This window comes from Triticum urartu, chromosome 2, assembly GCF_003073215.2.
Source record: "Triticum urartu cultivar G1812 chromosome 2, Tu2.1, whole genome shotgun sequence".
NCBI lineage: Eukaryota > Viridiplantae > Streptophyta > Magnoliopsida > Poales > Poaceae > Triticum > Triticum urartu.
The window spans coordinates 281,570,932-281,643,020 of NC_053023.1; positions in this window are offsets into that span (position 1 = coordinate 281,570,932).

Here is a 72,089-nt window from a genome sequence, read left to right on the forward strand (position 1 = left end):
AAGTAAAGCATGGCATGGAGCTACTCAAAGAGCTTAACAAAAGTCCCGTAGTGACCTTGAGCCAAAAGGGATCAGAAAATACAATTGTAAGCATGCGAACATAGCAAAAACATAACCAGATCACAGACTTAGTCAAAACTGGCACATGCTGAAACATAACTCAAGTAGGCATGTTTACGAGCTCGATGCACTCACTACGGTCCAAGTAATGGCAAGACAAGCATACATTCATTAAGAACACACAAAATTCAAGCTAGACATGGCAAGAACAATAGCATAGCATGCACGGATCAACTACAACATCATCGGCAAAATTGCAAACAAGTTGACAATCTGCCCAGATTCACAAAGTAGCAAAAGTAGAGCTCGATTGACTCAAGCTAGGTTGCTCCATAATTGCAAACAAAAACATGGATGGATAAAGCACTACAATATTAACAAAACATCCTTACTGATCATCCTCAAAAGAGGCACGAATCACTAGGAAACAACATGAACATATGGCATCATGAGATAAACAGATCAAGGACTTGGTGGAAATGCTAAGTCCCTGAAAACAGAATTAGCAAGTGCACCACTTGGCACGCTTGTGATAGTCACCACACACATCACAAAAATACATGGGTTGCACCTCTGGAAAGATGACAAAACCCTTAACAAAACATATGTAGAACATCAGGGCATATCATGCACACAATAATCATGGCAAAAATGACAAAACCTAAATGGAGTAGCAGATCTGAAAATTATCTCAAGTAGCCTCCTTCTAACAGCATTTCGGGCATCAAGATGAACTCAAATGAAAATGATGCAATGGAATGAAATGATGTACTCTCTGAGATGAACATTGATATGCTATATGCATGAATCGGAGCTACGGATGCGGAGTTATAGCATGATGAAGATAGGCACATGGATTAGGGTTTTCTGAGAAAAGTCAACCCGAAAAAAAACAGATCTCAGATCTGGCCGGGCGCGGATTTCGTGGATGGCCGGGGCACTGTTCACCGGTGGCGGGGATGACGCCGGAGGAGGAGGAGACGGCCGGGCGGCGGTGGTGATGGCGGTGGCGGCCGGGCGGCGGAGCGCGGCGGCCCGGTGCGGCGGCGGGGCACGCCGGCGGGGAGGTGGCGGAGCGGCGGAGGAGTGACGGCGGGGGCACAATGGAGGCGCGGCGGAGCTCGCGGCGGGGGGCGCGGTGGAGGCGCGACCCGGGAGGCGGGCCGGCCGCGGGCTCCCGCGGGCCGCGGCGGCGGCGGGCGCCGGGGTGCCACGTCGCCCTGCGCGGTTGGTCGGTGGCGGCGAGCGGACACGTCCGTCGGCAGCAATTTTGTCCGGCTGCGCGCGGTGGATTTTTTTTAGGGTTAGAAGAGGAGGGGATCCGGGATTTTCGGGGAGAGGCCTTTATATAGGCATAGAGGGAGCTACGAGAGTCCAAATGTGGTGCGGTTTGCGGCCACGCGATCGTGATCGAACGATCTAGATGATGGAGAAGGCTTAGGTGGGTTTTGGGCCAAATTGGAGGGGCGTTGGGCTGCAACACACACGAGGCCTTTTCGGTCCCTCAGTTAACCGTTAGAGTATCAAACGAAGTCCAAATGATACGAAACTTGACAGGCGGTCTACCGGTAGTAAACCAAGGCCGCTTGGCAAGTCTCGGTCCGATCTGGAAATGTTTAATCCCCACAAACGAGAGAAAGCTAGAAATGACCACCGGAGGAGAACGAAGCGCCGGAATGCAAAACGGACAACGGGGAAAATGCTCGAATGCATGAGATGAACACGTATGCAAATGCAATGCACATGATGACATGATATGACATGCATGAAAACAACCACAACACACGGAGACAAAGACCCGAACCCGAGAAAACAAAATAACTTAACGCCGGAAATGGCAAGAGTTGGAGTACAAATTGTGAAAGTTACATCCGGGGTGTTACAGGACGGCTCTTTTAGGGGCAAGTTTATGACAATTATACGGATAGAAGGTCCCGGCACAAGGTTGCTTACTTGAGTATCCGGGCGATTGCAGCTTAGGCCTGCGTCCTCGGTTAAATCCGGACACATATCTTGTGATCCGAAGAACAGTCTATACATCTCCACAGGCGTTGCGCCCATAAAGTTCTGGAGAGCTCGTGGTCCCTCTGGATTAAACTCCCACAGGCGAAGGGGGCGACGTTTGCCGGGCAATATTCAGCGAATCAGCATGACCTTGGTCACCTTGACCAAACAGAGGTCTCCTTCCAAGAGATCCTTAATTCGGCCCTGTAATAGGGGCACGTTTTGGGCAAACCCCAATCTAATCCTTTGTTGACCCACGACGCTAGCCGTGATGGGGGACCCGAGCGAAAGGCAGGAGGCGCCGCCCACTTGGCGCTCCTGGGAGCGATGATATAGAACCATTCTCGTTGCCACAAGCCGAGCTCCTCTTGAAAGGAGCCCTCGGGCCATGGAGCATCAGCATTCTTACTTATGACAGCGCCTCCGCACTCTACGTACCGTCCCTCGATCATCTTTGGCTCCACTCCAAAGGTCTTGAGCCACAATCCGAAGTGAGGAGTAACACGGAGGAACGCTTCGCACAGAACGATGATTGAGGAAATGTGGAGGATGGACTCCGAAGCTAAGTCATGAAATTCCAGCCCGTAATAAAACAGCAGCCCCCTCACGAAGGGATCCATCGAGAAGCCTAACCCCCGAAGGAAGTGAGACATGAACACTACGCTCTCACCGGGCTGGGCACTGGGAATAGCCTGCCTTTGAGCAGGCAACCTATGCGGGATTTCGGCGGTCAAGAACTTAGCCTCTCTCAACTTTAGCTCGTCCTCCTCCGTGATGGAGGAAGGAATCCATCGGCCTTGAAGGTCGGAACCGGACATTGTCGAAGGTCCGAAGCGCCTGGAATCTGGAGCCTAGGGTGTTGGAACTCGAGGCGACGGGCGAACTCGTTTGAGATTGGAAAAAGAGTAAGGCCTTGGTCTCTTTATAAGAGGTTGAATACCAAGAGCCCTCCCCGTAACCGTTTGGGACTCGCCTGTAATCGAGAAAACATGCTAACGGGCACGATTGGGTTACCCACGTCCGTATTGATGAGAATCCCGTAAAAGGGGGCACACGATCTCTGCTTTGACAAGACGTGCCAAGGAAACTGCCTCGCAAAACATGCTGAGGTGGAAAAGTAAAAACGATTCGAGTAAAGGACTTGGCCGTAGTGTGATGACGCACTGCGGAATACGTCGGCAGATTTGATTTGTGTCAATGTTATTCTCTCTATGGCAATATGTGGAAACTTATTTTGCAGAGCCGGACACTACTCTTGGTGTTTACAATCTTCTATGAAGGACTTGGAGGAGGAACCCGCCTTGCAATGCCAAAGACAATTTGCGCACCGGACTCGTCGTCATTGAAGCCTAGTTCAGGGGCTACTGAGGGAGTCCTGGATTAGGGGGTGTTTGGGTAGCCGGACTATACCTTCAGCCGGACTCCTGGACTGTGAAGATACAAGATTGAAGACTTCGTCCCGTGTCCGGATGAGACTTTCCTTGGCGTGGAAGGCAAGCTTGGCGATGCGGATATTCAAGATCTCCTACCATTGTAACCGACTCTGTGTAACCCTAACCCTATCCGGTGTCTATATAAACCGGAGGGTTGTAGTCCATAGGCAATCAACTCCATACACAACAATCATACCATAGGCTAGCTTCTAGGGTTTAGCCTCCTTGATCTCGTGGTAGATCTACTCTTGTACTACCCATATCATCAATATTAATCAAGCAGGAGTAGGGTATTACCTCCATCGAGAGGGCCCGAACCTGGGTAAGAAACATCGTGTCCCTTGTCTCCTGTTACCATCCGGCCTAGACGCACAGTTCGGGACCCCCTACCCGAGATCCGCCGGTTTTGACACCGACAATCATCTTATAAAGCTACCGTCGAACTAAGCAAAATAAGATGCATAAAAGATAAACATCATATGCAATCATAATATGTGACATGATATGGCCATGATCATCTTGCGTCTTTGATCTCCATCTCCAAAGTATTGTCATGATCTCCATCGTCACCGGCATGACACCATGATCTCCATCATCTTGATCTATATCAATGTGTCGTCACATGGTCGTCTCGACAACTATTGCTCTTGCAACTATTGCTATCGCATAGCGATAAAGTAAAGCAATTATTTGGCGCTTGCATCATATGCAATAAAGAGACAACCATAAGGCTTCTGCCAGTTGTCGATAACTTCAACAAAACATGATCATCTTATACAACAACTTATATCTCATCACGTCTTGACCATATAAAATCACAACATGCCCTGCAAAAACAAGTTAGACATCCTCTACTTTGTTGTTGCAAGTTTTACGTGGCTGCTACAGGCTGAGAAAGAACCATTCTTACCTACGCATCAAAACCACAACGATAGTTTGTCAAGTTGGTGCTGTTTTAACCTTCGCAAGGACCGGGCGTAGCCACACTCGGTTCAACTAAAGTTGGAGAAACTGACACCCTCTAGTCACCTGTGTGCATAGCACGGCGGTAAAACCAGTCTCGCGTAATCGTACACATAGTGTCGGTCCGGGCCGCTTCATCCAACAATACCGCCGACCCAAAGTGTGACATGCTGGTAAGCAGTATGACTTATATCGCCCACAACGCACTTGTGTTCTACTCGTGCATATTACATCAACGCATAAAACCTGGCTCGGATGCCACTGTTGGGGAATGTAGTAATTTGAAAAAAATTCCTATGCACACGCAAGATCATGGTGATGCATAGCAACGAGAGGGGAGAGTGTTGTCTACGTACCCTCGTAGACCGGAAGCAGAAGCGTTATAACAACGCGGTTGATGTAGTCGTACGTCTTCACGGCCCGACCGATCAAGCACCGAAACTACGGCACCTCCGAATTCTAGCACACGTTCAGCTCGATGACGATCCCCGGACTCCGATTCAGCAGAATGTCGGGGAAGAGTTCCGTCAGCACGACGACGTGGTGACGATCTTGATGTTCTACCGTCGCAGGGCTTCGCCTAAGCACCACTACAATATTATCGAGGATTATGGTGGAGGGGAGCACCGCACACGGCTAAGAGATCAATGATCAATTGTTGTGTCTATGGGGTGCCCCCCTGCCCCCGTATATAAAGGAGCAAGGGAGGGAGGCGGCCGACCTAGGAGGAGGGCGCGCCAAGGGGGGAGTCCTACTCCCACCGGGAGTAGGACTCGTCCTTCCCTTGTTGGAGTAGGAGAGAAGGAAAGAGGGGGAGAGGAACAAGGAAAGTGGGCTGCACCCCTTGTCCAATTCGGACCAGAGGGGGGGCGCGCGCCTCCTTCCTTTTGGCCTCTCTCCTCTATTTCCGTATGGCCCAATAGGGCCCATATACTCCCCGGCGAATTCCCATAACTCTTCGGTACTCCGAAAAATACCTGAATCACTCGGAACCTTTCCGATGTCCGAATATAATCATCCAATATATCGATCTTTACATCTCGACCATTTCGAGACTCCTCATCATGTCCCTGATCTCATCCGGGACTCCGAACTACATCGGTACATCAAAACTCATAAACTCATAATATAACTGTCATCGAAACCTTAAGTGTGCGGACCCTACGGGTTCGAGAACAATGTAGACATGACCGAGACACGTCTCCAGTCAATAACCAATAGCGGAACCTGGATGCTCATATTAGCTCCCACATATTCTATGAAGATCTTTATCGGTCAGACCGCATAACAACATACGTTGTTCCCGTTGTCATCAGTATGTTACTTGCCCGAGATTTGATCGTCGGTATCTCAATACCTAGTTCAATCACGTTACCGGTAAGTCTCTTTACTCGTTCCGTAATACATCATCCCGCAACTAACTCATTAGTTGCAATGCTTGCAAGGCTTAAGTGATGTGCATTACCGAGAGGGCCCAGAGATACCTCTCCGACAGTCGGAGTGACAAATCCTAATCTCGAAATACGCTAACCCAACAAGTACCTTCGGAGACACCTATAGAGCACCTTTATAGTCACCCAGTTACATTGTGACGTTTAGTAGCACACAAAGTGTTCCTCCGGTAAACGGGAGTTGCATAATCTCATAGTCATAGGAACATGTATAAGTTATGAAGAAAGCAATAGCAACAAACTAAATGATCAAGTGCTATGCTAATGGAATGGGTCAAGTCAATGACATCATTCTCCTAATGATGTGATCCCGTTAATCAAATGACAACTCATGTCTATGGTTAGGAAACATAACCATCTTTGATCAACGAGCTAGTCAAGTAGAGGCATACTAGTGACACTCTGTTTGTCTATGTATTCAGACATGTATTATGTTTCCGGTTAATACAATTCTAGCACGAATAATAAAAATTTATCATGATATAAGGAAATGAATAATAACTTTATCATTGCCTCTAGGGCATATTTCCTTCAGTACCACTGCGGTACCGGGCCACTACCGCCTCGACTCGAGGGGGGCGCATCTCGTGTCGGGTTGAGCGGCACTTGCAGCGGTAGTATGTGTGGTAGTACCGCTCGAGAGCGGTAGTACCGCCCTACCACTGCGGCAGTACCGGGCTGGGCACGGTCCCTCCTCCATCTTCAAGCCCACCCAAGCTGGGCGGTAGTACCGCAAGGGGGAGCAGTAGTACCGCTGGGTCCAGTGGTAGTACCACTGCCCCCTGCGGTAGTACCGCCCTCTGCGGGGCTGTTTTGGGGGTAACGGTTGGATGGGGTCCTTTAGTATAAAAGGGGGTCCCCTTCTTCCTCGTTGACTTACCTCTTCCCCCATAAGCTCGATTAATGCTCCAAGCTCCATTTTCGCCCGATCTCTCTCCCTAGCCAATCAAACTTGTTGATTTGCTCGAGAGTGGTTGAGAAGGCCCCGATCTACACTTCCATCAAGAGAAATTTGATTCCCCCACCTATCCCTAGTGGATCTTGTTACTCTTGGGTGTTTGAGCACCCTAGACGGTTGAGGTCACCACGGAGCCATAGTCCATTGTGGTGAAGTTTCATGGTGGTGTTGGGAGCCTCCGATTATGTTGTGGAGATTGCCCCAACCTTGTGTGTAAAGGTCCAGTCGCCGCCTCCTAGGGCACCAATAGTGGAATCACGACATCTCGCATTGTGTGAGGCCGTGAGGAGAATATAGTGGCCCTAGTGGCTTCTTGGGGAGAATTGTGCCTCCACAACGCTCCAACGGAGACGTACTTCCCCTCAAAAGGAAGGAACTTCGGTAACACATCCTTGTCTTCACCGGCTCCACCCTTGGTTATTTCGTACCTTTACTTGTGCAAGCTTATTAGTGTTACTTCCCGTGCTTCCCCATGTGCTTGTTGTTGTTGCATCATATAGGTTGCTCACCTAGTTGCACTTCTAGACAACCTACCTTTATGCAAAGTTTAATTTGGTAAAGAAAAGCTAAAAATTGTTAGTTGCCTATTCACCCCCCCCGTCTAGTCAACCATATCGATCCTTTCACCCACCACCGCCGGCGACCACCACCCCCACCCTGAACCCTAAGATAGATAGTGGGGTACCTCTCTAGCGAGCATCCCTCCCTGCTGTGGCTGGTTCTTCCTTAGCTCCAGCGAGCCCCCCCTGAAAATCGACTGACCCAAAAGTCGATTTAGTCGACTGAAGTGTAGCTAAATCAGAGCAGCATCGCAAGCAAGAGTAAGAGTGAGAGCAGCAGCAAGAGCAAGAGCAAGAGAAAGAGTAGACAAGGCAGGGGACCGAGAGCAAGAGCAGAGCAGCAGCGTGAGCGAGAGCTAAAGCAGCAGCAACTCCTAATGATGTGGACATCGCCGCCGAGGGAGAGACACCGTGGAGGAAGTGGCCGGCGACGCCGCCATGGATGGAGCCACGCCGTGTCGGCTCGGGACCGAGCGCCGGCAGCACCGTGAGATCAAATCATGAAGAAAATGCGGCGATTAGTGTACAACCTCTTTGGTGGCGCCGATTAGGCTGCAGCTTCATCCTGGGAAAATGGTGATGATGATGCTCTTCCGGTGGTGCAAGTGAAGACGGCAGTGTGGGAATGGAGGTGGCGCGAAAGACGACAGTGTGTTTGAAATCTGACCGTTGGAACACGTGTCAGTTCCTTAGTGACCCAGCGTCATTTCGGACAAATCAGGTCGGGTTGCCTAGTGGCTATAAATAGCCCACCCCCTACACCATAAATTGGTTGGCTACTCAGAGTTTGCATACGGCTTTTGTCGTTTGAGAGCAACCCAACTCGAAGCCTTTGAGAGAGATTTCCTTGCGAGGACAAAGCCCTAAACACCTAGAGCCAAAGAGTGTTAGGCATCACTGAAGTCTTCCTGTCTATGTGATCTGAAGACTTATTACACTTGACGACTGTGAATCCTCCAGCTGGTTAGGCGTCGCGTTCTGAGCATCCAAGAGTCATTGTGGATCGCCGGTGAATGAAGTCTGTGAAGGTTTGGAAGTCTACCTTGAAGACTTACCAGAGTGATTGGGTGTGGACTGGGTGTCCTTAGCTCAAGGGGAATAAGGTGCAGACGAGGTCTTCTGAGTTGAATCTCAGCCTCCCTAACCAGACGTACAGTTGTCACAGCAACTGGAACTGGTCCAACAAACCATTGTCTTCAACGAGCCACTTGTTCTATCCTTCCCACATCTTTATTTGTAGATTGGTCCTTGTGAAGTCATTGCCTGTTTGCATTATCTATTTGTCTTCACTGTGTGACTGCTTGTTCTGATTGGCTTCATACTATATTCCATCCTGATCTATACTGCCTAGCTGCTATTAGTCCTTGTGCTTTCATTTCATTGAATACTTGACTATGGCTTGCTTAGTGTAGTCTACCTTCCGCTGCATGGTAATAGGTTTATTTCTATCGTTGGTCTTCGAAACTTCCATGTTTTGAAGACTTTCATAAAATCGCCTATTCACCCCCCTCTAGTCGATCACTAGCACTTTCAATTGGTATTAGAGCAAGGTACTCCCTTGTTCTGTGTGATTCGGTTTAACCACCTCGAGTTTTAGCTATGTCGACTGCAGGGATAATCAAAGTCTCCGTTGCGTGCCCAGTCTTCGATCGAACTGAATATCCCTACTGGAAGTATAAGATGCGCATGCATCTGGAAGCCATTGATGTCGACCTCTGGTATGTCCTCAAGAATGGCGTCCCCAAGGCTGGTGAAGGTGTCACCGCTGCTGATGTTAAGAAGTTCGTTCAACTGGATTCCACTGCCAAGAACATCATCTGTGGTCATCTGACCAAAGGATAGTATGGCCGGGTTAGTGCTCTGGAAACATCCAAGCTAGTCTGGGGTTGGCTCTCCAAGGTCAACGAAAGCGTCTCAACCCAGAGAGATCAAAGAATTAGTGTCCTTCACAACCTCTTCAACCGCTTCAAGAGAAATGACAATGAGAATGTTCAGCTCACGTTTGATTGACTCACTGACATCACAAATGAGTTTCAAGCCCTCGGCGCTACTGAGATCACCAACTATGAAGTCGTCAAGACACTCCTGAGATCACTTGACAGCTTGATTGACACCCTAGCCCTGATGATTCAAGAACGCCCTGACTTCAAGACACTCGATCCGTCTGACATACTTGAAAGGCTCAACACACATGAGTTTCAGCTTTCTGAGAAAAGAGACATCTACGGTCCCAACTATGGGCGAACTCGTGATTTGAAGGCAAAAGCTATTTCCTCATCTGAAGAAGAATCTGATTGCAGTTCTGATGATCCCGAAGACATTGGAAAGGAGCTTGCTATGCTTGTGAAGAAGTTCCAGAAATTCACCAAGAAGAAAGGCTTCAGAAAGTCCTCACGATCCAGCTCAAGGAATGATGAAGCTTCTGCTCATGACTACAAGAAGAGAACATGTCACAAGTGCAAGAAACCTGGTCACTACATCTCTGAGTGTCCGCAGTGGGACAATGAGAACAAGAAGAAGAAGAAGAAGACAAAGGAATATGATTCTGACGACAAGAAGAAGAAGAAATACTCAAAGTCTTCTTCCAAGTCCTCATCAAAGTCTTCATCACACAAGAAGAGCTCATCTGGCAAGGCTCATGCATTTGTTGGCAAGGAAATGGATTCAGAGGAGGAGTCTGCTTCTGAGGAGGCGGAGGTGGAGTCTGAGGAGGAGTCTGATTTTGGCGTTGCAAGCCTGGCTACAGCCTACGTTGCCAAGTCCATCTTCAACATTGAAGACAACGACTTCATCACCGACGCCGATGCTAATGACCAGGACAACTTCGCTCCCTCCTACTGCTTCATGGCACGCGGTGCCAAGGTAAACTCACGCACTACTCACTATCAAACATCCAGTGAAGATGACTCTGATTGTGGTTCCAAACCCAGCTACAAAACACTTGCTAAAATTGCAACTGAACAACAGAAATCCATGGAACATATTCAAAAACTGTTAGACAAAAGCGATGACCTGTTAGACGCTGAAATGACTCGATCTGAGTCCTTAATTGAAGACATAAAAAACCTTCATGTTAAGTATGAGGAACTTGAAAGTCGTCATGAAATGCTCTCAACAACTCATGAAAAGCTTTCCTATGATTATTTTCAAAGGAAGCAAGACCTTGAGAAATTGAGAGAGGCTCATGAAGATCTTCAAAAGGAAAACGAGTTGCTTCGCGCCAAACAGATCAGTTCCACTCAGGAAGGATTTGAACCACCATGTCTTAAATGCATTGAGCGTGACAACGCTACTTCTGTTGCTGGATGTTCTACTGCTGGTACTGTTGCAATATCTTCAACTGTTGATGTGGTAACTAACCCCTCTGCTGCGGATGCCACTGCTATTGCTGATGAAAATGCTAGGTTGAAGACATTGCTTGAAACAGGGATGTATAAAAGTCTCAAAGGGCATCATACACTATGTGATGTCCTCAAAAGGCAGATCCTGAACCGAAACCCTAGGAAAGAGGGTGTTGGGTTCGAACGGAAAATGAATGCTGATGGCTCTTACAGGAAACCTGAGCAGTACCCCAAAACCACATGGGTAGCTGCAAAGGAACCTTTAGTGGATCCATCCACCCTATCTGGCTTCACTTTTGCTAATCCCATTGTTATTGATGAATCCTTTGATGCAAACTATAAACTGTTTAAGAATCAGAATGGTGAAGTGTTTGCCAGGTATATTGGTACTAACTGCAGGTATGGGCCACCTATGAAGAAAGTCTGGGTGCCGAAAAAGTGTCTGGAAAATCTTCCTGTGTATGTCGTCATGACACCACAAGTGAAGACGAAAAACCCCAGACCACAGGCTTCATATGGTCCAAAGGCTTCATACAGATAGAGGACTCACCTGAGTCGCACTAACGCAAATGTTTTGCAGGGAAACCATACTCAGGCCCATGAATATGAGCGTGTTTCATCAAACTGCCACGTTCATAAGACCAAGAACTACTCTGCTTATTCTCATGAGTACTATTGTCCACCTGCAGGACTATTTGCTAGGGCTCCAAAGCCGAAGTTCTCAGATGCTGCACTTAGACTCATTGCTTCAAAGCCACCCTTGAAGATGTGGGTGGCTAAGAAAGCTTAACTTTTTTCTGCAGGGAAAGGTCTCCAGCCGAAAATCAAATGCATCTGAAGCTATTACTGGGGACCTTAAACATCTTGTAGGGCGCAAGATCAAATGCCCAAATGGTCTTATTATGTATTTTGTTCCTAAGTCGCTTGCTCCTTGCCCTATCAGTCCTAACCTTGATCTAAGCTTTCATAATCCACTTGCTCGTCAAATGTTTATGCTTCGCAATTCTCTTCGTGAAGCCTATCCCCCTAACTGCACTGTAGGGTATGACACCAGCTGCTTCAGAATGGATTATTGATAGTGGATGTACTAATCACATGACTGGCAAGCGAAGTCTTCTCATGGACTCAACCTTACGTCCATCTGACAAGAGTCACATCACATTTGCTGATACTTGTAAAAGCAAGGTATTGGGTCTAGGTAGAGTTGCAATCTCAAGGGATCAGCACATGGATAAAGTGATGCTTGTTGAATCCCTTGGTTTCAACTTAATGTCTGTCTCAATGCTTTGCGATGTAAACATGATTGTGATGTTTGCAAAATATCGTTGCCTTGTTCTAATGGAATCTGACAAGTCTCTAGTCTTTGAAGGGTACCAGAAAGATGATTTGTACATGGTAGATTTCTTAGTAGGACTACAACTTGTCGTATGTCTTCTTGCAAAAGCTTCAGAATGCTGGCTCTAGCATCGGAGGCTAGGGCATGCTGCCATGAGGAACTTGCACACTCTTGCAAAGAAGAAGCATATCATAGGCATCGAGGGCGTCAAGTTCAAGAAGGATCACTTATGCGGTGCATGCGAAGCTGGAAAGATGACAAGGGCCAAGCATCCCTCGAAGGCAATAATGACAATGACTCAACCCTTCAAACTGCTACACATGGACCTCTTCGGTCCCACTCACTACTCAACTCGTACTACTACTGCTTGTCTCTATGGCTTCATCATTGTTGATGATTATTCAAGATATACATGGGTGCATATAATCCTCTACAAGACTGAAGTGCAGGATGTCTTCAGACGCTTCGCCAATCGAGCCATGAACAACTATGGCGTCAAGATCAAGCACATGAGAAGTGACAATGGCACTGAATTCAAGAACACCGGCCTCGACACTTATCTTGGTACTTTGGGCATCACTCATGAGTTCTCAGCTCCGTACACGCCGCAGCAGAATGGCATCGTGGAACGCAAGAACAGAACACTCATTGAGATGGCCCGGACGATGCTCGATGAATACAAGACTCCAAGAAAGTTTTGGCCTGAAGCCATTGATACTGCATGCCATATCATCAGCTGTGTTTATCTTCACAAGCTTCTGAACAAAATATCCCATGAGCTTCTCACAGGTAAGAAGCCAAATGTCAGTTACTTCAGAGTATTTGGTGCCAGGTGCTGGATCAAGGATCCACATCACACTTCAAAATTTGCACCGAAAGCACATGAAGGTTTCATGCTTGCATACGGAAAGGATTCACACTCCTATAGAGTCTTCAACCTCTTTCACTATAAAGTGGTTGAAACTGTGGATGTGCGGTTCGATGAGACTAACGGCTCGCAAAGAGAGCACCTACCAAATGTGCTAGATGAAGTTCCATCCAGTGAATCCATCAAGCTTATGGGAACTGGAGAAATCATACCGTCTGAAGCACAGCCCGAAGAGGAACACATCATCTCTGCACCTGATCAACCAGAAGACAATGCTTAGCCTGAAGACAATCCTTCTAACAATGATAATGATCAGCAAGAGCAAAATCTTCGTCCTGTTCATCCTCGTGTTGCAAATGAAGTACAGATTGAGAAAATAATTGATAGCATCAATGCACCTGGTCCACTCACTCGTTCAAGGGCAAAACAACTAGCAAATTTCTATGGGCACTTCGCATTCGTCTCAATTTCTGAACTCAAGAAAGTTGATGAAGCCTTCATGGAACCTGAATGGATTCAAGCTATGCAAGAAGAGCTTCAACAATTTGAGCTGAATAATGTATGGGAACTGGTCAAGCGTCCTAATCCTCGTAAGCACAATATCATAGGCACTAAATGGATATATCGCAAGAAGCAAGATGAGCATGGTCAAGTTTTCAGAAACAAAACTCGTCTCGTTGCTCAAGGATACACTCAAGTTGAAGGAATTGACTTCGATGAAACATTTGCTCCTGTGGCTAGGCTTGAAGCTATACGCATACTGCTGACCTATGCAAATCATCATAACATTCTTCTATATCAAATGGATGTGAAGAGCGCTTTTCTCAATGGCAAGATTGAAGAAGAAGTGTATGTTGCACAACCGCCTGGCTTTGAAGATCCAAAACATCCTGACATGGTGTATAAGCTCAACAAGGCACTGTATGGCCTCAAACAAGCCCCTCGTGCTTGGTATGACACACTCAAAGACTTCCTGAAGAGCAAAGGCTTCAAACCTGGTTCCCTAGATCTCACACTCTTCACGAAGACATATGATGGTGAACTGTTTGTGTGCCAAATATATGTGGATGACATTATCTTCGGCTGCACTAATCAGAAATACAGTGATGAGTTTGGATACATGATGCAAGAGCAATATCAGATGTCCATGATGGGAGAGTTGAAGTTCTTCCTTGGTCTTCAAATATGACAGCAATGCAACGGCATCTTCATATCTCAAGAGAAATACCTCAAAGATTGCCTGGAGAAGTTTGGAATGCAAGACTGCAAAGGTTACATGACGCCAATGCCAGCTAAACACCATCTGGGTCCCGACGACAATGGTAAAGAGTTCGATCAAAAGGTATACCGCTCCATGATTGGTTCTTTGCTTTATTTATGTCCATCTAGGCCAGATATCATGCTTAGTGTTTGCATGTGTGCTCGATTCCTAGAGGCACCAAAGGAATCGCATCACTTAGCTGTGAAGCGAATTCTTCGATATTTGGCTCACACCCCAACACTAGGATTATGGTATCCAAAGGGCTCAGAGTTTGATCTAGTTGGATTCTCGGATGCTGATTATGCTGGGGACAAGGTGGATCGCAAGTCTACATCAGGCACATGTCACTTTCTGGGACGATCACTTGTTTGTTGGTCTTCAAAGAAGCAGAACTGTGTATCTCTCTCCACTGCTGAATCTGAATACATTGCTGCTGGATCTTGCTGCGCTCAGCTTCTATGGATGAAGCAAACACTCAAAGACTATGGCATTCATCTGAAGCAGGTGCCACTCTACTGCGACAACGAAAGCGCCATCAAGATTTCTAACAACCCAGTTCAGCACTCGAAGACAAAGCACATTGAAATTCGTCATCACTTTCTCAGAGATCATGTCATGAAGGAAGATATTGATATCATACACGTCAACACTGAAGACCAACTGGCAGATATCTTCACAAAGCCCTTTGATGAGAAAAGGTTTTGCAAGTTACGGTGTGAGCTAAATATCTTGGAATCCTCAAATGTCCTGTGCTCAGGCACACATCCTAACACTTATGCATGTTGAAGACTTAGATGTGCAACACACGAAGTAAAGTATATCTTCAATCAATGAAGACTTACATTCTGAGGGTGAATACATTAACGTGGAATTTGACTTCGGAGTGCCACGATAATTGTGCGCCGTGTCTGGGTCTAATACTTCCTATATGGTGGGTAACGCCACCACCAAATTCTTCCCTTAGAAGTGTTTTTCTCATGACGTTACATTTGCAAAATCTTCGCCTTTTGTTTGTCTTCAATGTTAATATGGCCTCATGTTGATCTTCAATGTACTGATTTGGTTTCTGTCCTCTACGACATTCACTTATAGCTATCTCTTCACGTTGAATCTTTTTAACTAAGTGAATGTGATCGGACCCTAACCTTTCTATGCTCCCGTCTCAAGTCTATCTATCCAAATCATATGCATTCTATTAAAACTGTCGAATATCTTCGCTGAGTCCTTGTCAGTAGGAGACACAGAGACAAACATTAATCTATTTTCAATGATCAATCCTTTTTACCTGAAACCCGAAGAAGTGGGAACGACCACCCGACAATCCAGGCACGCGTGGGAACGTGGAACAACCTCCAATGTGTCGCATGATCGCCACGTGTCCTTCAGATGTGAACCGCCAGGGGCACCTGCGTAATAACGTTGTGTCGTCCCTATCTCTATAAATACACGCCTCACCCTAGTCATTATCTCTTCTTCCACTCTCACACAAACCCTAGCGCCACCGCTAGCCCTCGACGACGCCGGCGACGAAGCACTTAGCTGCCGCGACCTCACCGACGCCGTCCTCACGCCGGCCGCAGACACCGTCTTCTCCGCCGTCGCCGTAGGTGTCCTCCATCGCCAAGTTAGGGCACGGAAGATCGAACTGCTCGGCCTCCTCTCCCACTCCGTCTAGCAGTTCCTAGTATGTTCACTTATGCTTCACAAAGTAGTTAGATTCCTCACTTGTACTTATTCGTGGATTCGTACAAATCTGGAACCAACTCTCTACATATGAGTGAATGTCTTCGCACTATGAGGTCAATGTCTTCTAAACGGATTTATCTTCAAAATCTTCTGAGAATGCATACGACCTCTTCCCCTTCCCTTGCACCTTTAATGCTGTCACGGGTACATGTCCGTGGGAGAATCCCTTGGTTCTCATAGTCTGCATTCATTTGCATAGTTCTTACAACACCATATAAATTCTCCTGAAGCCAGCTCTTGTCTTACTAGTAGACGGAAGACTTTGACAGTGTTGAAGCCTTTTAGTCTAAACTTCATGGCAGCAGAAAAATCAGGCAGGAAGGGCGGCAGACAGCATCGTGGAAACACTACTAAGGACCTGCCACCGGATCTATATGAGCTATACAAGTCAGATCCAAAAGAGACCTATGGAGAACGCAAGAACCGAATCCAATGGATTCAAAGACATTGGGAAGAGGAATGGTTGAAGTAAAATTCGTCACCGACGAATATGCTGAGAAGAGTGCCATCAAAGGCCCCTGGGGAGATATTATATACAAAGGTCTTCAGCCCATGTCGAAGTCCGAAGCTATTTCTCAAGGCTTCTACCCCTGCATGATTCGTGGAACTCAGCCTGCTAATGTTGACCCATCCTCTCTGTTATGGTGTCGAGAAGATAATCTCTTCATGCTCAACTATCCATTTGCAAAGAACTCGGCCAAGGAAAACAAGAAGTCTTTGGGATTAGACTTCAACCCAGGCCCCTCTGCACCACGTGCCGACGGCACACGAGAAGCTGAGCCCAATCTTGTTGGGCCCTTCTACAACTTAGAAGGTCTCATCACTCACGTAATGGTTCAAGGGGCAGACGTGGATCAACCTGCCGACGACGCTGATTCTGACGAAGCGCCTGCACCACCAAAGCCAGTGAAGCAAATAAAACCCAAGGCTTCAAAGCCCTCTTCAGTACCAAAGGCTTGAAAGCCCTCATCTGCACAAAAGGTCTCACGGGCGAAGCCTCTGGCCACTGCACCTCCTGAAGCTAGTGTGCAGTCTGAAGATCTCTCATGCATCTCCAAGTCTGCCAAGTCAAAAAAGCCCATGCAACCCACTGGTCAAGCACTGACCCCTGCTGCTGTTCTGAGAAACGAGAATGACGCCATTGATCTGTCCAGTGACGACGATCTTGGCGATGACACTCTTGAGCAGTTGATCAAGAGCAAGCAAGAGGCGGAAATCTTTAATGATCTTCCTCTCTTTGATGTGGAAATCTTAAACAAGTTTATTGATGAGTGGTTTGACATCCCAGATGTCAGCTTTGATGATCTTCAGCTTCCCATTGGCCTCAGCATCTCCTTCCATGGAGCCATTGCTCCTGAGCTGGCTCTAGGTCAGAAAATTGTTGAGATGAAGCATAAGATCAATTATGAAAAGGCTCAGTGCAACAAGCACATGACCAAGCTCAATGTTGAAGACATTCAAAACTTCAAGGTCATGATGCATGAGCTCAAGGAGGCATTCCACAAGAAACGAGAAGAAGCAAAAGGTTCTCGTGAGTGCATGAAGAATCTTGCTGCTAAATGTGTTCAAGGCTACAATGAAGATGAAAAGCGCAAGGCCTTGGGGCAACCAGGGATCGACCCCAGAATGGCAGCCAAGAAGAAGAAGAAGCCAGCTGTGGCAGAACTAGAAGCATCAAGGCAGGAAGAACCTCGCATTGTCTTCCCAGCCAGTATGATAGGCTCGAAGCCTAAAGTCCCCATAGTGGCTTCAAAATTCAAGAAAACTAGAGCAGCTGAAGCCGAAGCCAGAAAGCGCAAGACCAAAGCCACCACTGATGATGCTCCCCCAACCAAGAAAAGGAAAACAAAGAAGAGAGACCAGGCTTCTCACATAGAGCCCCTTCTTGTCGAGCCAATTTCTGTTGCTCGTCCTGCGTCTGAATATCGAGAGCGCCAGTAGATAGTTCATGAGCCAGCTTCCACAGAGGCTCCTGAAGCTGAAGACAATCCAGCTGTTGACCCCACCGCAGCTGAAGACATTGGTCATCATGAAAATGTTGAAGATGATGAAGTCCTTCCTCAGATCGAGCACAATTTGGTATCATCTCCTATGCTCACGCACAGCGAGCTCATCAGCATTGGTCGTCCTCTGACGCCAACTGCTCAGGATGCATCGTGGGCTGATCACCCACAACAACAAGACACCCCAAGTTCTCCCCAACCACAAGTCACCACACCAGTGCAAGATGACAATGACTTTGAGGCCCACCCAACTCCATCTTCACAGGCGTCGCCAGTGTTACGCAGGCTTCGCAAAGGACCAAGGCCCCAAGTCACTCTTTCGAGCGTTCCAGAAGGAGAAGTGCCCCACCAATCTGTTGCACGTCAAGTGTTTCCAGAAGCCACTCCAACTGTGAACGCCTCTGAGTCTGAAGCCAAAATGGCTGAAGATATTCCGGTTGCATCAGCCGGTGAAGAAGAAGCACCACGTGATGAAGAAAGAGTTGCTACACCACCAACCATTCCTGAAGCTATTCTCGAGGAGAACGTGTCCGACCCTCCAGCTCCTGAAGTGGAGATTACCAATGCTGAGGCGGCCACCAACATCAACACTGAAGCCAATGACGTAGTCATGGCTGAAGCTGATGTGGCGCTTGAAGCTAACGTGACCACCAACAACAACACTGCTGACGACACTGATGTCGTCATGCCCGAAGCCAATAATGAAGCACCTGAAGCCAATGTGGCCCCTGAAGCCAATCATGCACCAAACGTTTTCCTTCCTCCTGAAGCTATTGTGCCACTTGCAGCCCATGTCAACGAAAATGCCAATGCTCCTGTACCCCCTCCAAGACCTCATACTATTGAGCTGGCATTTGATCATGGTCAGACCGTTATGGTCCGATGGCCCATTCTGGTTCCTCCACCTGCTGCGAGTCCACAATTTGACTATCATGTCGAACACAGGCCTCAAGTCCAGAAGCCCAAGCCAAGACTTCCAAGATTCCCAGGCACTGCAACCTCACCTGGGGTCTTCAATGTGAATGGCTTCATGGCACATAACACCTTCTTCAACAGCGCCAAGAACCCCTACTCCAAACATCGCATTTCATCGGATCGGTTCTGGAGCTATCAGCAGCGTAGCTACTATTCATGCATCTTATACAATCAAGGGCGCATATTTCACATATGCGTCTCGACACTGAAGCTATAGCTGGCCTGCCCTATCTAGAAGAAGCGTTGGATTGATTCAGAGACGTTGGACTCCTGAAATTTGTCACAGACAAGGAACACTGGAATGAAGAGCTTCTATTATAGTTTTATGAAACTCTTCACATTCGAGGATACAACAGGGATCCAAAGACTTGGGTCCTTGAGTGGATGACAGGAAATGTCCATCATGAAGCCAAATCTCTTGATATCATTGAAATCACAGCCCTGCCCACTCCTGGTGATTACTATGAACTAGGTTGTCAACAACACCAGAATGCTTTGGAGAGCATTTTTGAGAAGCCAGAACCAACATGAGCCAAATGCTGAGCATGATGAAGCCTTTGCCTCACGACGCTGACTACCCATCTGAATTCTTTGTTGAAGACCTAGAATATCTGCCTCGCACCATTTACCATATCATAAGAAAAACTCTATGGCCTGTCAAAGGACATTCATCTACAGCGAAGCTTGAAGGAGCAATGAAGACTTTGGTTTTCCATATCTTCAATGGCATCAGCTTCAATGCTCAAGACTTCTTCATCAGGGAATTGGCTGCATCTGGCTCCGACATTTTTGGTTTGAAGTTCTATGCTCCATGGGTAATGCATCGTATCAAGCTGCACTCTGCCTTCAACTATCAGCCGTCTGCGCGCAATCATCTTGTATTCTTGCCAGAGGTAGATCTGTCTGTTGAAGCTATTTACCTGGAGCCTGCTAAGGATCCGCTTTATCTTCAGAATGCTGATCGTCAAAGGTTCACCCAGCCCACTTAAGGAGTTCAGGCAGTCTCTCGTGTTTATCCCTTGGCTGTTAACGCACGTGCCCCTCGCGCTCAAACTGACGCCACTGGAAGCACCATTGCCCAAAGGCCTCAGAAGCGATCTCGTGTTCTCAATGACCGAGAGCATCTTGTCGCGCTACATCAGAAACAGGATAAGCATCATAACTGGCTTAAGCGTCAGAAGCAAAGCCTCTTGGTGGACGTCAATCACATTCGCAATCTTGCCACCAAGAATGCCTTTGTTACACATGAAACCTGTCGGAGGTCTTGGAAGAGTTTGACATTGCTTAGTGCTAAAGCTGATCTACAAGACGATGGCTTCACAGAAAGATTCAAGTTTGACTCAACTCCTCCAAGGAATGCTCACTTGCATCGGACTCCCTCACTTGAAGACTCTGACTATTCGTCCTCAGCTACGACGGTGAATGCCAGAGTCATCGATGACCAAGATGATGCCACTTCACCTCCTCCAACTTCAGCGCGTGTCGACACTGCACCGAGTTTTCTACACCACCGAACCTCAACGACGACCCTGATGCTTTGACTGCACCTCATAGGGACGAGTAGGCGCTCTATGTCTTCAAACCTTTTTAGTCCTTACTGACAAAAAGGGGAGAAGCATATGAGTTGATAGTCTTCAAGCGGGTCCATATGGGTGGTTGCTTTACTTTTTGCTACTTTTGCCAAGTGCTTACAACTCTCTCTTTTTGATACATTTGGTTCTTTGAGTTGTAACACTTAAACTCGATGGTTGTCTGCTACTTATTTGCTATTCTGTGATGCGATGATAAATTCCGCATGTGCGATGATAAGTTCCGCACGTAGATCATTTTGCAGACGTCCATTTTTCATTATGCATGTCATTATCTTCGTAATATCAAATCATGCATGATGAATTGTCATCATAAGTTGAAGAGGATCTCCACAAGTACAACCTGCCATGTGCATTTGCATTCCAAAAGCAAATTACTTATATGCACATCTTCAGGGGGAGCGTTTGCCACTTATGAAGACAATACCCTATCCTTTACAATTTCACATATTTTATTCCCCGTTGAAAACTTCAACCACTTTGTAATCAATCACCAAAAAGGGGGAGATTGTAAGTGCATCTAGTGCCACCCCTAGTTGGTTTTGGAGTATTGACGACAAACCTAGTTGAAGGACTAATGTGTTTGTGAGAATTGCAGGATAACACAGGTAGAAGTCCCTCATTGATTCGATTTACCTACCGGAGATGATCCCTAAAAATGTATGAAGACATTGAAGACAAAGGTGGTATGTGAACGTATTCACATTGAAGACTATGACAAGAGAAGACATGTTGTGAAGACTATGGAGCGCGAAGAGTTAGTTGTTTCGTTGTTTCGTTTTCTTCTATGTTGAGTCATAGGAACCACCGTACTGTTAAGTGGGGTCCAAGTGAACCATTCAGAATGACTGACGTGATGCTTAACCAAAATCCTATGTCTTCGAGTGAAGACAATGAGAGCAAATCTTATCCAGAGCTGGATAAGTCAGCTTTGCTTGTAGCCCAAGTAAAGTTGTCGTGTGTGTTTGAAATATGACCGTTGGAACACGTGTCAGTTCCTTAGTGACCCAGGGTCATTTTGGACAAATTGGGTCGGGTTGCCTAGTGGCTATAAATAGCCCACCCCCTACACCATAAATTGGTTGGCTGCTAAGAGTTAGTATACGGCTTTTGTCGTTTGAGAGCAACCCACCTCGAAGCCTTTGAGAGAGAATTCCTTGCGAGGACAAAGACCTAAACACCCAGAGCCAAAGAGTGTTAGGCATCACTGAAGTCTTCCTGTCTGTGTGATCTCAAGACTTTTTACACTTGAGGACTGTGAATCCTCCAGCCGGTTAGGCGTCGCGTTCTGAGCATCCAAGAGTCATTGTCGATCGTCGGTGAACAAAGTCTGTGAAGGTTTGGAAGTCTACCTTGAAGACTTACCAGAGTGATTGGGCGAGGATTGGGTGTCCTTAGCTCAAGGGGAATAAGGTGAAGACGATGTCTTCTGAGTTGAATCTCAGCCTTCCTAACCAGACGTATAGTTGTCACAACAACTGGAACTGGTCCAACAAATCATTGTCTTCGACGAGCCACTGGTTCTATCCTTCCCATCTCTTTATTTGCAGATTGGTCCTTGTGAAGTCATTGCATGTTTGCATTACCTATTTGTCTTCACTGTGTGACTGCTTGTTCTGATTGGCTTCATACTATTTTCCATCCTCATCTATACTGCCTAGCTGCTATTAGTCCTTGTGCTTTCATTTCATTGAATACTTGACTATGGCTTGCTTAGTGTAGTCTAGCTTCCCCTCCATGGTAATAGGTTTATTTCTATCGTTTGTCTTCGAAACTTCCATGTTTTTTGAAGACTTTCATAAAATCGCCTATTCACCCCCCCACTAGTCGATCACTAGCACTTTCACTAGTAACATAGACTAGTAACTAGTCTATGTTGCTCTCCACAATGACCAGCCAAAGTTGAGGCACGGATACCAACGAGGGCCTGGTTGTGTCTATACTTGGACAACTCACCCGACTGCATGCACACCAGGCAGACGAAGCTCGTGTCATGTTGGTGCTGTGTGCGGCCCCAACATAATGGTTCAAGGGGCAGACGTGGATCAACCTGCCGACGACACTGATTCTGACGAAGCGCCTGCACCACCGAAGCCTATGAAGCAAATAAAACCCAAGGCTTCAAAGCCCTCTTCAGTACCAAAGGCTTCAAAGCCCTCATCTGCACCAAAGGTCTCACGGGGGAAGCCTCTGGACACTGCACCTCCTGAAGCGAGTGTGCAGTATGAAGATCTCTCACGCATCTCCAAGTCTGCCAAGTCAAAAAAGCCCACGCAACCCACTGGTCAAGCACTGACCCCTACTGCTGTTCTAAGAAACGAGAATGACGCCATTGATCTGTCCAGCGACGATGATCTTGGCGATGACGCTCTTGAGAAGTTGATCAAGAGCAAGCAAGAGGCGGAAATCTTCAATGATCTTCCTCTCTTTGATGTGGAAATCTTAAACAAGTTTATGGATGAGTGGTTTGACAACCCAGATGTCAACTTCGATGGTCTTCAGCTTCTCATTGGCCTCAGCGTCTCCTTCCAGGGAGCCACTGCTCCTGAGCTGGCTCTAGCTCAGAAAATTGTTGAGCTGAAGCATAAGATCAATTCTGAAAAGGCTCAGTTCAAGAAGCACATGGCCAAGCTCAATGTTGAAGACATTCAAAACTTCAAGGTCATGATGCATGAGCTCAAGGAGGCATTCCACAAGAAACAAGAAGAAGCAAAAGGTTCTCGTGAGCGCATGAAGAATCTTGCTGCCAAATGTGTTCAAGGCTACAATGAAGCTGAAAAGCGCAAGGCCTTGGGGCGACCAGGCATCGACCCCCAGAATGGCTACCAAGAAGAAGAAGAAGCCAGCTGTGGCAGAACCAGAAGCATCGAGGCAGGAAGAACCTCGCATTGTCTTCCCAGCCAGTATGACAGGCTCAAAGCCTAAAGTCCCCACAGTGGCTTCAGAATTCAAGGAAACTAGAGCAGCTGAAGCAGAAGCTAGAAAGCGCAAGACCAAAGCCACCACTGATGATGCTCCAAAAGGGAAACAAAGAAGAGAGACCGGGCTGCTCCCACAGAGCCCCTTCTTGTCGAGCCAATTTCTGTTGCTCGTCCTGCGTCTGAACATCGAGAGCGCCAGTTGATAGTTCATGAGCCTTCCTCCACAGAGGCTCCTGAAGCTGAAGACAATCCAGCTGTTGACCCCACCGCAGCTGAAGACATTGGTCCTCACGAAAATGTTGAAGATGATGAAGTCCTTCCTCAGATCTAGCACAATTTGGTATCATCGCCTGTGCTCATGCACAACAAGCTCATCAGCATTGGCCTTCCTCTGACGCCAACTACTCAGGATGCATCGTGGGCTGATCACCCACAACAACAAGACACCCCAAGTTCTTCCCAACCTCAAGTCCCCTCACCAGTGCAAGATGACAATGACTTTGAGTCCCAGCCAACTCCATCTCCACAGGCGTCGCCAGCGTTACGCGGGCTTCGCAAAGGACCAAGGCCCCAAGTCACTCTTCCGAGTGTTCCAGAAGGAGAAGTGCCCCACCAATCTGTTGCACGTCAAGTGTTTTCAGAAGCCACTCCAACTGTGAACACCTCTGAGTCTGAAGCCAAAACGGCTGAAGATATTCCGGCTGCATCAGCCGATGAAGAAGAAGCTCCACATGATGAAGAAAGAGTTGCTACACCACCAACCATTCCTGAAGCTGTTCTCGAGGAGAACATGTCCGACCCTCCACCTCCTGAAGTGGAGGTTACCAATATTGATGCGGCCACCAACATCAACATTGAAGCCTATGACGTAGTCATGGCTGAAGCTAATGTGGCGCGTGAAGCTAACGTCACCACCACCAACAACACTGCTGACGACACTGATGTCGTCATGCCCGAAGCCAATAATGAAGCACCTGAAGCCAATGTGGCCCCTGAAGCCAATGCTGCACCAAACGTATTCCTTCCTCCTGAAGCTATTGTGCCACTTGCAGCCATGTCAACGAAAATGCCAATGCTCTTGTACCCCCTCCAAGACCTCATACTGTTGAGATGGCATTTGATCGTGGTCAGCCTATTATGGTCCGATGGCCATTCTGGTTCCTCCACCTGCTGCGGGTCCACAATTTGACTATCATGTCGAACACAGGCCTCAAGTCCAGTAGCCCAAGCCAAGACTTCCAAGATTCCCAGGCACTGCAACCTCACCTGGGGTCTTCAATGTGAATGGCTTCATGGCACATAACACCTTCTTCAACAGCGCCATGAACCCTTACTCCAAACCTCGCATTTCATCGGATCGGTTCTGGAGCTATCAACAGCGTAGCTACTATTCATGCGTCTTATACAATCAAGGGCGCATATTTCCGCATATGCGTCTCGACACTGAAGCTATAGCTGGCCTGCCCTATCTAGAAGAAGTGTTGGATTGCTTCAGAGACCCTGGACTCCTGAAATTTGTCACAGACAAGGAACACTGGAATGAAGAGCTTCTATTACAGTTTATGCAACTCTTCACATTCGAGGATACAACAGGGATCCAAAGACTTGGATCCTTGAGTGGATGACAGGCAATGTCCATCATGAAGCCAAAGCTCTTGATATCATTGAGTTCACAGCCCTGCCCACTCCTGGTGATTACTATGAACTAGGTTGTCAACAATACCAGAATGCTTTGGAGAGCATTTTTCAGAAGCCAGAACCCAACATGAGCCAAATGCTGAGCATGATGAAGCCTTTGCCTCACGACGCTGACTACCCATCTGAATTCTTTGTTGAAGACCTAGAGTATCTGCCTCACACCATTTACCATATCATCAGAAAAACTCTATGGCCTGTCAAAGGACATTCATCTGCAGCGAATCCTGAAGGAGCAATGAAGACTTTGGCTTTCCATATCTTCAATGGCATCAGCTTCAATGCTCAAGACTTCTTCATCAGGCAATTGGCTGCATCTGGCTCCGACATTTTTGGTTTGAAGTTCAATGCTCCATGGGTAATGCGTCTTATCAAGACGCACTCTGCCTTCAACTCTCAGCCGTCTGCGCGAAATCATCTTGTATTCTTGCCAGAGGTTGATCTGTCTGTTGAAGCTATTTACCCGGAGCCTGCTAAGGATCCGCTTTATCTTCACAATGCTGATCGTCAAAGCTTCACCCAGCCCACTGAAGGAGTTCAGGCAGTCTCTCGTGTTTATCCCTTGGCTGGTAACAAACGTGCCCCTCGCGTTCAAACTGACGCCACTATAAGCATCATTGCCCAAAGGCCTCAGAAGTGATCTCGTGTTCTCAATGACCGAGAGCTTCTCGTCGCGCAACATCAGAAATAGGATAAGCATCATAACTGGCTTAAGCGTCAGATGCAAAGCCTCTTGGTGGACGTCAATCGCATTCGCAACATTGCCACCAAGAATGCCTTTGTTACACACGAAACCTGTCGGAGGTCTTGGAAGAGTTTGACATTGCTTAGTGCTGAAGCTGATCTGCAAGACGCTGGCTTCACAGAAAGATTCAAGTTTGACTCAACTCCTCCAAGGAATGCTCACTTGCGTCGGACTCCCTCACTTGAAGACTCTGACTATTCGTCCTCAGCTACGACGGTGAATGCCAGAGTCATCGATGACCAAGATGATGCCACTTCACCTCCTCCAACTTTAGCGCATGTCGACACTGCACCGAGTTCTTCAACACCACCGAACCTCAACGACGACCCTGCTGCTTCGCCTGCACCTCATAGGGACGAGTAGGCGCTCTATGTCTTCAAACCTTTTTGGTCCTTACTAACAAAAGGGGGAGAAGCATATGAGTTGATAGTCTTCAAGTGGGTCCATATGGGTGGTTGCTTTACTTTTTGCTACTTTTGCCAAGTGCTTACAACTCTCTCTTTTTGATACATTTGGTTCTTTGAGTTATAACACTTAAACTCGATGGTCGTCTGCTACTTATTTGCTATTCTATGATGCGATGATAAATTCCGGATGTGCGATGATAACTTCCGCACTTAGGTCATTTTGCAGACGTCCATTTTTCATTATGCATGTCATTATCTTCGTAATATCAAATCATGCATGATGAATTGTCATCATAAGTTGAAGAGGATCTCCACAAGTACAACCTGCCATGTGCATTTGCATTCCAAAAGCAAATTACTTATATGCACATCTTCAGGGGGAGCCTTTGCCACTTATGAAGACAATACCCTATCCTTTACAATTTCACATATTTTATTCCCCGTTGAAAACTTCAACCAGTTTGTCATCAATCACCAAAAAGGGGAGATTGTAAGTGCATCTAGTGCCACCCCTAGTTGGTTTTGGAGTATTGACGACAAACCTGGTTGAGGGACTAATGTGTTTGTGAGAATTGCAGGATAACACAGGTAGAAGTCCCTCATTGATTCGATTTACCTACCGGAGATGACCCCTAAAAATGGATGAAGACATTAAAGATTAAGGTGGTATATGAACGTATTCATATTGAAGACTATGACAAGAGAAGACATGTTGTGAAGACTATGGAGCGTGAAGACTTAGTTGTTTCGTTTTCTTCTTTGTTAAGTCATATGAACCACCGTACTGTTAAGTGGGGTCCAAGTGAACCAGTCAGAATGACTGAAGTGATGCTTAACCAAAATCCTATATCTTCTAGCGAAGACAATGAGAGCAAATCTTATCCAGAGCTGGATAAGTCAACTTTGCTTGTAGCCCAAGTAATGTTGTCGTGTGTGTTTGAAATATGACCGTTGGAACACGTGTCAGTTCCTTAGTGACCCAGGTTCATTTCGGAAAAATCAGGTCGGGTTGCCTAGTGGCTATAATATCCCACCCCTACACCATAAATTGGTTGGCTGCTAAGAGTTAGTATACGACTTTTGTCGTTTGAGAGCAACCCACCTCGAAGCCTTTGAGAGAGAATTCCTTGCGAGGACAAAGCCCTAAACACCCAGAGCCAAAGAGTGTTAGGCATCACTGAAGTCTTCCTGTCTGTGCGATATCAAGACTTATTACACTTGAGTACTGTGAATCCTCCAGCCGGTTAGGCGTCGCGTTTTGAGCATCCAAGAGTCATTTTGGATCGCCGGTGAACAAAGTCTGTGAAGGTTTGGAGGTCTACCTTGAAGACTTACCGGAGTGATTGGGCGAGGACTGGGTGTCCATAGCTCAAGGGGAATAAGGTGAAGACGAGGTCTTCTGAGTTGAATCTCAGCCTTCCTACCAGACGTACAGTTGTCAGAGCAACTGGAACTAGCCCAACAAATCATTGTCTTCAACGAGCCACTGGTTCTATCCTTCCCATGTCTTTATTTGCAGATTGGTCCGTGTGAAGTCATTGCATGTTTGCATTATCTATTTGTCTTCACTGTGTGACTGCTTGTTTTGATTGGCTTCATACTATTTTCCATCCTGTGCTTTCATTTCATTGAATACTTGACTATGGCTTGCTTAGTGTAGTCTACCTTCCCCTCCATGGTAATAGGTTTATTTCTATCATTTGTCTTCGAAACTTCCATGTTTTGAACACATTCATAAAATCGCCTATTCACCCCCCCTCTAGTCGATCACTAGCACCTTCACTAGTAACATAGACTAGTAACTAGTCTATGTTACTCTCCACTATGACCAGCCAAAGTTGAGGCACGGATACCAACGAGAGCCTGGTTGTTTCTATACTTGGACAACTCACCTGACTGCATGCACACCAGGCAAACGAAGCTCGTGTCGTGTTGGTGCTCGTGTCGTGTTAGTGTTCTCAACCAAAACCTCGCGCCTCCATCTCAAGGCCAAGGAGCAACGTGAAACCTATGATAGAGCCAATCGGATGGTTGAGAACACTACAATTCGTAGCTACCGATGCATGTGTGAGAGAGGCCGAGTGCGTGCGTGCACCTCTTATCAGAGTACAAGTTTATGTGGGTGGCATCGACCTAGGGAGCAGTGATGGTGCGTGCGAGATGTCCCGAGAGATAGGTGTAATGCGTCTAAAAAAAGACTAGTCTATAGCTCGCCACGAGGCTATTCTTGTCGAACGCCAAGCGTAAGATATGTATCCAAATGGTGCCAGATTTTGCACGCACACAACAGTAGAAAAAGAACTAGTACCATGGCATATGCTACACCACGGCCGAGAAAATGTGCCGACGTTACGTCATCCGGGAATAGTGACACACTTCAAAACTAGAACCGTCAATAAATTTTGAGCGTGTCTCATCACATTCCAAATTACTACTTCTACCACGCTATATTTAATTGCAAACCTATTCACACCGATCACAACCTAAGCGGTTTCCCACTTAGGAGCATATTAGTAGTACTCGGTTATAAATACTACTATGCTAAGATGACTGCACATTCCACCTCAACTCCTCATCCACAAAAAACAATCAAGTCAATCAAGCCATAGCCAGCGTGAGTTCTAGGTCGAGAGATTTCCACCAGGGAGAGGTGACCATGGAAGAGGAAGCACGAGAGATGTCCCGCCTCGCGCGAAAGCAGCCGACATGTCCAACCACGCAGCAGTAGCATCACAGAGGTCTCGCCGCGCCGCCGAAGCAGCACGGAGGTCCCGCCGTGCCGTTGATGTAGCAGACTGGTCCGGCCATGCCGCGGAAGCAGCAGAGATATCCCGCCACGCCACCGAAGCAGCACGGAGGTCCCGCCGTGGCGGCGGCTTAGGAAAATTTCTCGCGGGCAGGCGAGGACTCTTACAGGCACATGCATGTGATGGTCCATAGCCAGATGGATCGGATCTCCGACTGGGCGAGGTTGCAGGACGAGGCTACCGATGTCATCCGGCAACTAGGGGAGGGCAATGCAAAGCTCCAGGGCATGTGCGACCTACTGAGGGGAAGATCGCCGGAAGGGCGAAGCAAGAGGAGGAGACCGCCGCTTTGTTGTAGAGGACACGCATCATCATCAAGAAACTTATGGACGAGAATGCCATGCTCCGCATCGAGCGCAACAGGCTGGTGGAGGAATCCATGGATGCTGCCAAGCAGCGTATTAAGGACATGAAACTGATGAAAGAGATCATCGCCCGCCACAAGAACTAGTCTCCACGACCTAGAGCACATAAAGAAAGTAGAGATCAGCGAGCCAGATCGTTGTATGCGTCTCCCTTCTTGTTTTGCCCTTGTGTATTTCGAGCTTAGCCGCATGTGGATTTTTTAATTATCTTCTTAATTATGTAAGACAATTATTATCCACTCTCGTCGTCCTTATATATATTCATCAGTCTTGCTATAAGTCGCAGTAGATGATATATAGGTCCGTCGGATCTTACATCAAGATCCGTGCAAAATTTTCTTTTCAGATTTTCTTTTTTCTCTCTTAAATCTCATTCGAGTGAGGCATTGCCATGCCGTTAAACAGAGGCTCGGGCGCCATTAATGGAGACCTTGGGTGAGAGGTGGACGAAAGATGGAGTTCGAAGGGCTCGCACGCCTCCCGTACTCAAATAGCTACCCTGCACGGCGCCACCTAGCTAATAAAAAAGGGGACGCGTGGCGGCACGTAAATGGTAAATAGAACGCACACGGTTTCAATAATACTTGTGTTTCCGATTGTAATGTGACATCACTTGTTCCAAAATGACTTTGTTGATTGTTAATGTGTGCGCCTTCGCAAATTGGACAACAAAATTACCACGGCATGTTGGTGCCATGTCATGACACCAAGCCAAGTTTCATGATTTTCATGCGTGCTTCGGATTTACAAGAATTAAAAAACCAAGTTTCTCAATGTTTCCAACCGAGCCATGACGCCCAGATGTTTGAATTTCATTCCCATTTCTGGCATGGGAACTAGAAATTTACCCGAGGACACACATGTGATTTTTGAACCAGCTTTGGTGCACTGGAGCATGTGCTTGTATTTAAAATTTGAATTATGCACACAAAGGTGACACGTTCCCTCTCAGAACCACGAGCCTTCTTGAGAGAAGCTCCGGTTTGCAAGAAACTTATACCAAAACTTGTTCCTATTCTGCAATTTTTTTACCACAACATGGTAGTACCATGACATGACATCATGCCAAGTTTCATGATTTTCACGCGTGTTTTGGATTTACAAGAATTTTAGAACCAAGCTTCTCAATGTTCTCGACTGAACCATGATGCCCAGATGTTTGAATTTCATTCCCATTTCTTGCATGGGACCTAGAAATTCACCAGAGGACACACATGTGATTTTTCAATCAACTTTCGTGCACGGGAGCATGTGCTTGTAGTTCAAATTTGAATTATGCACATTAAATGACCAGAAACTCAATTAATGTATGAAAAAGGCCAAACGAACCCAGAATAATTCCAAATTTTACCAGGGCACTCATATAGTTCTATGTTGCCTTTGCGAAGAAAATCTGGGGGGAGGCAGCGTATATTGTTTCGCACACAAAGGTATAAAGAAATAAAGAAATTAGCATACCTATTTAATTCTTGGGTTTTTATTATTTATGCCATTAGTTGTGTATGACTACTCACTTTTTCCATTAGAAGTTACAACTACTCAAAAAATGCCATCGATCCGTGAGATGCCTGCTCAAAAATGCAATTAGATATCTAAAAAATGCCATCGTTAAGTTAGATGTTTGCTCAGAAATGCCATTAGACATTGTTATTTTCACGTCAAACCCGTTGACCCTGTTACATGACAAAAATAAGCTGATTCTGACAATGATAAGTTAATGGTGTCCAGCACAACACACCCCTCAAATAAAACTAAGCACCCTGGAATTCTTTGACAGAACTAAGCACCCTGAAATTCTTTGACAACTAAACTGCTAGCTATATGATGTTGGCCATATATATTGTATGTATATAATGTGAAGAAATGAGTGGTAGTACTATACCAACTAAAAGATGAAATGTACGAAATATAACAAGAAGAAACATGACATAGTTCTGCTGGGGGCTCAGCACAACACACCCCTCAAATAAAACTAAGCACACCAGAAATTAAACTAAGCAACTAATCCGGTAGACACTGCATTAGAACCACCATGAGCAACGACACTGCCACCTTACTCGGAGTCCTCGTCCACGTCCTCGACTTCGTCCTTGTCCCTCTTCCTCTTAGGCGATACTTCTTTGCTTGAAGCGCACACTGGGCTCTTGCTCTTCATCCAACCCTTGTAGATATTGAAACACAAGTAGCCATCCATTGCAGTGTAGTGGATGTGGTCTATATCTAGTACAGTCCACTGCCATGCACGATGAAACATGTGCGGGTGTTTCTTCAGTTCACCGTACGAAAGATGAACCATGGCTCCTGCCAGGGCCAGCATTGAAGGCTGATCAAGGGAGGGCACCAGCCCTTCCTTTTGGAGGTCGAAGGGGCGCCTACAATGAGGCCTATCCGACCCAGGATTTCCTTGTCGTTCCTAAACTCTAGAGTAACGAATTTGACACGGCCGCCCTTGAGGAACTTCTTAAATTCCTCGCACTCAACGTCGGCATGGCATATGTGGTAGACCAAGCATAAGTCATGCACGCAAACCTGGATCACGGAGGGCTTCTTCTTCTATGCCTCCTTTAGATTCTTCTTGCTTCCCAGGACCGTGGTGTACTCAACATCTAGCCCAGCGGCCCACTCATCATTTGAGTTTTCGAACATGCATTTGAAGCGAGCAAGGCATTCTTTCACCATTGCGGAAGAATGGGTGTAGATGACATCGAACTCATTGCCAGTGATGGTTCTAACCTTATACTCACCGCTGATCATGGAGATTTGGGACGCCATGGATTTGGGAGGAGGGTTAGGATTAGTGGAACTGCCATAATGTGAAAGGATGAGACGACTAGGAGCGGTTTATCGATTGTAAAAATGTCAAGTGGGGGCGCGTGTGAATGGCAGGGTAGTGGCTTGCCTGGTGGATAAATGGATTCATGCATAGTACTATGGGGGCCCAATTAGATGTCATGTCTACTCGGCGCCCAATTAAATGGCTTTCGATGTCATCTCAAGCATCGGGAAAATTACATGTGATACGAAGATTGAACGGTTGCATGGCGTGATTCTAGACCTATGGGTGAATATCCTATCTTGGAGGGTTATTCTGCAAATTTTCAGCAACTTAGCATGCGACCGTTCGATCTCAGATCCAAGGCCTGCCAGCAGTCTGTATCATGGTCGCGCCTACCACGACCGTCGCCTCGCTCGCGCGGTCGCGCCCTAGGAGATTTAACACGGTGCGTTAGGCTATCTGATGTTGGCATGTCATACATAGTCATCACTTAGTCACTCATACAACAAGGTTAGCTATAAGGTTGGCTACAAGAGTATTTTTTGTTTACTTCTCTCTATCTCTTTCTTCGTAGTATTTATTGCATTTGCCAATGAGTGACCTCTTCCAATGAAATGGTGCTTAGATGAGGTGCTATGGGCATTAAATGGCTTAGCAACTCAAGTCCCCAATGCATAGGTGCTTAGTTTTTTGTTGCTAAGTTTGCTTCATCTAGGTACACGCGCATATCGCCGTTTCTTCCTGGGGTCACCAAACTAGTCTCTCTCTTCTTAATTAACTTGTCACATCAGACTTTATGCCTATGTGGCAGGCTTAGCACCTATAGGATCAAGTACAATAGTGGGATATAACCCCGCTTTACATGGCATTTTTTCATATGTGGGGGAAAGAGGCAAGGAAAAAGTGGAGGAGTGGGCTCTCAAGCAAGAGCCAGCCTCTACATGGTGGAGCATCGGGAGAGGCACCTATATGGAGGTGGTCAGGAATCGGGAGACTCACGCCGGTCATAGCGCCGCAGTTAAAATGATAATGGCAAGTCAAATCACCGGGCCCCACCTATCCAGCAGTAACTCAGTGTCAAATCACATGGCCCTATGTTTGCAGCAGCCTACTCCCTCATCTTCTCGCGTCTCTGTCGAACCGACTAGGCGGAACTGCCCCGCCTACCGTGTGAGAAAAGCCCCACCCTCGACTTTTAAATAGTATAGTATACTAATTTTATATCCGTGGATTGCGCCATGGAGCAAAGCCTCAAGGAAACGGCGGTCCACATGTATGGAGTATACAGCACGCCCGTCGCGTTTGCGTCGCACCCCAAACGGTCGGTCGGTCTGGCATGCCGTGCTCCGAATGGAACACGCGTCATATTGCGTTTGCACACACATGTGGGACCGCAATTGAGAACCGACCATAGGCACACTCGCCGGCCCTGCAAGTCGGGTGAGTTAAAAGAAGAGAGAGACCAGCGATAGTACTACTAGAGAAGTGTTGTAGGAGTACAAACGTTGGTACCTGGACGACCCCTGCAAGACACGGAAGATCAGTTCGTCCATGCATGTGACCAGACTCCAGCATACACGCCTGGATTGGCAATCGTCTACATATCATGCAGGCTGTGTTGTACAGGGTTGTAGTTCTGGTGAGAAATCTAAAAAAAGGTTTCTTGTCATCTCGCAAAATTAGGTGTCATGTGCTTCGGAGCACTGCAAGGGTTAAACAGCGACAACTGAGTTGGGCTAGTCATTGGGGGCACATGCACGAAGACTACTCGGCTGCCATCTAGGTCAAGCCGGCTATGTTAATTAGGACATCTATCGACGGACCCCTTTTCTACGAGTTTAACTTTAATTTGAGCTTTGATCATCATCTAGTTTGTCCGTGGGGATTCATCTTGTCTCCTTTGGGCAGTGAGGTTATGATTTCTTGTCATGTGGCATTTTTCGTGTTATATGTTATAATCCGGTGCTTTAGATCAAAATGACGACAACTGGGCCTCCGGGGCACATGCGTGAAGACTTCTCGACAGTCATTGCCGAGGTCAAGCCGGCTCCGGCCGGTAGACAAAAGAAAACTAGTACTCCACTATATAGGCAGGAGCCTCCGCGCTTGCTTGCTAGTGTTGCTCTCTTCACACTGTCTTGTCCTCTCCAGATCTAAACACGATAGAGGTGGCCACACTCTCTCTCTAATCACCGCTGGTCACAGATCCAGCCGGATCCTCTCCGCCGGGGAAGGTGAGAAGGTGCAACATTCACGCGGTCGTCCTCGGCGACGGCTCTTACCCACTGCCAGTGCGTTCCGATCAGCGTGCCTTGCCATTCTCTCCTAAACATCGCTGGCGAGGGAGGGCCTCCCACCCTTTCTTCCTCGCTGCCGTAGTGTGGGCAGATCCGGCCTCCCGCCGCCCACCTAGCGACATCCCGGCGACCCTCAGGTATAACTTCCTTCTAAACCGGTCTTGCTCTACTTCCCGAGCTCCTGACGTCACTGCATTTGTATCTTTTACTATTTCTCAGGCCCCCTCATAGATAGGATCGATTGGCTGTTCAAAAACCACCTGATATTTTACTCTAAGAGGTAAAACTAGTTCATGCACTTGAATCTACTAGTACTTGGTTCAAACAAGGAATAAAGGGGTGGGGATGGGGGAAGATTTTTTACCTGAATCTAGGACTTGGTCAAAAGAGGAAATAATGGGGGCGAAAAGTAGCAGAGACTAGCTATCCAACTGATCTCTAGGTCTAATAGGGAAATAAAGGGAACGCAGTACAAACTCAATATAAACCTGATCTATTGGTTGAAAAAGGAAAGAAAGTGGGGACTGGGGGACAAGTCAACAAAGTAAGTCCAGCACTAGATTTGCTAGCCTCACACAGTATAAGGTGGCTATATACTGAATAAAAATGGGACCAACCCAGATATCCTCTTCTGATGTTTGTTGCCCCGATCCGCTCTTATGTAATGCCACTGGTAAAATGTAGCGGTCGCACTGTTAGAAGTAAGGACACGTTAAACCAATGTTGTTTTCAATGTAATGCCTCCAGTAATATGAATCAATGGCACTTTTTTTTCATGTCCTCCTAAATTTCCCATTAAGATAAGTTGCTTCTTTTCATTAGAGATGCAGCTGTCCTGGTCCGCCTGCTCTCCCGTTCCCAAATACCGACTCTGTAGCAGCTGTTAATGTAATGTTGCTGGTAAAATGAAGCAATGGCACCATTAAAGTAATGTCGTATTTAACGGTTGTCATATTTAATCCTAATGCCCACACTAATATCTAGCAATGCTGCTAGAAATTGCTACTGTCCTTGTACGATTGCCATTCAGATAAGGAACATGCTTTTTTCATTTGATGCATGTTTCATCACTTGTTAGTCACCCTCCTTTCCACCTTTTTTGTGCAAACAGAGATATACATTTCACGCTTGATCTTAGTTGAACTGCACAAATGATATCCAAATTATAGTTGAACATTCCAGGAGCTTCACGACCAACCTTGATGTTGCTCAATTTTATTGCAACTAATGAATAAGAAGGTCCGTGGGTTTCATTTTCTGATGGAAATGGAACCGGGGCTGGAGCCCTTTTCTTAAAAAAAAGAAGAAACTGCTAGCTCATGGGACATTGCTTCATTTTAGGTGAACTGCACCAAAAGGTCCCATGAATTGAATCATCCATGTTGGTGACTGGTGTCATCGCTTCTACGATGGCATTGACTGCAGATATGGTTCCCATCATGAGGTATGTTCCTTTTTTGTCTGACTGTTTGCCAAAGATCCTGCATGTTGATCTTGCTCTTGTGCTACTGTTTTGGCACTGCCATGATAAAGTAGTAATGTTACTATTTTGCACCTTAATCTAGTGGCACTATTAATTTGAGGCAATGTTTTGGCACCACTAGTGCCATTGTTTTTTTATATATATCGAAAGTGGGGGTTCCCTCTGATTTCATTAAAGAAACCCAACCATAGAGAACCATTATCCGACAACATCTCAGTATAAACGGGCAGTTATGCAACTACCGCTAGAACGATTGAGTACTAGCAGGAGACAAGTTCGCCACATAATCTATGCAGGTAGGGGGATGCAGCACCAGCTCGACCAAGTTCGGATTACAACCCAAATGCTACCACAAAAACATCAGGGGGAAGATAGGGACTGAAAGAGCCAGCTTCAGCATCCTAGTCTAAGCACCCCCGGCCTTCATCCTTGTGACGCACGGTACACCTCATTTGCCACCTGCTCGTCCCTAGTGTAGGTGATAAAATGAAGTCATAATACAGTTAAAATAGAGTGAGTGTCCTCTCTATCATTTCATTTCCAATGTAGATAAATAAAGTGCTTCTCTTTGTTAATGTATGTTTCACCAACTAGTCCCATTGTTAATGTTTAAGCATTTCTGCAAACTGGGGTGCTTAATTTTAGTTGATCTGCACAAAAATATAGATTTGAATGTCTCAAGGCCCCTCCTTGTACTACCACTGTACACTAATGTTCATCACTGGCAGAACGTGTATCGAGGAGACTTGGGACGATTTCTAGTATGAGGCGTGGCGTACCGTATGAGGCGTGGCGTACCGTATGAGGCGTCGCAGGGCCCATCTCGCCCTCGCGGCATGGCATACTATGATACTATCGCAATATTTTCTTCTATTTATTTTGCATGTTTCATCAACTAGTGCCACTATAATGTAATCACGCTTTTTCATTATCTGTGCAAACAGGGTTATTTAGCTGCATTTTGGTGTAACTGCACAAATGTACGGATGGAACTGACATATATGCAGAGTGCGAGGTGTGACAAGTAAAAATTACCGACACCAACCATGCTCCATGCACACATTGGCATCCACCACCACCAGTTGGATGTGTGGCGCTCTCTGTGGACGGATCTTTCTCGGCAGCAAATCCTATAACCAAATACTAGTAGCTTATATTGGCAGTGTTCTTGGGAGTACTCTTTTCTAAAAGAAGAACCAATTTATTTTTCTTTATTTGTACACAATGTCACAACTTTGACCCAAAGGTCTAGAGCTATTTAAGGGTGATTGGCGTAGTACTCGGAGACTGATTGTAAGCATGATTTTCATTAGCTGTCACATTGATTGTAAGCATGAGCAGGTGGAAGATTAGGTTAGTGCGAAGCTTACCTTAATCCCTACCGCCGCCGTTGAAGCAAGGCGAGCGTCGTGGGAACCATGGAGAACGGTGGGGAAGCAACGTCGCGCCATCTGGCCTCCTCTTGCGGTGGTAGAATGAATGCTCCTATGGCTCCGGCTGGCTCTGCACCCTCACAAACGGCACACCGTACTCGATCGATTCGTTATCCTCTAGGTGCTCGACCTTTTACCTGTACGCCCACCACCTCCGCCTGACTTTCGCCTCGGGCAAATCTGTCTGCTCCATTGCCCAGAGGAGATACTCGATGAACTCGAAGGACTGCGGCGTGACTGCTGCCGAGGTGTACATGTACATTGCCGCCATCTCGCTCTTTCGCATACATTGCCACATGGCCCTCACCGTCCTCAAAATCTCCCACTCATTGTCAAACCAAGTAAGGATCTCCTTCAACCTAGCTAACTTTGCCGGGTCACCATCGGTGATCTGCCTGATTCTCTGCTGCATCCTCTCCCTAAATGTCCTTCTGAGTGGTCTGGTGCTAGCTTTGGAAGATGGGAGGAGAGACGGTGGTCTTGCAATACAGAAGAGGGAGAGGCGAGATGGTGGTTTTGGAATGGAAATGATGGAGAGGAGAGGAGGTGGTTTTGCAATGGAGAAGAGGGAGAGGCGACACTGTGGTTTTTGGAATTGAGATGATGGAGAGGAGAGGAGGTGGTTTTGCAATGGAGAAGAGGGAGAGGCGAGACGGTGGTTTTTGAACGGAGATGATGGAGAGGAGAGGAGGTGGTTTTGCAATGGAGAAGAGGGAGAGGAGCGTGCGGTAGCGATTTAGGATTGGACGAGAGGGCCGACGCGCTGTGACTGGATCAAATTCAAAATCAATTTACCCTTCAATTAAGAAAGCGACCCCACATTAACTAGTCCCCCTTTTATTCTGGGTCATAATTGACCATGATTTTCGCAAATAAAATATATGTTATACGTTGCAAAATGATATAATTTGAAAGTACATTCAGATACGAACCAAACGATACAATTTGTGGTGACATGCATTCACAGTTTGCATGTCAAATACAGTATGTGGTCAAACTTTGACCCAAAATACGCAAAACAAAAAAAATACTTCCAAGACCAGCGCCGCTCTTCCGCTCTTATTCTCTTAAAACGCCATCGCAACTCTCCTGTTCCAATCTAAATCTAGCGTCGCTCCTCTCCTCTTCCATTTCAAAACCACCGCCCCTCCTCTCCTGTTCCAATCCAAAACCAGCGTCGCTCCTCTCCCGTTCTAATCCAAAACTAGCGCTGCTCCTCTCCTCTTCCATTCAAAAACCACCGCGGGCGAGTGAAGGTGTTGTGGAGAAGTAGATCAATTGAGGAGTACAACCGATACGCAAGGATCGCAGACGGCGACCCTGTGAAGCTAGCTAGGATGTTGGAGATACAGTCTTGGTATGACAACAATGACCAACTAGCGGCGACAGCGACATCCATGGCCAAATATCTACAACAGAGCGAAAAGGCGGCGACACTCCCAGAGGGAGTCGCGGGGGAGTACATAGAGCTGCTCCTCTAGGCCATGGAGCAAACAGATTCACCGAATCCGATCCTGAGGGAGTGGTGGTGGGAGTATCGATCCCAGGTGGAGCATCCACTAGAGGTTGAAGGATCAAGCATCTATACGGTGCCGTTTGAGAGGGTGTCGTGCCAGATCGAGCCGGTGGACTCTTTGTCGACCGAACCCAACTGCAAGAGGAGAAAAATAGTTGGCCCGACGATGCTTCCCCGCCATCCTCTCCCTCGCCATTCACATCGTCTCACGGGGCGGCTGCCTGCCGCTGAGGAATAGGAGGGACAGCCCCCCCCCCAGCCCAATAGTCAGGCGGGTTGTGAATTGTCAGGAGGAGCTTAGGGTTGTTAGTATTTGCAGGTTGTGAATTGTGTTTTGTGTTGTGTATTTTGAGAGTACTTTCAGATATGAATGTCTTTTGAATTTCAGATTTGCAGTATTGAGCATATGAAGTATTTTATGAATTCTGGAGATCTATTTTTAGTAGTTAAAAAATGTAGTTTCATAGGAGTATAAAAGTGCAGACAATGTGATTCTCAGAGAAGAAACTACAAGTTTCAGTTTCAGATAAGAAACTGTAACTTTCAGAGGCGGAACACTTATATTTACACGGCCTTTTCAAACAGTGTTAACATCATGTTGGAAGTTTTATTCATGGTTAAAACTGGAACTACCAGCCAGTTAACATCATGCTGATCAACATTCATGCATAGCACATCTTCATATGATGCACAGTCAAAAAGATATGCTATTTTCAAAATGCCCACACAATGTCGAGTGTGCGAAAAACAGAGAAAACGAGGGGCGAAATTTTGGCAAGTGTTAGACATGGTGTGCATAGATGACAATTGTGACCCACATGTCAATAAAGGCAGAGGCAAAAACTTTGGAGATATTTTCTCTGCACAGGTGGAATCGAACCCGGGCAGAACAGTTGTCGCGTAGTGTCACTCGGCCACTAGGCTAGTTCAGTTGTTTCGTTACTAATAAGGCACTTCCTCAGGTGGTCGGATCTCCTCCTGTGCCTTTGTGCGCTCGCCGCGACGCCTCTGTCTGCCGTTGTGAACATGCTGAACAACCGAGAGGAATCTGGAGAGGACTGTAAGTGGAGAGGCGGACAGTCGGGACCCACCAGGTCTATGTCCGTACGCAAGCAAGTGCCTCATCGAAAAAAATACTTCCTCGTAATGCTATACTGACGTTGGGGCCCATGGGTTTGTCAACATAGTAACATTTTTTTAGGTGCTTCAACGTAGTTATTATAGGAGATAAATTAACAATGAAGCCGGGGAGCTGGCAGGTATCATTTATTATCACTGGGGCAGCAAGTATCAGCTGGGTTTTGGGCTGCCCCGTCTAGGCTTTCTTTTTTAACATGAGCAGCCCACGACCTCGGATGGGAGGTCCATAGGCATGTTTGTATTTTCTTGAGGGCCGTCATGTATCGACCGGCCTATGGACCTCCCATCCGAGGTTTTTTTTCCAGAAACATCGGCAACCCAATTTATATTTTATTTTGAGGAAAACGCAGAGGTCTGTTCTATTTTTCTATATAAGAATAGGAACGCCTGGTCCAACTTATGTTTCCCTTCTAACTATATTATATATATTTAAATTATTTTGTATGTTATTATATATTATTGTTATTGTCATCATATATTAATAGATACTTACATATGTAAGAAAACAATATCCCACATCTTATTAACTTATAAAAATAATTTCTTAACAATAAAATCCTGGATTTTTTGGCAACAAAAATCCTAGTGATTGTGTACAAAAGCTTGGTAAGATTTAAGGATCAATGTAATAATAAATCACTTATTATTTAAATGTATATATATAACAAAATGCTCAGCCCCTGTTTATTTTTTGATAACATTGATGCGCCCACCCCAACATTATAATTAGAATTAGCCCAGCAAAATCGTGTATTTTGAGAAAGTGCAAATGGCATGTAATTTTTTAGGAAAAAAATAAATGGGCCGCATGGACGCTACATCGTTTGTTCACCCAGCCCAGCTAATGGACTGTAATTCAAAAAAAAGATCAAATTGACTGTAAATTCTACCCCTCAAAACAAAAGACTATAAATTCTGAAAAAATGGGTTGAATACATGCCACATTTTTGGAGGATGGAATGTGGGCCAATAGGTCGAAGCCAATGCAAGTCGTTGTCAACTTAGTCAACAAATGATTCTGACATCTATAGCCGTTGGATTTACATCCAATGACCGACATCCATCTTCAATCTCTTGTCTTCTTCATCCAGCGCCACCGGGACCACCTGCTCCCGCCTCCTGCTGCTAGCAGCTCTTCTTAGCACACTTCGCTGTGAAGCGCTACTCCACCGTTGGCCAGGCCATCCCTCCACTTCTCCACACCTCCTGTTCTTCTCCGCCGACTACCGAACCACACCGCACCAGAACCAGTTAACCCTCGTACACCTCTCCGTCTGCGATTCTACTCCCGTGTCTTCCCATCTTCGGCTTGTTGTTGTCCGGGGCCTCGCCGTCGTCCACCACCTTGGATGCGCTCAGCGCAGAGTGGTTAATGTGGTCAACGAATGACACCATCGGAAGTAGACTGTGTGTGGAGAGGCTGACATCTGGGTCCACGGCCACACGCAAGGAAATGCCTCCTTATTGAGCGCAAAATAATGATTCCTCCACCTGACAGCTGGGACCCGGAAGGGCCTCTGTATTTCGCGAAAAAAACATTCCCACCGCTGACAGGTTGGACCCACCAGCTATATCTTCGCATGCAAGGAAGTGCCTCCTTATTACGCACAAAAAAATAAATACCCTCCTGCTAGCTGGGGCCCAGAATAGTGGGAGGCTGACTTGTGGGCCAACTTAGTTGACGGGGACGGAGGGCTTTGTCAACTTAGTCAATATGAACGATTCTAGCTCCAGTGGCCGTACAATGTCCATCCAACAGCCATAGTGCTTCTTCAACCTCTGGTCTTCTTGCTCCAGCTGCCCAGACCAGCACCGGTCGTGCCTCGTGCTCCCGCTTCCCGTGGCCGGCTGCGATGCCGTAGAGGCCTCACCGCCCCCTACTACTCCCACCGCTGCCAGGCCATCCCTCTACTCACCCACACCCCCGGTTATTCTATGGCGACGGCAGCCTCACACCACAGCTAACCAGTGAACCCTCATACTCCTCTACGTGTGGGCATCCACTGTCGTGTCTTCCCCGGCTCCGCGTCGTCCCCTTCCTAGGCCTCGCCATCGTCCACCACCCTACAGCTCTCGCCATGGCGTGGTCAACATGGTCAAGGAACGACTTCCATTGGACGTGGACTGCATGTCGAGAGGCTGACAGCTGGGTCCACGGCCGCAGCAAGGAAGTGCCTCCTTATTACGCGGAAAATAATGATTGCTCCACCAGACAGCAGGGACCCACCGAACAGGCAACCGTATTTCACGAAAAAAATGTTTCCCCCCGGACTGCTGGGACCTACCAGCTACATCTTCGCACGCAAGGAAGTGCGTCCGGGCAAAAAAATGATTCGCCCCCCTGACTGCTGGTACCCACCAGCTACATCTTTGCATGCAAGGAAGTGTCTAACAGTCGGGACCCACCTGGTCGAAGCGTACGTAGCGTTGTCATTCTGGTCGCGAACATGTACGTACATACTGGTCGATGTAGAGGCGCGCACGTGTCGTAGTAGAGGCGCGCACATGGCATGTACATGTACGTACAGTGGCCAGTGTGCAAGAAAGAAAATACGGCCACGTACGTACATACGGGTGGGGTCTCGAACGCCTACTCAGTCTTACGTACGGTCAGGGCTCATGTACATGGCTGGGTCGGAATGAAGAAACAACCTCATCGTCGCCCGCAAAAAAACAGCATCGTCGTATTCATGGGGAGGCAACGGAATGCGTCGTGTTCATCGGGAGGCAACGGAATGCGTCGTGTTCATCGGGAGGCAACGAAATGCGTGTGAGCCAACTGGCTTGGACGGAACAGGCGATGGAAACGAGTCCTGGTGTACCACAGAACGGAGGAAACGGCCTTGTGTTCGACCGGCCATGTTCGAAATGGGATCATGTTCATTGGGAGGGGTCTGGTGTACCGCAAAACAGAGGAAACAGACTTGTGTTGGACCTCCTACAGTCGAAACGGGGTCATGTTGATCGGGAGGGGTGTGGCATACCGCAAAACGGAGGAAACGGACTTGTGTTGGAGCGCTACGGTCGAAACGGGGGTCCTGTTCATTGGGAGGGGTGTGGCGTACCGCAAAACGGGACTCCACGGGATGCGGTTCATCTCCACTATTGACCCCCTCCAGCTCCACGGGTTACTGTTCATCCACCATCGACCTCCTCCAGCCTCCACCTGCGAATGTTCATCCACGGGGCTCCTGTTCATCTAGCCTCCACCACGCGCTACTCCACCGGCTACTATTCAACCAGCCCTCTCCACGGGCTCCTGTTCAACCACCCCTCCACGGGCTACTATTCATCCAGCCATCCACCGTCTACTGTTCATCCAACCCTCCACGGGGTGGTCCTGTTCATCGAGCCTTCCACGGGGTCCTATTCATCCAGCCCCAACCGACAAGATCGATTGGGGTCCTGTTCATCCGGAAGCAACACAACAGGGTCCTGTTCATCCACCCCCACCGGGAACTGTTCATCCAAACCCCCCAGCAATGCTCACTGTTCATCCAGAGGAGGCATCGATCATCTTCAGTTAGCAGCACTAGCAAAGGAATTGCTCGATCGGGTTCAGTTAATAGCCATCGATCGATCGCTCGGGTTCAGTAACACGTAGCCTGCAGTGCAATCGCTTCGGCAGTAGGCGAACGCCTCGCTCGGGTTCAGTTAGAGCCCAACGCCTCGCACCCACACGTGTGCATGTACGGGAGAAATGCGCATCGCTCGGCCCTGACCACCCACCATAACAGGGAACACCCCGATATTTTCCTCGCCCTCGCTTCTACCATGGTTTTTTTCCGTCATGGACGGCCCAAAGAATGTCATGCAGCTGCGTCTCCGGCCCGCCCAAGACGAAAAGCCCATATTCTTTCATGATTTTTTGTCATAGAAGTAGGAGGCCACCACATCTATGATGATATCGGGTTTTGTCACAATTATCGTCATAGAAGTGTCATAAGTATGACAGAAAAAAATTCGTTCGGCCCAAAATGTCACGGATGTGTCTTTTTTTGTAGTGCAACTTTCTTTACACTCATATCATATTTCCAACATAGCCAAATCTGTGAGAGAGAGTTGAGTGTTGGGGAGACTATCATTTGAAGCACAAGAGCAAGAAGTTCATCATCAACACACCATATATGACCTTTTGGAGAGTGGTGTCTCCTAGATTGGTTAGGTGTCACTTGGGAGCCTTCGTCAAGATTGTGGAGTTGAACCAAGGAGTTTGCAAGGGCAAGGAGATCGCCTACTTTGTGAAGATCTACCCAAGTGAGGCAAGTCCTTCATGGGCGATTGCCATGGTGGGATAGACAAGGTTGCTTCTTCGTGGACCCTTCATGGGTGGAGCCCTCCGTGGACTAGCGCAACCATTACCCTTCGTGGGTTGAAGTATCCATCAATGTGGATGTACGATAGCACCACCTATCAGAACCACGCCAAAAATCTCTGTGTCTACATTGTGTTTGCTTTTCCAAACCCCTCCCTTTACCTTCATATGCAATGATTTACATTCCGCTGCTATACTCTTAGAATTTCATGTGTAGGTTGATTGCTTGACTTATGCTAAGTTGTCAAAATCTACCAAGACATAAAATTGGGAAAAGGCTAGGTTTTGATTTGGTCAAGTAGTCTAATCACCCCCCCTCTAGACCTACTTTCGATCCTACAGAGGGGGAAAGATAGTCCTATCAGAGACTACGCTTCTGGCAGCCTCCATCTTGAAGCATGTAGAAGAGAGTAGCTGGTAAGTTAACCAACTAACATCGTATAGCATAAACCTACCCGACGATCCTCTCCTCGTCACCTTGTGGGAGAGCGATCACTGGGTTGTATCTGGCACTTGAAAGGGTGTGTTTTTTTAAGTATCAGGTTCTAGCTGTCATGAGGTCGGAATACAACTCCAAGTCGTCATGTTACCGTGGACATGGCTATTCGAATAGATCAATCTTCCCTGCAGGGGTGCACCACATTACCCGGCACACTTGATACGTCCATTTTGCATCATGTTTTCCTACTGTTATTTATGATGTTTTTATGCATAATAATGCTTTTTGGAGTAATTCTAATGCCTTTTCTCTCATAATATGCAAGGTACACACAAGGAGGGAGAATTCCGGCAGCTGGAAATTTGGACCTAGATAAGCTACATCATTCTACCTATTCCGCACATCTTCAAACAAGCTGAAACTTTACGGATATTTTTTATGGAATATTTGAGGAATATTGGAGCAAATAAGTACTGGAGGGGGCCACCCTGGTGAGCACAAGACACTAGGGCGCGCCTAGGCCTCCTGCGCGCCCTGGTGGGTTGTGCTTATCTAGGCCCACTTCTGGTGCCCATCTTCTGGTATATAAGTCAATTTGACCTACCAAAAATAAGGAGGGGACCTTCGGGACGAAGCGCCGCCGTCTCGAGGCGGAACTTGGGCAGGAGCACTTTTGCCCTCCGGCGGAGCGATTCCGCCGGGGGAACTTCCCTCCCGGAGGGGCAAATCATCGTCATCATCATCACCAACTCTCCCATCTTGGGGAGGGCAATCTCCATCAACATCTTCAACAACACCATCTCATCTCAAACCCTAGTTCATCTCTTGTGTTCAATCTTTGTACTGGAACTATAGATTAGTGCATGTGTGTGACTAGTAGTGTTGATTACATCTTGTAGTTGATTACAATATGATTTATTTGGTGGAAGATTATATGTTTAGATCCAATATGCTATTTAATACCCCTCTGATCTTGAGCATGATTATCATTTGTGATTAGTTACTGCTTTTCTTGAGGTCACGGGAGAAATCGTGTTGCAAGTAATCATATGAACTTGATATGTGTTCGATATTTTGATAGTATGTATGTTGTGATTCCCTTAGTGGTGTCATGTGAACATAGAGTACATGAAACTTCACCATATTTGGGCCTAAGGGAATGAATTATGGAGTAGTTATTAGATGATGGATTGTTAGAGTGTCAGAATCTTAAACCCTAGTTTATGCGCTATTCTGTAAGGGACCGATTGGATCCAAAAGTTTAATGCTATGGTTAGAATTTATTCTTAATACTTTTCTCGTAGTTGCAGATGCTTGCGAGAGGGTTAATCATAAGTGGGGGGTTTGTTCAAGTAAGAACATCACCTAAGCACCGGTCCACCCACATATCAAATTATCAAAGTAGCGAACGCAAATCGAAGCAACATGATGAAAGTAACTAGATGAAATTCCCGTGTACCCTCAAGAACGCTTTGCTTAGTATAAGAGACCTTTTGTCCTGTCCTTTGCCTCAAAACGATTGGGATATCTTGCTGCACTTTTGTTACTACTATCATTACTTGCTCGTTACAAATTATCTTGCTATCAAACTACTTTGTTATTTACAATTTCAGCACTTGCAGACATTACATTGCTGAAAACCACTTGTCATTTCCTTCTTCTCCTCATTGGATTTGACACTTACTTATCTAAAAGAGCTACAATTGATCACCCATACTTGTGGGTCATCAAGTCTATTTTCTAGCACCGTTTCCGGCGAGTGAAGCGCCTTTGGTAAGTGGAATTTGGTAAGGAAACATTTATATAGTGTGCTGAAATTTACTGTCACTTGTTACTATGGAAAACAATCCTTTGAGGGGGTTTGTTCGGGGTATCGTCACCTCGATCGGAACCACAATTAGCTACCCCTCAACCTAGTGCACCTACTAAAAATATTAAATATGAAATTCCTTCGGGTATGATAGAAGAACTGCTAGCTAATCCTTATGCAGGAGATGGAACCGAACATCCTGATATGCACTTGATATATGTGGAACAAATTTATGGATTGTTTAAGCTTGCAGGTTTACCCGGAGATGATGTTAAGAAGAATGGTTTCCCTTTATATTTGCAGGGAAAAGCATTGGCATGGTCTAGGCTATGCGATGATATTGGATCTTGGAATTGGAATCGATTGAAAATGGAGTTCCACCAAAAAAAATTATCCCATGCATCTAGTTCATCATGATTGGAATTATTTATATGATTTTTGGCCTCGTGAAGGAGAAAGTATCGCTCTAGCTTGGGGGAGGCTGAAGTCAATGTTATATTCATGCCCCAATCATGAGCTATCAAGAGAAATTATTATCAAGAATTTTTATGCTCGGCTTTCTCATAATGATCGATCGATGCTTGATACTTCTTGTGCTGGTTCTTTTATGAAGAAGACTATGGAATTCCGGTAGGATCTTTTGGAAAGAATTAAACGCAACTATGAAGATTGGGAAGTCGACGAAGGTAAAGAGTCGGGTATTAAGCTTAAGTATGATTGTGTTAAATCTTTTATGAATACCGATGCTTTTCAAAAGTTTAGCACTAAATATGGACTTGACTCTGAGATAGTAGCCTCCTTTTGTGAATCATTTGCTACTCATGTTGATCTCCCTAAAGAGAAGTGGTTTAAATATCACCCACCTATTAAAGAAGAAATTAAAGAACCGGTAACAGCTAAAGAGGAAACCATACTTTATAATGTTGATCCAGTTGTTCCTACTGCTTATATTGAGAAACCACTTTTCTCTGTTAGGATAAAGGAACATGCTAAAGTTTCAAATGTGGTCAATAAAAGTTATATTAGAACACCTAAACCTGATGAACAAATTAAAGTAGAGCCTAGTGTTGCTATGGTTAAAGATCTCTTGGAAGAAGATATGGATGGGCATGTTATTTACTTCTGTAATGAAGCCACTAGAATTGCCAAACCAGATAGAACGGATAATCATAGACCCGTTGTTGGCATGCCCGTTGTCTCAGTTAAAATAGGAGATCACTATTATCATGGTTTATGCAACATAGGTGCTAGCATGAGTGTTATTCCCTTTACTTTATATCAAGAAATTATGAATGACATAGCACCCGCTGAAATAGAAGAAATAGATGCCACTATTAAAGTTGCTAATAGAGACACTATCGCACCACTTGGGATTGTTAGACATGTTGAAGTTTTGTGTGGGAAAATAAAATACCCTACTGATTTTCCTGTTCTTGGTTCCCCACAAGATGACTTTTGTCCAATTATCTTTGGTAGACCTTTCTTGAACACCGTCAATGCTAAAATAGATTGTGAGAACAAACTGTCGGTGTTAGTTTTAGTGGTGAGTCTCATGAGTTTAATTTTTCCAAGTTTAGTAGAAAGCATCATGAAAAATAATTGTCTAGTAAAGATGAAATAATTGGTCTTGCTTCTATTGTTGTGCCTCCTACTAATCCACTAGAACAATATTTGCTAGACCATGAAAATGATTTACATATGCATGAAAGAAATGAAATAGATCAGATTTTCTTTGAACAACGTCCTCTGCTCAAACACAATTTGCCTATTGAAACTCTAGGATGTCCTCCTCCACCTAAAGGTGATCTTGTGTTTGAATTAAAACAATTGCCACACACTTTGAAATATGCTTATCTTGATGAAAAGAAGATATATCATGTTATTATTAGTGCTAACATTTCAGAACATGAAGAAGAAAGATTATTGAAAGTTCTAAGGAAGCACCGAGCTGCTATTGGATATACTCTTGATGATTTAAAGGGCATTAATCCCACTCTATGTCAGCACAAGATTAATATGGAACCTGATGCTACACCTGTTGTTGATCACCAACGTTAGTTAAATCCAAAGATGAAAGAAGTGGTAAGATCGGAAATATTAAAACTTCTGGAAGCAGGTATAATCTATCATATAGCTGATAGTAGATGGTTAAGTCATGTTCATTGTGTCCCTAAGAAAGGAGGTATTACTATTGTTCCTAATGATAAGAATAAAATTATTCCACAAAGAATTGTTACAGGCTATAGAATGGTAATTGATTTTAGAAAACTAAACAAAGCAACTAGAAAAGATCATTACCCTTTTCCTTTTAGGTATACCTTGAGTGTTTCAGAAATTTCTAGCAGTGTCATTTTATGGTTAATGAAGGTATTGTCTTGGGTCATAAAATTTCTGAAAGAGGTATTGAAGTGGACAAAGCTAAGGTTGATGCAATTGAGAAAATGCCATGTCCTAAAGATATCAAAGGTATTCGTAGTTTCCTAGGTCATGCTGGTTTCCATAGGAGATTTATCAAAGGATTTTCTAAAATTTCTAGGCGTCTTACAAATCTTTTGTAGAACGATGTTCTTTTTGTTTTTGATGGTGATTGTTTAGAAGCCTTTGAAACACTCAAGAAAGACTTAATTTCTGCACCTATTGTTCAACCACCTGATTGGAACTTGCCTTTTGAAATTATGTGTGATGCTAGTGACTATGTTGTTGGTGTTGTTCTAGGATAAAGAGTTGATAAGAAACTAAATGTTATTCATTATGCTAGTAAAACTCTAGACAGTGCACAAAGAAATTATGCTACTACGATTCAAAAGTAATTGTTCACACTGACCATGCTACTATAAAACATCTTATGAACAAGAAAGATGCTAAAGCTAGACTTATTCGATGGGTTCTCTTGGTACAAGAATTTGATTTACATATCAATGATAGAAAAGGAGCTGAGAACCCCGTAGCTGATAACTTGTCTAGGCTTGAAAATGTGCTTGATGACCCACTACCTATTGATGATAGTTTTCCTGATGAGCATTTAGTTGTAAAAAATGTTTCTCATAACACTCCTTGGTACGCTGACTATGCTAATTACATTGTTGCTAAATATTTACCACCTAGCTTTACATACCAACAAAAGAAAAAAATTCTTCTATTATTTAAGACACTACTTTTGGGATGAACCACATCTTTATAAAGAAGGAGTAGATGGTATTATTAGACATTGTGTACCTGAGCATGAACATGGACAAATCCTACGAAAATGTCACTCTGAAGCTTATGGAGGGCATCATGCTGGACACAGAACTGCTCATAAGGTATTGCAATCTAGATTTTATTGGCCTACTCTCTTCAAGGATGCCCGTTAGTTCGTCTTATCTTGTGATGAATGTCAAAGAATAGGTAATATTGGTAAGTGTCAAGAAATGCCTATGAATTATTCACTTGCTATTGAACCATTTGATGTTTGGGGATTTGATTACATGGGACCTTTTCCTTCCTCTAATGGGTATACACATATTTTGGTTGTTGTTGATTATGTTACTAAGTGGGTAGAAGCTATTCCAATCAGTAGTGCTGATCACAACACCTCTATTAAAATGTTTAAGGAAGTTATTTTCCCAAGGTTTGGAGTCCCTAGATATTTAATGACTGATGGTGGTTCACATTTTATTCATGGTGCTTTTCATAAAATGCTTGCCAAGTATGATGTTAATCATAGAATTGCATCACCTTATCATCCTTGGTCTAGTGGTCAAGTTGAACTTAGCAATAGAGAAATAAAATTAATTTTGCAAAATACTGTCAATAGGTCTCGGAAGAATTGGTCTAAGAAATTAGATGATGCACTTTGGGCTTATAGAACATCATATAAAAATCCTGTATGTATGTCTCCCTACAGAATGGTTTATGGAAAAGCTTGTCATTTTCCTCTTGAGTTAGAGCACAAAGCATATTGGGCAGTTAAAGAACTCAACTATGATTTTAAACTTGCCGGTGAAAATAGGTTATTTGATATTAGCTCATTAGATAAATGGAGAACCCAAGCTTATGAAAATGCAAAGTTATTTAAAGAAAAAGTTAAAAGTGGCATGATAAAAGAATTCAAAAGCGTGAGTTTAAAGTTAGAGAATATGTTCTTCCGTACAATTCTTGTTTCAGATTCTTTGCAGTAAAACTCCTCCCCAAATGGGAAGGCCCCTATGTTATCGAGGAGGTTTATCGGTCTGGAGCTATCAAAATAAATAATGCCGAACGTACTAACCCGAAGGTTGTTAGTGGGCAACGAATAAAACATTATATCTCAGGTACGCCCATTAATGTTGAAAGTAATATTATCCAAACTTTGACACTAGAAGAACACATAAAAGAGTCCTCCCGGAACACTCCAGAACCGTGAAAATAAGGAGGTACATGATACAGTAAGTAAACAGACTCCGAAAAATCTGCAAAAATATTTGTCGTTAGTTTTGGAATATAACAAAAATTAGGAAAATAAGAAACAACCAGGAAGCTTACCCTGGTGGGCACAAGACACCAGGGCGCGCCTAGCTTGCCAGGCATGCCCAGGTGGGTTGTGCCCACCTCGGGTACCTTCCGGACTCTATTTTTGTACATTTTTCTTGTCCCCCAAGATAAAAAAATCTTTATATACCCCCCGAACCTATTGACCACGGTATCATAGAGAAATCTTTTGTTCTCTTTTCTTGTTGTTTTCTGACAGATTCAGCTAAGCTAGCATCATGTCTTCCTCACCCTCCAACAACGGAGAAGAAGACACAAGAGTGGTTCAGGAAGATCTAATGAGAGATGAAGCTAAAGAGGTTGCTATGGAGGAAGAAGAGGGAAATCCTTTTGGGGTTCACTCTCCGGCTTCCGACAGAGGCACATTGGCTGGCATCTCTACTCATCTGAGTCCTCATCAAGCTATGGGATCATCAAATAATCAAGATATCCTCGAAGTGCAAGAAGAAATCCCACCAAGAAGGCCTTTACATAGGGTACATCATAACAACTTTCGCAATTTGATTCACAATTATGGGTTCGAGAATACTCCTTGTAGGCACATATGTTCAATTGGGACATATCTCGCCCAAGAGAAAGCGATGCAGGAACAAACCCCTGGGGCCCAAAAAATAAACACATAATGGCTGAAGTGAATAAGAATACCAAGTTAGTTCATCAAGCTCTTCAGGAGATTCAAGGCTTGAGGGAGCTACTCATGGTTATATTGGACAAGACATCTTGACCACCACCACCATCTTCTTCATCACCAAAAGAACATTGAGTATTGGGTATGGGCACTCCCCTTGGCTTCCGCCAAACTTGGGGGAGGTGCCCCGATATCGTATCATCAACACTATCTTTTTCCTTTACTAATTTTAGTTCGATCTTTTTCTTTAGATGAATAAAACTTTAGTTCGATCCTTTCTTTTCAAGAGCTTGCTTAGTGACCTATCTTTGTAATCATGTGCGAGATATATAATAAAGGTTAGTTTGAGTTTTTGCTTTCTTTACTTTTATGTTGCAATAAAAAGAAAGGAAATAAATAAATTAAAAGATCATATGCTAATCTTATGGTAGGCGATGACACCACATAACGAAAAGCATAAGTAGAAAAATTTGTTAGAGATTGACAAGCATAGCATTGGTCAATGATGCAATTCATGAAAGAATTAATAAGGGAAGAGAAAATTCAAATATAAATACACTATCCTAGAAATTTTTTGTGATTGTGAGCCCCCATCAAAATATTATATGCCAAAATTGTTGACATTGGACAAGGAAGACAACATAATGATTTATGTTTGTTCATATTCACACAGAAGTTATATTGTCATAGATCCTTCAACACGGGGTGCTTGCCCCCTATCTTTGCTAGCCAAAAATTTCGCACTAAGTAGAGATACTGCTTGTGTATCCAAAAACACTTAAACCCAAATCTTATTTTCAAGAGTCCACCATACCTACCTAGGGATTGAGCAAGATCACTCAAGTAAGTTTTCATCGGTGCAAAAAGGCGATAAAAATTGCTTCTAAAAATGTGAGATCATTTAGTGTAAGAGAAAATTGAGCATTGTACGAACTTGTGATGGTGAAGAATAAAAGCTATAGACTGCATAATAAAGGTTGCCATCACAAGGGGCAATACAATGTGACATTCTTTTGCACTAAGGGGTTGAGCATACAAACAAATAAGCGCATGGCAACCTCTGCTTCCCTTTGCGAAGGTCCTATCTTTTACTTTTATGTATTTACTTTTACGCAAGAGTCAAAGTTTTTCTCTCTATTCCTTTTTATTTTTATCCTTTGGAAAGCATCATGTGATGAGGAAAGATCTAGGCACATATGTCCAGTTGAATATGGGTGGCATGAGTTATTATTGTTGACCTCACCCTTGAGGTGAATACATTGGGAGGCGAAACTATAAGCGTCTATCTTTCTATGTGTCCGGTTGAAACGTTTTGCTCATGTGTATGCGGTGAGTGTTAGCTGCTACCTCTTGAGCTTGCGTTGGTTTTTCCCTTGAAGACGAAAGGGTGATGCAGCAAAGTAGAGTAAGTATTTCCCTCAGTTTTGAGAACCAAGGTATCAATTCAGTAGGAGACAACGCACAATCCACCGAACACCTACACAAACAAATACCAACTTGCACCCAACGCGATAAAGGGGTTGTCAATCCCTTCACGGTTATTTACAAAGTGAGATCTGATATAGATGGATAAACGGTAAAGTAATATTTTTGGTATTTTTGGTTTATGGAACGGAAAGTAAAAGATTGCAAAGAAACTAAATAGGAAACTAAAATTGTAGATCAGAAACTTATATGATGGAAAGTAGACCCAGGGGCCATAGGTTTCCCTAGAGGCTTCCCTCAAGATAGAAAATATTACGGTGGGTGAACAAATTACTGCCGAGCAATTGATAGAAAAGCGCAAAGTTATGATGATATCTAACGCAATGATCATGAATATAGGCATCACGTCCGTATCAAGTAGACCGTCTCTTGCCTGCATCTACTACTATTACTCCACACATCGACCGACTCCTTCCTGCATCTAGAGTATTAAGTTCATAAGAACAGAGTAACGCTTTAAGCAAGATGGCATGATGTAGTGGGATAAACTCAAGCAATATGATGACAACCCCATCTTGCTATCCTCGATGGCAAAAATACAATACGTGTCGGTTTCCCTTCTGTCACTAGGATCGAGCACCACAAGATTGAACCCAAAGCTAAGCACTTCTCCCATTGGAAGAAAAAAAATCTAGTTGGCCAAACCAAATTGATAGTTCGAAGAGACTTGCAAATATACCAAGTCATGCAGAATTCAGAGGAGATTCAAGTAATATCCATAGATAAGCTGATCATAAATCCACAATTCATCGGATCTCGGCAAACACACCACAAAAGAGTATTACATCGAATAGATCTCCAAGAACACCGAGGAGAACTTTGTATTGAGAATCAAAGAGAGAGAGAAGAAGCCATCTAGCTAACTACTCAGGCTTCATCGGATAGGAAATGGTGTTGATGTAGAAGCCCTCCATGATCGAATCCCCCTCCGGCGGGGTGCCGGAAAAGGCCCCTAGATGGGATCTCATGGGTACAAAAGGTTACGGTGGTGGAAAAGTGGTTTCGTGGCTCCCCTGGAAGGTTTTGGGATATTTGAGAATATATAGGTGGAAAAAATAGGTCGGTGGAGTCACGAGGGGCCCACAAGGGTGGGGGTGCGCCCTACCCCCCTGGGCGCGCCTCCCGACCTTGTGGACGCCTCGTGGCCTTCCTAACGTGCACTCCAAGCCCTCTGGATGTCTTCTGGTCCAAGAAAAATCATCGCGAAAGTTTCATTTCGTTTGGTATTCCTTTTCTGCGAAACTCAAACAAGGAAAAAACAGGAACTGGCGCTGGGCTCTAGGTTAATAGGTTAGTCCCAATAATCATATAAAATAGCATATTAATGCATATAATACATCCAAAATAGATAATCTAATAGCATGGAACAATCAAAAATTATAGATACGTTGGGGACGTATCAAGCATCCCCAAGCTTAATTCCTGCTCATCCTTGAGTAGGTAAATGATAAAAATAGAATTTTTTATCTGGAATGCTACCTAACATATTTGTCCATGTAATTCTGTTTATTGTGGCATGAATGTTCAGATCCATATGATTCAAAACAAAAGTTTAATATTGACATAAAAACAATAATACTTCAAGCATACTAACAAAATAATTATGTCTTCTCAAAATATCATGGCCAAAGATATCTTATCCCTACAAAATCATATAGTCTGTCTATGCTCCATATTCATCACACAAAATATTCAAATCATCCACAACCCTGATGACAAGCCAAGCAACTGTTTCATACTTTTAACGGTCTCAAACTTTTTTAACTTTCACGCAATACATGAGCGTGAGCCATGGACATAGCACTATAGGTGGTATAGATGGTGGTTGTGGATAAGACAAAAAGAAAGAGATAGTCTCACATCAACTAGGTGTATTGACTGGCTATGGAGATGCCCATCAATAGATATCAATGTGAGTGAGTAGGGATTGCCATGCAACGGATGCACTAGAGCTATAAGTTTATGAATGCTCAAAAAGAAAACTAAGTGGGTGTGCATCCAACTTGCTTGCTCATGAAGACCTAGGGCATTTTTAGGAAGCCCGTCGTTGCAATATACAAGCCAAGTTCTATAATGAAAAATTCCCACTAGTATATGAAAGTGACAATATAAGAGACTCTCTATCATAAAGATCATGGTGCTACTTTGAAGCACAAATGTGGCAAAAGGATAATAACATTGTCACTTCTCTCTTTTTCTCCCATTTTTTGGGGCCTTATCTTTTTTTGGCCTTTTCTCTTTTTTTCCTCACATGTGACAATGCTCTAATAATGAAGATCATCACACTTTTATTTACTTACAACTCGATACTAGAAAAAAAAATATGACTCTATGTGAATGCCTCCGACGCTGTACCGGGATGTGCGATGAATCAAGAGCAACATGTATAAAAAATGATGAACGGTGGCTTTGCCACGATGTTAACTACATGATCATGCAAAGCAATATGACAATGATGATGTGTGTCATAATAAACGGAACGGTGGAAAGTTGCATGGCAATGTATCTCGGAATGGCTATGGAAATGCCATGATAGGTAGGTATGGTGTCTGTTTTGAGGAAGGTATATGGTGGGTTTATGGTACCAGCGAAAGTTGCATGGTACTAGAGAGGCTAGCAATGGCGGAAAGGTCACTGGTGCGCGTTTGTCCTAAACAAATGGTTTTTAACCCCTTTCCACAATGGCATTTGGAATCGTAGCCAAGTGAGTGTGTGTGATAGGGTGTCCTTCCCACACGACCTAGAAACCGTCGGGGATATGGAGCAGTGATCCAGAGGCCTTCCAAAATGTAATCATGTGCGATGCAGCACACATTAAATTCTTTCGCACGTGTGGTATCGGTGATTAAGCGTTTCTAATGACGAAGTGAAACCATACGGTCAGTCGTAATGAACCGTTTGGGAAACATTATGTAAGGCACACGGGCCAACATTTGAACTGTGTGCGATTTGTGCCCCATCACACACGAGTTTTCTGCGTAACCCGTCTGCCATGCTAGACTCATTGCACACGTTTTCCAATAATTACCATCTGCGATAATGTTCTATCACAAATGGTTCAGGAGTCCCTTCTCACACATTCAAGTGCTGCAGACCGTTTGTGATTTGTTAGGTATCACCGATGGTTGCTGCTAGAGTGACGTGTGCTTCTCGTTTGGGACCCCACACGTTTCGTGAAAAAATTATGACTGAGATTGTATTTTGCATTGGCCTGGTTTACTCCTCGTTCTCGTGCGTGATAACGCGATATCACAAACGGTCCCAGAGAACCTACGCACATGTAGTAGCACTGTAAATCGTTTGCGATCTGTTGTGTATCACCGACGGTTCTGCTACGATTGACATATGCTTTTCGATGTGGATCGCACACACTCATTTAGTTGAATCATGTGCAGAGCGATTGCTAGGTTAAAACAAAAATATCCCATTTTGAATCAGCACGCAAAAAGCAAATTCGCCACAATATTCAATTGAACAAATAAACAAAAATATCCCATTTTGAATCGGCATGCAAAAAGCAAATTCACCACAATATTCAATTGAACAAATAGTGTCCACAGGAAGAACATTCATCAGATTCGCAAAAATTGCAATTGAACATATGGTAGCTAAATTCCAATGATTTGTCCACACATATATCCATTACATAATTAATCGTAGTGTACAAAATACGAAGACCTCATTAGATGGAAAACAATGAATCCATGTGTTATATGTTTAGCGGCTAACTCTTACTCAATGTTTCAGGAGAACGCATGCTGAAATCTTCATTATCACCAGTGGGATTGATGTAGTGATCCAGGAAGAAGTCGCTGATAAATCTCCGAACCATCAGCAATTCACCAGCCAGGAGCGGTTCAAGGGTCCTCGATTTTAAGATGAGCTGCAATATTTTTAAGATCAGAATGTGCCATATGAGTGGAGTAGAAGATATTAATTAAGATAGACTTGCTGGTACTAATTTGCGAGGATCGTCACAACTATCAGCAGATTTGCACATGGAGATCATGTCTGCAAACATAGTATCCACAAAGGTTGGTCCCTGCTTCTTGCTGAGGACACTGAATTTTTTTGTACAATTAGTCATGAATTTGTCCTGTTAGGAACAACCTAACCCGTGTTAGATGTATTCTTTTTTCCTTTGGACAAAATAGAAAGAGGTTTATTTGGAAGCTTGAACATTTGACTAGCGTAAGGAAAGGTATTTGCAAACTATTGGATAATTTTTCCAAAAATAACGGATTTTGGTGTGTTACCGGAGAAACGATCTCGTGTTGCACGGGTTGTTCCGTCTTGAACAGGTTCCCTGGTTTAGTTTTCCACAATGCAAGCACACTGCAAATGACGATGAATTTTGACAGCATCAATTATTGAACCAGATATGAATGCAAATTAATTTCAACATCATAGAATTCAATACCTATCCAAGAATTGCTGAACATGCGTCAGATCCTGAGCGTTTGTTGAATCTTTGAGAGAATTGATGTAGTAGACCGTGTTCTTGTTTGGAACAATGAATACCAATATCCAGTGATTGCTACATATTAAGAAAGCCATGAACTTACGAATGATGTCGAAATCTGAAAGACAATCAGTGTATGCGTGGTTGTTTACTTGACTTACCGTTAATGATATGGACAGAGAAATGATTCTACATGGGACGTGTTTTCGAAGATATGGAGGACCGTATTAATGGCCCAGTCCCGTCGGTCCATACCATCTAATGATGTGCCATTTGCTAATGTAGGATCTATGAAATACACACTCTCCCTTTTTCTTCTCTGCGCATTTAATCCCCTGAGAGGAATAAAATGTAGTTAGCTATTTATCATTTACAGCTTTGTATGGAGAAGTTGATCAGAGTTTGTTTAGTACTTATAAAATCAGGCATCTAACAAGAGTGGCATTGAGCACGTTGAAGTTGAAGAAGAGATGTAAGTCATCAAAACTCACATTGATGGAACCAGCATTGTGTCGGAAATGATCTCTATTGTAGTGGACTAGCAAAGCATGATGACCTACTGACATTTGATCCATGCAATATTCATGTAACTCGCGGCAACTGGAGCTGCACTCATCAAAGTATTCACCAACAAGAATTGGCTGGCCATGGACGTAATTGCGTGCTTCAAGTACGTCTGCTTTACTTTTAGCAAGCAACAATTCTACTTCTTCATCATCCATGGCGTCAGAAATAAAATTACTCCCTGATTCGTGTTGTTAATTTGGTTCTGGGTGATGAGTGCTTTAAGTAAGAGGCAATCGTTCTCTTTCCTCTTAACTCTCCCGCTACCTTCCTCGTGGTCGTGGTTGTAGCCTTTTTGGCCACTTCCTTCTTGGTAGTTGAAGCATTTCTGGAAGAACGTCTGGTTGCCTCCAAGGTAGACTGCCGAGCAGACGGTGAAGCTTGGACGGACTTCTTAGCAGACGGTTTATCTATGCCAGACCGCTGAGTTGGCGGTGCTGATGTGAAGGATTGTTGGGTTGTAGGAGTAGAGACATTGGACTGCTGACCATGCATTGAAGCTTTGTCGGGTTTCTGCGCAGGTGGTGCCAACTTGTCGGTGTGCTGAGGAGGCCGTGCCAACGCGTTGGTTTGCTGAGCAAGAAGTGTTGATGCATTGGTATGTTGATCATGCACTTGCGGACCGATGGACTAATGAGCAGTCGGTTCTAGACCTACAGAATGCTTAGCAGGCGGTTCCGAAGCATCAGGCTGCTTAGCAGTCTGTTCCACCAGGTTGGTCTGCTGAGCATGTGCTGCAACTGGGTCTCCCCCCGCTGCTTCAGCGGCCGGCATCTGAACCGGCGGTGTGTCATCAGCAGTTGTAGGCCTTGCCACTGGCTGCTTTGGGGCGGAGGATGACATGGCATGTATGCCACAAAGTCTGGCCGGCTGATCACAGGTTCATGCATCAGCCCGCGAGACCTGCTATGGCAAGGAGAGCGTCACCGGTTGAGGGGCGACGGTGGTTGCTCTTGGTGGGGCTTCAGGAATCTTGTCGATGAACTCTATTTCCTTTCGTGGCCACAGGATGTGATGTAAAAGTGTTTCTCCCAAGGTCCTTTGCTTATTGAAGTCTCCTATAACATTCTTCAAGGCAAATTCATTGAATCCAGGCTTTACTTTAGTCACGTAGCACTTCACACGGCCCAGCTTCAATGGAACATTGTCCAAGAAGAAGCCATCTTCCAAGAAGGGTGGGCAAACCCAGGTTATTCCACATTTTAATGTACCTTTATAATGTGTAAGCACGCCCTTCAGTCTATCTTTCACTCCAGATAGATCAGATATAGCATCATCACGAGCAGTTGCAGTCTCAGTGTCGCTGGGGTCAGCTGATGCACAGCTACTCTTGTGTAGTGTTGTCGCGCAATAAGCAACATCATCCATGCTCGCCTCCCCTCCCATATGCTGGCTATCTGTCAGTGTTAGAGTCTTCTACATCATCATTGACTCCTCAACATCCTTTCTAATAGCCGGATAAATCTCCTTCTTCAACTTTTCAAACAATGCATCCTGCTTCAATTCACTCCTCGCTTTTTTCATGCCGAGCCTCTCTTCTTTGCTGAGTGTGAAAGCCCTCTTGTGCCGGACATTAACACCTATACCCCTTGCATAGCCAGGGGGCTCTTTTGTCTCCAGAGCAATGAACAGAATATCACATGGCCCTGACTTCCGTAGAACTGAGGGAGTCCTAGATTAGGGGGTATCCGGACAACCGGACTATATCCTTTGGCCGGACTGTTAGACTATGAAGATACAAGATTGAAGACTTCGTCCCGTGTCCGGATGGGACTCTCCTTGGCATGGAAGGCAAGCTTGGCAATACGGATATGTAGATCTCCTTCCTTGTAACCGACTCTGTGTAACCCTAACCCACTCCGGTGTCTATATAAACTGGAGGGTTTTAGTCCGTAGGACAACATACAATCATACCATAGGCTAGCTTCTAGGGTTTAGCCTCTCTGATCTCGTGGTAGATCAACTCTTGTACTACTCATATTATCAAGAACAATCAAGTAGGACGTAGGGTTTTACCTCCATCAAGAGGGCCCGAACCTGGGTAAACATCGTGTCCCCTGCCTCCTGTTACCATCTGCCTAGACACACAGTTCGGGACCCCGTACTCGAGATCCGCCGGTTTGGACACCGACATTGGTGCTTTCATTGAGAGTTCCTCTGTGTCGTCATCATTAGGCCTGATGGCTCCTTCGATCATCGATAGCGATGCAGTCCAGGGTGAGACTTTTCTCCCCGGACAGATCTTTGTATTCGGCGGCTTCGCACTGCGGGCCAACTCGCTTGGCCATCTGGAGCAGATCGAGAGTTACGCCCCTGGCCACCAGGTCAGGTTTGGAAGCTTACACTACATGGCCGATATCCGTGGAGACTCGATCTTCGACGGATTCAAGCCCCTGCCGAGTGCGCCACACGATCACAATCAGCATGATTTAGCTATACCATCGGACAGTGTTCAGGAGACCGCACCGGCAACCGCTCCGACCCTCAATTCGGAGCCAATTGCGCCATCCATGGATGGGTGGATAGACCCCGCCACGGAGGCCACATTCTTAGCGGCGCTCGAGCCGAGTATCGACCTTACCCTTCACGGGAGCCGTGACGTCGAAGTGCCGGATTCTTCCCCGGCCACGGACTCGGAACCGCCTGCGCCCGTGCATATCGAATCCGACTGGGCGCCGATCATGGAGTTCACCTCCGCGGATATCTTTCAGCACTCGCCCTTCGGCGACATACTGAATTCATTAAAGTCTCTCTCCTTGTCAGGAGAGTCCTGGCCAAACTTTGTCCGGCAGGATTGGGGTGCGGATGACGAAGAAATTCGCTGCCCACCCACCACCCACTTAGTAGCCATTGTCGACGATTTGACCGACATGCTCGACTTCGACTTTGAAGACATCGACGGTATGGACGATGATGCAGGAGACGAACAGGAGCCACTGCCCACAGGGCACTGGATGCCCACTTCATCATATGATGTATACATGGTGGACACACCCAAAGAAAATGATGACGAGGAACGGAAGGACGCAGTGAAGGATCGTTCCCTCGAGAAGCAGTCAAAGCAGTGGCGTAAGCGCCGCTCCGAATCCCACCTCGGCAGAAACAATGATCATATAGACCCAACGATAGAGCAGGGTGAGCCAGCGGATGATAAACACGACATTCAACCACTGTCTGACCACAGCAACACGGAGAATCAAACCGAACAACTCGACTCCGGCGAAGATAACAGTCCGGATGACATCACACCGGACAGGAACCCGGAGCAACAGAATACCCATCAAAGGCTTCTTGCCACTGCGAGGAGTCTGAAAAAGCAGAAGCAAAGGCTCAGGGCAGCACAAGACACACTTAGAATTAGATGGAGTGAAGTACTGAACACTGCAGCAAAGTACGACAGTAGTCGCCACACAAAGAGCTACCCGAAGCGAAAGCTGCTACCTGAATTCGATGAGGAGGCCTTAGATCCCCCGCAATGAAGAAACAAAACAGCCATCCGGTCAGATAGATGACCTCGTGGACAACATAGAGCAGCAAACGACGCCGCACACAAGCCAGTACGCGATCCACGTGAGGGCTCGCATCAAAAGGACGGCGCAACCAGATCCTTATACGGGCCAAGCAAGCGCGCTCCAGCACGCAATGCAACACAACAAAAATCCGAACACCACAGTACACCCAAATAGAGGGGTGCCGCACACCCCCTTTGTTTCATCGATGAGGTGCTGGACCATGAATTTCCAGAGGCATTCAAACCCGTAAACATAGAGGCGTATGACGGAACGACATACCCTGGGGTCTGGATTGAGGAGTAAATCCTCCATATCCACATGGCTCGAGGAGACGATCTCCACGCCATCAAGTACTTACCCCTCAAGCTCAAAGGGCCAGCTCAGCACTGGCTTAAAAGCCTCCCTGAAAACTCCATTGGAAGCTGGGAAGAGCTCGAAGACGCTTTTCGAGCAAATTTTCAAGGGACCTATGTCCGACCACCGGATGCAGACGATTTAAGTCATATAACTCAACAGCCCAGAGAGTCAGCCTGAAAGCTTTGGAACAAGTTTCTCACTAAAAAGAACCAAATAGTCGACTGTCCGGACGCCGAAGCCTTAGCAGCTTTCAAGCACAGCGTTCGAGACGAATGTCTTGCCAGACACCTCGGCAAAGAAAAGCCGAGAACAATAGAAGCATTAACAAGCCTCATGACCCGCTTTTGCACGGGCGAGGATAGCTAGTTAGCCCAATGCAGCACCAGCGACCCAAGTACATCCGAAGTCAGGGACGGAAAATGGGAAGCTACGACGCAGCAAAAACAAGCGCCAGAATAAAGAAGACAGCCCGAAGAGCACGGCGATAAACGCCGGATTCAGAAGCTCTCAGATAGGTCAGCAAAAGCTGCCCTCCAAAGGCAACAGAGACGAACTGTCCAGCCTAAACAAGATTCTGGACAAAATATGTCAGATCCACAGCACCCCTGATAAACCTACAAATCATACCCATAGATAATGTTGGGTCTTCAAGTAGTCCGGCAAGCTCAACGCCGAACACAAGGGGCAAGATACACCAAGTGAAGACGAGGACGAGCCTCGCAAGCAAAGCACTGGGGAAGAGAAGAAATTCCCACCAGAAGTCAAAACAGTAAACGTGTTACACATGACGAAGGGGAGAAACAAAGCGGCACTCCTAGAGACACATGCCCAAGGGCCTACCACCGCGGAGTTCTGCCACTGGTCGTCCAAACCGATCACCTTTGATCATCGGGATTACTCGGCGAGTATCCAGCATGCAAGATGGGCTGCCTTGGTGTTAGACCCGATAATTAGCAGATACCACTTTGCGTGAGTCCTGATGGACGGAGGCAGTAGTTTAAACCTGATATATCAGGGCACAATCCGCAAAATGGGGATAGACACAACAAAAATCGGCCATAGAAATACTACCTTCAAAGGAGTAACGCCAGGCCCAGAACCCCATTATACGGGCTCCTTGCTACTAGAGGTTATATTCGTCTTTCCCGATAACTTCCGCAGCAAAAAGTTAACCTTCCACATCACTCTGTAACAAAGAGGCTATCAAGCACTACTCGGATGCGAATCTTTCCCTCGCTTTAACGCAATACCGCATTACGCTTCTCTCATACTTAAGATGCCCGGTCCACGTGGCATCATTACAGTAAATGGAAATATTGAGCGCTCCTTGCGCGGAAGACCGTGCGGCTGCCTTGGCAGCCGCACACTAAACGGCCTCACCAACTAGAGCATCTAACAGGTCGTTAAGACCACGGACGCGGTTAGACGAGTCCGGTGCAGCTATATGTAATTGATACAGGTTTGATGGCTATACCCCTATAACAATACAAGGGGCTCAACGCGCGTAAACAAGTGGCAATTAGGCTCAACTTTACTCATCTTGAACTGTACATGGTTTATTTAGTATAACCTACCTTTTACATGACAACTTTTCAACTAAGTTCCTCTCTTTTTCAGATGACCATCGTGCTACACCCGTCCAGGATACGGCACAATGGAGACACAGGCACAGACGTGCAGCAGGGACCCGTTCCAAGGATTCTTTTTAGATTAAGACCCTGCGTAAACCTTTTTTTACTGTCTCTTGTTGATACAAATCCCCCGGATTCTTAGTACAATTGAGAAGGATGCTGACGTATTGGCATGTGACCATGTCAGAATATTGCATGTACCTGGACACCAGGGGCTTCTAACAAAGGGCACTGTTTAGCCCGGTTTACATCATAAAGAACGAATACCTTAGGGAGTGTTCGGCATCGCGAGTTTGGCCTTATATGCATCAGCTCCGAATCATGTCTTTGGTCAAATGTTGGGTTTGCCCAGCTCCTGTGTTTTGCCGCCTTACGTTCCGCTCTATCGGCTAGGGCGGCACCAGGAGAACTACTGCGATTGTGCCCTGGTTCATCCGGACGAGAACCTTAGTAGAGAAAGTCGAAAACTGACAGTCATGATATAGCGTGAGACTGGTCAACCACTCGATGACCTAGCGGAATCTTCGGGATTCCTCCGCCTTAACGAAGGGCCGTTTCCCGGCCAGGCATGTACGCGCCCCGAATTCGGATGAGCGCGGAGCCACCAGGGGCTATATAGTAGCCCCACTGTCAAACTCCTCTGGCTAAGTGAAAGTGTTAAAGCATTATAGTCTGATTGCCTAGTTCGCTGCGCTATCACCTCCTTAATGGACCAAGACGTTGGATCAAGTGTGAACATGCGTCTTCTGCGAGCACCCCTGCATTATATGCGTGGGGGCTGAAGCCAGTGACTACCATCTTTCAGGTTATATACATATATACATAAACGGCCGCACAGGAGGCATCATAGTACTTTCGGGCAAAAGTATAAATACAACCTTGACAAACTCAATAAAACATTGTTTTTACAACGGGAATACATGTCACTCAAACATAATATTCTTCGAGCACTGAGTCTCTATCGAAAGAGCGCCTTCAAGAACTTCTTCAAAGTAGTGCTCGTCAGCCACTCGGCCTATGGCCGAGCTCTGTGCCGCAATAGAGGTGGCATCCATCTCCGCCTAGTATGTTTTGACACGGGCAAGGGCCATCCGCGAGCCTTCTATGCACGCCGACCTCTTTACAGTATCGATGTGTGGCACGGCACCAAGGAATTGTTGCACTAAGCTAAAGTAGCTATTCGGCCTTGGCCCTCTCGGCCACAGATGATCCACAACGGACCTCATGGCAAGTCCGGATATTCTATGGAGCTCGGCCCACTCGGCCATTTGCTCATTCAACAGCAGCGGGCGGGCTGGAGCATGAAACTGTGACCAAAACAGTTTTTCCACTTCGTGATCTTTCCGATCCTTGAAGTACTCGGCCGCATTAGCAGCACTTGCAGCCAAATCCACGTAGGCGTCCGCAGAACTCCATAGCCGGTCCAGAGGCGCATACTTCGGATCCCCGAACTTAGTCCGCAACAAGAAGGGCTTCCCAGATACAATATCCGCAGCTTGATGCAACTCCTCCTTCGTCACTCTAATTTTGGAGCAGGCTTCCTTGGCAGCCACCCGGGCCTTTTCCAGGTCTGTCGCCTTCGCCCGGTCTTCTTCTTCAAGAAGCTGGTAACGGTCAGTAGCATCTTTCAACTCTGCAGCCATCTTGGCTATTTTTTCTTTGCTCTCGTAATGCGTGGCCTGTTCGGCCCTTAACTATTCGGCCGCCTTTAAAGCAGTTGCATTACTACTCCTTGCTTGCTCCTTGGCTCGGGCAAGCTCCGCCCGAATGGTCTCCATGGTGGCAGCTCCATCTGCAGTCACAACATATTAAAGATACTGGCATCATGCTGCTCTTATTATGTGACAATCACCAGAAAAATTACCTACCCTGTGCCTCGTCAAGCCGCTTGTTAACAAGTACGATGTCGGCATCTGCCGCATCCAGTTGCCACCTTAGTTCGGCAAACTCATCAGTCCGGCTAGCCACCGGAGCTTCAACCACCTGCACATGAAGGCGGTTTGGTTATTACCTGGGACTATAATCCTCTGTTTGCCGCCGTTTTCGACGACAACCAGAGTCTCAGAGGCTACTATCTACACAGGGCACATCTAAAAATGTGCGGTACTATCAACAATGTACATCATTTCGTGTACCTCAAAACCCGTCAGTAGACTCATAAAGGCTACATGCAACTCGCTTTCGGCGGATGAAATCCTTTCAATCACCATACCCATCAACATGCGGTGCTCTTCTAAGATAGCCGCTTGCTCTAGGAGAACCCTCAGTACGTCCGACCACACACCAGATGGTGCCAGACTCTTTTGATTGCTCTCTTCAAGAGCCGGATACTGAGGACTTCAGGTGGCCATAGGATTACCTTCTGGCCTTGCCGGATCAGGAGAAACCCTCCGTGACGACACCTCGGGGTCGCCCGCCTTGTGAGGCGGTGTGGCAGGGGGAGGCGTTTCGCTCTCCATCATCTCTAGAAGAAGATCCCCTGAAGATGAGCTCTGCTGAGAAGGGCTGAGATCCGAACTGCAAGATAAATGCTTCGATTATTTTCCTCACAAGTAAAGCGAGATATTTTCATTATTAAGTAACATTTTACTTACAGCTCGGTGGAGGGCTGATCTCCTTGAGGGCATAGTGCTGCCAGGGTATCCCCCAGGGCAGGACCCTCCGGCGGAGATTTCTTCCCCCGTTTGGAGACCATTGTCTCTAGGTCCTCAAAGGCGGTTCTCTTCCTTCCCTGGGGAGAGGAAGTTTCAGTTCCTCCTCCCCAGCTAACTTCCTTCGCGGAGGCGCTAGCCTCCTTGTTCCCCCCTTTATCCTCTCCTGACGGCGCTTGATAAGGCACGATCTCCAGCATCCTGGTTAGCACGGGATTTGGTGGGGTCTCAGGGAGGGGGGCTGGACACCTGATAAACTTTGCCTTCGCTATCCAATCCTGGACAAAGAGCGGCTTTTTTAGGGCAGCGTTGCTATAAATAAACAAATAGTGTGTTAGGATGCGGGGCTACTTACTTGGGTATCCGGGCGATTGCAGCTCAGACCTGCATCCTCGGTGATGTTCGGACACATTATTTGTGGTCCGAAGAACAATTTGTACATCTCTTCGTGCGTCATGCCGAGGAAATGTTGAATAGCTCGCGGTCCTTCCGGGTTGAATTCCCACATGCGAAGGGGCCGGCGTTTGCAGGGCTGGACTTGACGAACTAGCATAACTTGCACTACCATAACTAGACTGAAATCTCTCTCAAAGAGATCTTGGATATGGCTTTGCAGTATTGGCACGTCCTTGGCTGGACCCTAGCTCAGCCCCTTGCTGATCCATGACATCAGTTGCGGTGGGGGGCCACAGCGAAAGGTGGGGGCAGCTACCCACTTGGCACTTCAGGGAGCTGTGACGTAGAACCACTCCCGCTGCCACAATCCGGACACCTTTGGGAAGCAACCCTCAAGCCATGCAGCGTCAGCGATTTTGCTTATTTAAGCGCCTCCGCACGCTATGTGTTACCCCTCGATCATCTTCGGCTTCACATACGACAACCCTTGAGCCACAGGCCAAAGTGAGGGGTAATGCGGAGGAAGGCCTCACATACGACAACAAATGTCGAGATGTGAAGAAGGGAATCCGGGGCCAGATCGTGAAAATCTAGCCCGTAATAGAACATAAGACCCCTAACAGAGGGATCCAGAGCGAGGCCTAGTCCTTGGAGGAAGTGGGAGACGAACACGACGCTCTCGTTGGGTTCGGGAGTAGGGACGGCCTGCCCTCGGGCAGGCAGCCGATGCGAAATTTCGGCGGTCAGATATCAGGCCTCTCTCAACTTCTTGATGTCCTCCTCCGTGAAAGAGGAAGGCATCCACCGACCTTGAAGGTTGGATCCGGACATAGTTGAAGGCCCGAAGCACCTGACCTGCGTTTTGGGTGTTAGAACTCGATGCGGGGGAAGGATTTGATTGAGCACGAGAGGGAAAAAAGAAAAAGCCTTGTCCCCTTTATAAAGAGGGTGAATATCAAGCGTCCTCCTCGTAGCCGTTTGGGACTTGCCTAAGATCTAGGAGTCCTACCAATAGGCACGGTTGGGTTACCCACGTCCGTATTGATGAGATTCCCGTAATAAAGGGGACACGATCTTTGCTTCGACAAGACGTGGAAAGGAAACCGCCTCACGAAACACGCTGAGATTGGTTATGAAAAACGATTCGAATAAAGACCTGGCTGTAGTGTGATGTCACATTACGGGGTACGTCAGCAGATTAGATTTATGGAAATATTATTCTCTCTACGGTGGTATGTGGAACTTGTTTTGCAGAGCCGGACACGATCCTCGTGTTCAAAATCTTCTATGAAGTATTCGGAGGAGGAACCCGCCTTGCAATGCCAAAGACGATCTGCGCACCGGACTCATCGTCATTAAAGCCTGGTTCAGGGGCTACTGAGGGAGTCCTGGATTAGGGGGTATCCGGACAGCCAGATTATATCCTTTGGCCTGACTGTTGGACTATGAAGATACAAGATTGAAGACCTCATCCCATGTCCGGATGGGACTCTCCTTGGCATGGAAGGAAAGCTTGGCAATACGGGTATGTAGATCTCCTTCCTTGTAACCGACTCTATGTAACCCTAGCTCCCTCCGGTGTCTATATACACCAGAGGGTTTTAGTCCGTAGGACAACGTACAATCATACCATAGGCTAGCTTCTAGGGTTTAGCCTCTCTGATCTCGTGGTAGATCAACTCTTGTACTACTCAACTCGTGAAAAAAATGACGTCCCCCACCCCGCCCACCCCACCTTAAACCCTAGACGCCACCCCCCGGTGATCTCCACCTCCAGCCGTGGAAATCACCATCTGATCCACCCATTCTCTCCGGCGTCAAGGTTTACCCCCTTGGGGTTTGATCTCGATGGCGGTCCAGGCTTCCATTGCTCTTGGTTTTGATTTTTCTCATGGAATGGGTCTCGCGCAAGAGATCTGGCGATCCATGAGGTGCACGGTCCATCCCACTGATGGCTCTGGTCACTTCATCATGGTGGTTTCATTTGCACGGCATAATTTCCGCCTGACTGAGGAGAATGTTGCCCTAGCTCTAGAGGCAGCGATCGGGGGATATTGTTCTTCACTGAAGGTATCATGTCTACGTGATCGGGTTTTCTCCTTTAATGTCTCATGCAAAGAGGTTGGCTTTTTCATTTTACATCAACGCAATCATGTTTGCCCGCAATTCAAGTGTCATTTTCATCTCTGGGGCCATGGAGGTCCAGATTGGACCAAGGAGTTCAGATCTTGGCAAGCTGAATGCAATGATGAATGGATCCTAGTCAGCCCATCTAAGCGTTGTGCGAGTCTTGCCATGGACGCTTTGAAGCATGTCCCTGCAAAATCATCTTTGCGTTCTAAGGATGGAAATCATCCTCGCAAGAATTTACGTTTTGCAACCTTTCTTAATTATGATGCATGCAAAGGGTATCGGTATAATGTTACTGCAGAGGACATCCTCACGGTGCAGGATGCAGGCTATTCGCTAGATCCCCAGGAGTTGATAGTTTCAAAAGATAATTCTTTATCTAAGGATCAAGCCATGCAGATTCTTAGCTTGCCGCTGGTGACTTCCTCACCGGAGCTGGAGGTTGAACTGCAATTTGGATCTGTTTCGCCTGCCGACCGTCTTTCTCGGGATATGGTTTCAGTTAATAATGATAGGATAATATTTTCACCTGATATTGTTAACGTCAGGTTGACTTCCCTGGGTTCTAGTCAAAACCCCCTAATCCTATCCGATGATGATTCTGAAGATGATGGGCCTTCTCCTACTCCATCAGGCCATATACCACCTGCCAGCCCGGTAAGCCCAGTGCAACTTTCGCCCAAGTCACCCGTGGAAATAGTACGAGACCTTCAAGGTCTGGACAAAGTGATTGAGGAAATTGCTACCCAAGTTTGGGATTGCCCACGCTGTTTGGGCATGGGGCACACGCTCGATCGATGCAGGAACAAGGTGCGGTGCCGTAGATGTTTCCGGCTCGGTCACGTTAAAAAAGGTTGCAGGAGATCACCTCCCAATTTAAAGATTTGGGTTCCCAAACAAACCAGCCCAACTACCAATCTCGAGCCTCGCGCCTTCAGGCACAGCCCGGACGCTTCGTGCTCCCAAACAGTGGAAAGATCCCCTGCCAAAACCCCTGCCTCTCCCACCCTGCAGTCTGGTTATTCCACGCCACCTCCATCGAACCGCACGCCCATCGATACCTCTACTTCACCCTCCACCTCGCCCTTTACTTCGCCGCTATCCATGGCGAACTATGAGCTTGACCCGAGAAGGTTTTTGCCGGCGGGACATGATATCGTCGACGCCGGCCCACAGCGACTACCGCGCACGTTCTATACACCGGCTCTTTCGCCTCCCCGCCGGCACGAATCTTACATGGTGGGGATTGTGGAGCCAATACCCCAGCCAGAGGATGTACATCATCTTCGACAACAGGTCAAGGATTTTAACACCGATGAGCTCGAACTGCCAGTTCTTTCCTCTCAAACGTGGTTCCAGGGCGTTGGTTTGTATCAGATGCAAGACCCAGTTATTCGCAGCGCCCTAGTTAATCATGCACCTTGGCCTCTTGGATTAGATCAGTATGACCAGGAAATCTTTGTTAGATTCATAAATCACGATGATGGAGAGGGGTATAGAGCTCTTCAAGGGTACCGAACTGGATGGCTCATGTTCATTGGGGTGCCACTAGATTATCGCAATGAGGAAATTCTGTCTGAAGTAGTGGGGACTTTTGGCCAGTTTCATTATTGGAATCATGAGGATGATCGACTAGTTCGAACTCTGGTTTATGCATCTTTTCCAGATAACTTGCTTGTCCCAAGAGATGTTGTTTTCCGCAAGTTTGCCACTGTTGGAGGTGCTGTTGTTTCTTGGACCGCCTCATGTAGTATCTTAACGGCTGCTTTTGCTGAGCAACTTCCCCAAGATGAAGATGTAATGCCAATCGATGGGAATCCCCACCCAATGCCAGGCCACCTTCAACCGGCAGAAAACTTCTGGGCATTGCCGCCTTACCCTGCTCTTGGATGGAATGACATCCCACAGCCTCTACAACCGGATGGTCCACAGCAACAGCAGCCTCAGCCGGATGGTTGGGACGCTTGGAATGAGCCAGTTGAGGAGCAGGCTGGAGAGCAACCACCGGTGCAGCAAGATCAAGCTTCCATGGTCTTAAACCCCTCCATGGGTTCCAACGACTCCTCACAGCAGAATCTTGTGGTTGATGGGCCCCCTGTGCAACCTGTCCAGGGCTTTCTGCCAGTGCTTGAGGGTGATGGGCCTGTTGGCCCAATAATACAAGACGGGATAGATGGGCCAAATGAGGAGATTGGACCATTGCAGCCTCTTCATATACCTGTGGATAACATCTTGGTACAAGAGTTGGACATTGAAGTTCAGGCAGAAGTTCAGGTTAATGCAAATCAATTTGAAGCTCCAGTTGTACCTGAAGACAATAACAACCTTGCTATTGTACCATACCAACCTCCCCTACAACCTCCACTGTTTGTTGGCGCTGCCTGAGTTGTCTACGGGCCAGTTCTTCCACCTACCATGATTTGGCAGAGGACTTTTGAGTCTCTGTTGCCCAGTTTTCTGACTGCATCAATTCCCAAGCAGATACCTATGATGATCCAGTGTCCTACCCTTAAGAGATCTTGGTTGCAAGCTTTTCCAAAAGACATGTCATTTGTTTGGCACCTGCACTATCTTATGAGCAACACCAACCACTACATCAGCTACCATCACCTCACAGGCCAGTTGCTAGGAAACTGTCCTTTGATGATGGGCTCCCGAACATGCCTACACCTGAAACCTCTTTACACACTATGCAAGCTTCACAACCTTTTGTCAGTGAACCTCTTGTTGTGCAGAAAAAGGGAAGAAAACCAAAGTCTCTGGTGGCTCCTCAGGCAGATTTCTCAGATAGGCGAATGACTAGAAGTGCTGCCAAGCTGCAAGGTTTCAAGCCAACATCTCCAATTCCAGTCAAGCCCAGACCTCTGAGACAGCCTCTGGTGGCTCCTCAGGCAGATTTCTCAGATAGGCGAATGACTAGAAGTGCTACCAAGCTGCAAGGTTTCAAGCCAACATCTCCAATTCCAGTCAAGCCCAGACCTCTGAGACAGCCACGGGCGAAGAAGCCCAAGCTTCAAGAGACAACTGATCAGAATGGAAGCCCCATGGCGTCAGACCCCAGACCAGC